Source organism: Nuphar pumila, chromosome 8 (genome assembly GCF_984573655.1).
Source record: "Nuphar pumila chromosome 8, dmNupPumi1.hap1.1, whole genome shotgun sequence".
Lineage (NCBI taxonomy): Eukaryota > Viridiplantae > Streptophyta > Magnoliopsida > Nymphaeales > Nymphaeaceae > Nuphar > Nuphar pumila.
This window is the reverse complement of record NC_143256.1, coordinates 110738765-110810853: the sequence shown is the minus strand read 5'-3', so window position 1 is coordinate 110810853 and position 72089 is coordinate 110738765. Positions and strand designations below refer to the sequence as shown.

Below are 72089 nucleotides of genomic sequence, written 5' to 3'. Positions count from 1 at the left end.
GAAAATGTTTTGAAATACTCGCCTCCGTTTTGAAAATTGCGGGAAAATCCATGGGATGGAGCTCGACCTGTCGGTACGAGGTTCGACCGTTCCTGCCGCCTTTAACAGGGGTAATCGAACCAAGGACCAAAATTGTGCTTGACTTAGTAAAATCATCGAAATGGTGTTCTATCCTAAATGCACAGAGAATTCAGGCATGTGCTATGCAATTTTGTAAAATGCAAGTTGGAAAATATGATGTATGCTTAGAAAACATTTGGAGTTGAAAAGCATTTCTCAGGAAAAAGATGGAAATCAATCTCTCAGAAAAACTCAGACGAAGAAGGTTTGAAATCTCGGGAAAGTTTATAAAGACTTAGAAAATTTTGAAGAAGTGAGAATCTTGAGAAAGTTTAAATGAGAATCTCGGGAAAATTTTGAGAAAGTTTATAAAGACTTAGAAAATTGAGAATCTCAGGAAAGTTTTAAGAAAATTTATAAAGACTTGGAAAATGAGAATCTCAGGAAAATTTTGAGAAAATTTATAAAACTTGGAAAACTATGAAGAAATGAGTATCTCAGGAAAATGGGAAGAATTCCTGAGAAAAGATGATCATTTGAAAAGGAAAGCATTTGTCGGGATAACTCGGACTTTGAGAATTTTCTCAAGGAAATGATAGAAAATTTATAGAAAATTCTTTGGAGAAAGAAATTCAAAACTTAGGAAGTTGAATTCCTGAGAATCTTGTCTTTTGAAATGTTGGAAAATCAACTTGGGTTCTTGAGAAAGATGAAAAATTCCTTTTGAAAAGAATCTTAAGAAAATAACATTTTCAAGAAAAATCATAGGAAAACTTTGATTTGGAAAATCCAACTCCGAATATCATCATAGTTTTTTGAGAAAATCGATTCCATGAAGTGAAAATCTTTTGAGAAAATCATGAGAAAAATGAATGATGCAGATGATTTGAATGAATGAATGCACTTTGAAAAACTTTCTGAAAAATTTGTTGGAAAAATGTGGATTAAGCCAAAGTAAATCCTTCATATATTCTGACTGTGGCCATGAATATATTCAGGGTTTATTTGAGTTAATTCACAATATTTTAAAAACATTGGAAATATGAGGTGCATTTTCAAGATAGCCTAAGAGTGTAGGCTCAATGTGACTGGTAGAGAGATGATGGATCTGGGTCTCGTCCATATTCCGACTAGGGCCGTAAATATGGACTCCACCGAGTTCATCAACTCTCTAAGAGTTGGTGCATGTGCCATTCGTGTTCATCCATGATGAATTTTGAAAATTTGAGATATATGCATCATAGAATCAGGATATTACTGAAATCAAACTATATGAGATGCGGCCTAATCTAAGCAGTAAAAGTAAATCTTATTCCAAAGTTTACATTGGATTGTTACATTGCATAACATAAAATAAAAGAAAATTGAAATGGAGCCAAGGAATCAACCTCTTCTAGATTTTCCTGCAAAATGAGAGTTAATACAAAATAAACAAGGAAATGGACATATATACTATATACAACAAAGATATATAGGTAAATATAGAAATACTTGAACTTATGATGAATGATATATGATAATGGAGATATATTTACAAAAGTAAGAGAAAAGGAAAATATACGTAATAACAAGTACACATGAAGGGATATATATATATGTATATAAGTATGTATACATGTATATATATATATATAGACATATATATATATACATATATACACATACGTAGAGGTAGATATACAATAGATACATATGCTTAGATATATATATACATATAATGAGAAAATATATATGTTTAATGGAAATTCCATATAATGGGTAAAACCAGAAAATACATGTATATACAGTTTCTGTAAGGGATTTTACACAGCCATATCTCCCAAATTACAAGGTAATTTTCGATAAAACTGGGTATGGAGCTTCTCTATATACCAATAACAAAGCATGCAAGAGATGGTTTATGGATCATGAATGGATATAAAAATATTCATCCATGAACATGACCAATTATCAAGACTGCACACCTGCAGAAATGTGGAATGGGTACAGCCATTGTAGGTGCTTTAACAGAGGTCGTAAACCAAGAACTAGTGCTGGTGCAATATAGCTGGCTGCCATCGATGTTCTCTTGGCATTACAGCCATATGGTACAAAATTGAATCCACCTGCACTTTGTTTTCCCTAATCTCACTTTCTAACTATTTACATGCCACAGGACCGGAAGCTGATATACAACATACAATGAATATGTAGAAGATGTAATACATATTAAAACAAGACTTAATCAATAAAACACATCTCATAGTGCTTCCAAACTTGGTTTTAAACTAATATTTCAATGTGTTCTTAGCAGAGGCTTAAAACCTGATTGGAAATTTCAAGGAATCAAATGATCTATATATCACATGGCAAGTAAAGGTGGGTATAGCAGCAAGAGGAGCTGCTGTAGAGCAAAATGTTGGAACTGAAACTGGTTGTGGCAGCTAATAGCAACAGATGATATATTTTCCATTATGGATATCAATCATGGTAAACCAAAAACAGGAAATGACCTTTTGCATAATTCATTCTAGTAAAGTGAAACCCCATATCTAACAAGATATGCATAGTGTTATATTGCTTACAGACATGGATTATTCAAGCAAATCAGGTCAGGTGCTCCTTGACCTTGCAGTAAATCAAATCTAACGCCTCACCCTTTTCACATAGACATGAGCAAACTTAAAATGCTGAGGGACTGACCCAGATAGATAAGGATGATGATGATTGGGCAACAGTAAGGTCATAAACCCATCTATTTTACCCAATGTACAGAACTACCAGAACAAATCAAATGTAGAAAAGGCTAATAAGGAGTAAAAAAAAAAATGATAAAATAGATAATGTAGCCAGCAAAAGGGCTAAAGTTCATGTTGCTTTACGTGTATCAATAATGCTACACGCATATTGATAGCACATATGCTGCGTCAATAGTAATAGGAAAGACAGGGGATGGTAGTAACACTCATAAGGAAACGATATCATCAAAAATAATCAAATATTCAGATCAATAAAGAAAGAAAACAAGGAGAGAATGGTTTTTACCTTGGGCTAGTTGGGATTGCCCAGGAGGGGAATGAAGGTTGATTTTCAGCTGCTGAACTGAAGCAAAATAGGGAGTCGGCTTGATTTTCTGCTGGTGGGCTGAAGGAAAGGAGCAGCCACGTTCTCCTGCTGCTGGGCGTTTCAAGCTGGATGTAGCTTCTGCTGGCTGGGCTGCAGGACGGTGGGCAGCTTGCTAGATTTCTTCTGCTATTAAGTTGAAAGCAGTGTGAAGGATGCAGTTGGCTGCTGAACCTCTTATTGTTGGGCTGAAGGTGAATGACAACAATCGGTTGTGCTGAAGGCCAATGAGGAGCATGTTGGCTGGGCTGAATTGATGAAAACGTGGTTCCCCTGTGGCTGGGCTGCAGGAAATGGGAAGCACGTTGGCTGAAGATGATGGGTTGAAGCTGGTGGCTTGAAGGAAATGATGGGAGATGATGGTTGCTGAGGGAAATGGGCTGTTTCCTGATGGTTGGGACTGAAGAAGATGCAAACTCCTTCCTCTTCAATGGACAAGGGCGCTCGTGGTGAAGACCGGTGGCTGCTGCCAATGAAAGGGGACTCCACGCTGAGAAGGGAAGCTCCCTCCCCTCTGCTGTTGGGCTGAATCAAAAAAAAAATGGGGAAAGCCAGCACACGTCCAGGATGAAATCCCTGCAGAAATCCCCAAAAGAAAAACCGTCAATCCCCCTCTTTTTCGTGAATCCTTTGCCCCTTTTTAAAAAGAAACTTTCCCCTCTTAAAAAAAAAACGCAGGTTTTCCTTTCCGTTACCCTTTTCTTTTCCTTTTTTTTTTTTGAAAACTTTTTGAAAGTTTTGTAACCGAATTTTTAAAACTTGCTATTTTTTTAAAAAAAAGCGCATCTTGGGTTTTTTCAAAACTTTGCTTCATTTATCTAAGTTTTAGGTAAATTTATTATATTATATTTTTTTTTTTTTGGAAGTTCGGTTGTGCCACTTTAAGGCTGCCTCTTTCTAAAAAAAAAAAAATTTATTAAAACAAATAAAATAAAAAGGAAATAAATGAGAGGCTTTTATGGAAATGCCACCTCAATTCACTTTTAAAATCCTTTTGAAAATAAAGCTTTATTTTGTTTTTGCAAATCTTTTATTTTCAAGTGGGGTGCCACATGTGTGTGGGCCCACTAACTAAAAATGAATAATATTGAGAAAAATAAAAAAAGAAAATTTGCAAATTGGTATGGATTTCGGGTGGGTCCCGCTCCATTTATTTGAAGATACGAGATAAAACCTTATTTGTTTTTTTTTTTTTTTTCAAGAATTTGGAAAAATTGGGTTTTCAGGGCAAAAATATGGATAAATGTAAAAACAAAATTTGTAAAGAGATTTAAAATCTTTTGCAAAAACAGTTTTGAGATAAAATCTTTAAAATCAATATCCAAATATCCAGATTGTTTTGTTGAGAAAATTTTTGTAATTCAAAGTCCTGGGGGTAAAATGGGAAAATTTGGTAGTTTTGAATACCCAGGGTTTTAAAAATCAATAAAAAGTTTAAACATCAAATCTGGATGGATAATTTTGCAAATCAGGAGTTCTGGATCTCAAACTGATATGCTATGTAATGAAATGATGCAAAGTGTTCATGCAATGCGATGCAAAGACATGTTTCAGTGAAATGTCACTCTGAGCTCGGACTTGAAAATTCTAACTTTTGTCCAGAAAGAGGATTTTGAAATTTTGCAATTTGAAGATGTCTCTGAACCTAAATAAAGAAATTTTGAGGCTCAAGAATGAGATTTAGGACTTTCTTCAAGGTTCAATCTTGGAAAATGACTATTTTGCCCTTCATTGCTTCTGGAGAACTGACACGTGCCGATTGAGGGCGATGTCGAGAGGGTGAGTGAAAATTTGGGGTGTTTACAGTAACCCTCGGGGGTTAAAACATTATCTACTAGACACATGTAGGATGTACCATGAACCACAAAACCTTGAGAGCAGGTATAGCTTCTCGATACCTTAGAGGCAGGTATAACTCCTTGAATACCTTAGAGACAGATATAGCCACCCAAGCTCTTTTGCTAGCTACCGATGAGCACTTTGTGGCTCCTGGCTTGCAATCTACGAGCAACTGCAGGCTTGTCTATAGAGTGGGTCGGTTTAGACTATGTTGTTGTGAGTGGTTCATTTGTCGGGCTAATGATGTAGAATCTTAGTTGTCTACATGGGTTGTTATGCTCAAGAAGGTTATTTTCGGAATAGCCGATTATAATAGAATGTAAATGTCTACTTTGAATGTAATTATATAGTAGAATATAAATGTCTACTTTGAATGTGATGATATAGAAAGCGGTAAAAGGGGGTAAAATCTATAAACATGTGTGCTTAGTTAGCAAACTAAACTAAAATTGCGAGCTTAGAGCTCATTATAGTGGTAAAGGTTGTGTCTGATTTGTAAATGAAAACTTACTGAGTTGTTGATTCGCTCCTTTTCTTGGTTACAACTGTAGATTTAGGGACTGTTATCAACAGAAGGAATTGACTGTAAACTTTTGACTCAACTACCATTAGACATCACAACATCTGAAGTATTATTTATTTTATATTTTATATTTATTTTGCTTATGTAATTATGACACTTTTATTTGGATGAAAATAGTTATTATTAATGGATGTATGAACCTTCAGTTATTATGGGAAAAAATTGTTGGCATGGTTTTGAGGTTATTTTGGTATTTTTTCTCTGGAAACTAGCATTCATGAACCCGGGCTCGAGAGGCTCAGTTTGGGTCATTACATAATGTCATCGGCCACCTACTTTCAGTACTCTCCTTCCGTAGTTCAATCATCGTCGTACAACACATTGAGGCCATCATCGGCATCGATGGAGCAAGAGGGGTGAGTTTGATCGTGGCCTCTTCTTCTCTTACCTTTTCTATTCTTTGGCAATTGTGTTTTTTGGTGTCTCTTTATCTGTGTTGTTTGATTGGTTTTTGGAGTTCTCTGATTTGGATTTGGATTTTGATGTTCGAATGACATATTTGGGTACCCATTTGGGATTTTGTTGTCAATTTCTCGTGATCTGATCCTGTGTATGTATTTTCCCCATCTTGTTTCTAACAATTTTGATTTGGTATTTGATTTACGCTTTTTTATATTAGTTGTGGTTTGCTGTTCACGATTCATGGTTTGGTTTTTTCTGTCTTTCACTTCTGGCATCTCATGTGTTGCTTATAATGCTAGCAATTTGTTGCACTACCCTTTGTAGTGATTGTGAAGCCAGTGGGTTTTTTAAATCTGATTTTCCTATTGGAAGCACTGCTAAAATAGGTGTGTCTTATTTGAATACTCTCTCTCATGCGATGCTTATAATGCTAGCAATTTGTGTATAGCTGAAACTTGAAATTTTGAGTCCTACATGCTCACTACATTCATCTTTTCTAGTTTTTTTTTTTTTTGATAAGCAAGCTGGGGTTAGACAGACCCCTACCAAAACAACAGCCGCCCCATGTGGCAGAGGGATTCGATCCTGAGCCTTCAGCTTGACACAAGATCTGCTTACCACATGGGCTTTCATCTTTGCTACTTGTTTCTTATAAATTCTTACTATGTTTGGTGTCTTTGTGCAGCTGATGCCTGTTATATACTCTTATTAACATTTTTTGCTTTGTTACCTTTCTCAAGTTGTTGGAAAAGTGCTTCCAGAGCTTAATGGGGGACTTATAGGCATGGCCTTTCGTGTTTCCACGCCCAATGTTTCTGCTATGGATCTTACTTGTCAGTTAGAGAGTCCAGCCTCGTATGAAGATGTAAAAGCAACAATAAGGTTAGAGAGACCATTAAGTATGTAGTGATTTACTTTGTTGCTTTGGTGACTCGGTTTCCTATTGAACCATTTTCTTGTGGAGTTAGCCAGTCTTAATATTTGGATTTTTTTTATGCATATTATAGTCTCCCATAATACAACGATATCTCCCAATGTAGTTTACCACCTCTCTTCTTTCTTGGTATTCTAAGTTAAGGAGTTTATATTGTTATTCTGACTTTACAAACATAGATATCACTTCTGTTGTTGCTCCCAATTTACAGGGCAGCCAAGGCAGCACTTGCTTACCAGTGGTTGGAGTGCTTTTGTGAGTGTCTATAGGCTGGTTGCTGGAGATGAATTTATTTTCATTAGGTAGCTTATCACTGTGGGTTCATGAATGCAATTAGTTTTCTCATATACATACATGTTATGCCTATGTTGTTTGATGCTTTCAAACATTTTATGTAGGTGAAGTCCTTAGGTTTCTCATATGATTGGGACTCTGAAGTACCCATGACGCATCCAGAGTATTATAAATGGACATAATGGATCTTTCTTCAATTGTTGAAAAAAGGACTTGCTTATCAGGTTAAAATATTTCCTTGTTATATTTCATTTCTCTTTACTAGCTTTTTGAAGGTTAATATTAGATGCTACTGTTTATGAGCTCTTGCCTATTTGATTTTCTCTCATCGCATAATTGATTAACAGTTGGTTGGCATATTACCATGTAATATTTAGGGACTGGGTCTATCAAAAGTTACCCAAGTTTTTTCTTTGCAAGCTAAAGGCTAAAGTTAATAGCCCTGTTCTGCATATTACTGAATGCTAATCCCCTACATCTTATGGTGTTTAATAGCCCGCTACTGATGTATTTTGCAGAGTGGATTTGGTGCTGCATTCTGAGGTTGTTGTATTTTAAACTACCCGCCAGTGAACTACTGAAAGAAATGTGAAATGGTAATCTATAGGTTGTTGTTTTTACTCTCAGTTTTTGCCTGAAAACTTAGATAAAACTTTTGTATTTCATTGGTTTTATGATGTAGAATCTGAAATTTTCAAATTACAAAGAGGCTCTCATAAATTTTACCCAGAGCTAGAATAGATAAACACAAAGCAGATTTTAAGTTGTTGATAATGTTCTGGATTTTTTATTATATGCATGTGAATGTTATACTCAACAAGAATGAGTTTAAAAAATTACCATAAGGCCCAAAGGGAAGCCCCGCCCTGCACCCCCACTCCCCCTCCTCTCTCTCTCTCTCTCTCATGCTCTTACTGTGATAAAATATTCTGATATCTTATCTAGGTTGTTCTAGCAACTATGGCCAATTTGTAAGAGGGATTTTATCATGATATATTTGTGGAATGCTCTAGCTCCTTTTGAAGTTCGAGAAAATTAAACTCAAAAGGCTATTTGTGCTAGAGGTTATCATTGTTAACTATATATCAATTGAAACCAAAGGTAGCTTATAAAATATCATTCACTTCTTTATTTTGAAGCGTCTATACACTTTGCACACCATGTTTAGCACGTCCAATAGTGTTAGATGGTTGCTGCAGAAAGGCAACAAGTAGATGAAAAAGTGAAAAAGATAATTGAGCTTAAGAATAAGGTTTGTTTTTTTGTTTTGCATTAGTGTTCACTATTTTTATCAGTTGCCAGAAGAGATTATTCAGGCTAAAACTACATTGGAGGTCTGCTCTGGAAATGATAGCAACTTTGTTGTGATCAACCAGAAGGGAATTGACCCACCTTTACTAGATCTGCTTGCAAGAGCATGGTTGAATTACAATTTTGCTTCATGTTTTTCGCTCTCCTGAATTTGCTATTACCACAATGGTAACATATATATATATATATATATATATATATATATATATATATATATATATATATATATATATATATATATATATATATGTGTGTGTGTGTGTGTGTGTGTGTGTGTGTGTAAATGAGAGAGAGCACACTTTCTCTATCATTTACTAATGATAGTTATTTTTACATTTTTGTTTCTCATGAAATATTTTGATTGTAAAAAAACAATGTTTTTATTGGCGCAAAAACTGTGCCTACAAAAATATAATTAAAAAAAAAGACTTTTGCCAATGATATTTATCGTCGGCTATTTCAAAGTCAATGGTGATGACATATATCATTGTTTTTTAATATATAATCGACAATAAATATCATTGTTGATATTAAATATCATTGATGATATTTATCATCGAATTTAATTACTATAATCGACGATATTTATCATCGACTATTTTAACATATATGATTTTTCAATACATATACGATGATAATTATCATCGACTTTAATATATAACCTATGATATTTATCATCAGCTGAAAATAATATAGGCGATGATATTTATCGTCAATTTTAACTAACTTAGCCAATGATATTTGTCGTCGGTTATTTGAAAATATATGATTTTTCAATTATAAATACGATGATAATTATCGTTGCATTTTAATATATACAACAACAACAACAACTACGCCTTCATCCCAAAACAATTGGGGTCAGCGATATGAACCAAAAAAGAAATTCATTTTGGGTCTTCCACGTGAATCCTTTTCCTCCAATCAATTCTATCCAATGCCATGTCCTCGGTGAGGTTCAAAGCATTCATATCCTTTCCTATCATCTCCATCCAAGTCTTCCTAGGCCTACCCCGACCTCTTTTAACTAATATATTTTCCCATTTCTCCAACCTTCTAAATGGAGCATCATTAGGCCTTCGCCGAATATGTCCAAACCACCGTAAACGATTCTCTCGCATCTTATTTTCAATGGGTGCAACACCTACCTTCTTACGTATCTCCTCGTTCCGAATCTTATCTTTTATTGTATTTCCACACATCCATCTAAGCATCCGCATCTCAGCTACACTCATTTTTTGAATATGATGTCTCTTGGCAGCCCAACATTCCGTACCATATAGTAAAGCGGGTCTAATAGTCGTCCTATAAAACTTTCCCTTCAACCGCAATGGCATTCTACGATCGCACAACACTCCAGTTGCACTTTTCCATTTCATCCACCCAACCTTTATCCTATGATTTACATCTCCATCAATTTCTCCATACTTTTGAATGATGGATCCCAAATATTTGAAATAATCATTCACCGGTATTTCTTGCTCACCAAGCTTCACTACACTCCCATCACTACTTCGTTGCTTACTAAACCGACATTCCATATATTCAGTCTTACTCTTACTCAACTTAAAACCTCTAGCTTCCAATGTCTGTCTCCATAATTCTAACTTAGCATTAACCCCAGCTCTAGACTCATCAATCAAAACAATATCATCAGCAAACAACATACACCACGGTACATTTTCTTGAATTGATCTCGTAAGCTCATCCATCACTATCGCAAATAGGAAAGGGCTTAAAGCAGATCCTTGATGTAACCCAACCGTTATCGGAAAATTGGTTGTCACCCCTCCACAAGTGCGGACATTGGTTACTACTCCTTCATACATATCTTTAATTATACTAATGTACTTGAGAGAAACACCTTTCTTCATCATTGTCTACCAGAGAACGTCCCTAGGTACTCTATCGTATGCCTTCTCTAAATCAATAAAAACCATATGCAAATCTTTGTTCTTCTCTCTATATCTTTCAATAAGTTGTCTAAGAAGATGTATAGCTTCCATAGTTGATCTTCCAGGCATAAAACCAAACTGATTCTCCGATATCATGACAACCTTCCTCAACCTAGACTCAATCACCCTCTCCCAAAGTTTCATAGTATGACTCATGAGTTTTATACCATGATAGTTTGTGCAATCTTGTATATCACCCTTATTCTTATATAAAGGCACCAAAGTACTCTTCCTCCACTCATTAGGCATCTTATTTGTTCGCCAAATCAAGTTAAAAAGATTTGTCAACCATTCTAAACCTTTCTCTCCCAAGCATTTCCAAGCCTCGATAGGTATACCATCTGGGCCAACTGCCCTTCTTGATTTCATTTTCTTCAAAGCCTCTGCAATTTCTTTCTTTTGAATCTTGCGCATGAAGTCACGATTTATCTCATGAAAAGGAATGGAGAAGTCTCCAAGATCTTGAGCATGACTATCATTAAATAGCTTATCAAAATAATCTTTCCATCTCTCCTTAATCTCCTCATCTTTGACTAAAACCCTTTGCGTTTCATCTTTGATACATCTAACCATACCCAAATCCTTCGATTTCCTATCTCTCATCTTTGCAAGCCTATAAATATCCTTTTCGCCTTCTTTGGTATCCAACTTGTCATAAACCTCCTTATATACCTTAGCCCTCGGGTTTCGAACAACTTTTTTAGCTTCCTTCTTTGCTATCATATACTTCTCCAAATTCTCATTATCACGACTCTTACTTAGATTTCTATAACACTCTCTTTTAACCTTAATAGCTAATTTGACATCCTCGTTCCACCATGATGTATCCATACCTAGTGGTGCACCGCCTTTAGACTCACCCAATACCTCCTTAGCTACTTTTCTCATACCACCCGCTATCTTATTCCACATTGATTCTGAATCCTCCTCGAGACACCAATCAACTTCCTTAACTACCTGCTCTACAAAAATTCCTTGTTTAGCTCCTTTCAGTGCCCACCACTTAATTCTAGGATCTATCCTATGTCTATCCCTTTTGCGGCATTGTCTAATTCTAAGATCTAAAATTAAGACTCTATGTTGTGTAGCTACACTTTCTCTTGGTATAACCTTACAATCGATGCAACAACCCCTATCTCTCTTTCTAAGTAGGAAAAATCTATTTGACTCGTATTAACCCCACTTTTAAATGTTACTAGGTGAGACTCCCTCTTCCTAAACTAAGTGTTTGCTAAGATCATATCATAGGACAAACAAAAATCTAAAATCCTTTCTCCACTTTCATTTCTTTCTCCTATACCATAGCCTCCATGGATACTCTCAAATCTATCCCTACTAATGCCTACATGTCCATTAAGGTCACCGCCGATGAAAAGCTTTTCTCCATAAGATATCCCTTGTACTACTTCATCTAAATCTTCCCAAAATTGATGCTTAATGGAATCATCTAAACCTACTTGAGGTGCATAAACACTAATAATATTAATAATATCCATACCTAATATTAATTTAATAAGTAAAATTCTATCACCCTTCCTACGGACCTCAACTACATTATCTATAAACTGACGACTCATAACAATCCCTACTCCATTCCTATTCCTATTTATTCCTGTATACCAAATCTTATATCCCCAAGGTTCTATCACTTTAGCTTTCTCACCTACCCATTTGGTCTCTTGAAGACATAAAATATCAATATTTCTCCTACACATAACATCTACTAACTCTACCAACTTACCAGTTAAAGACCCTATGTTCCAAGTGGCTAACCTAATTTTATGGTCTTGGACTAACTTCTTTACCCCACCCGTCCAACAAAGTGAGGGAACCCTTGCCTATTTGACACCACACCCGGGCGCCGGTGTGACGCGTCGCTTTTGGGCGACGACCTAGCAACCCTTGCCCATTTATCACTGCCTCCGGGCCTAGAGAGTACAGCGCGTCGCTCAGTAGGGAACGCCCCAACGAAATTCTCATATTGGTTCATTTTCATAGGATATGACAAAGTTTTTATGCTGGCTGTCACAGGCCTACCGCAACCCTCCTCTTTTATCCGGGCTTGGGACCGGCAGTGTATAACAATTATACACAGGCGGAGTTTGCATTTTAATATATAATCTACGATATTTATCATCAATTTTAACTAACTTAGCCGATGATATTTGTCATTGGTTATTTGAACATATATAAATTTTTAATATAAATACAATGATAATTATCGTTGCATTTTAATATACAATCGATGATATTTATCGTCGGCTTTAAATAATATAGGTGACAATATTTATCATCAATTTTAACTAGTATAGTCGATGATATTTGTTATCGACTTTAAATAATATAGGCAATGATATTTAACATCGATTTTAACTATTATAGTCGATAATAATTATCATCGCCTTTAATTATTATTATCGATGATATTTTAAAGCCAATTGTTTAATACCGATTATATCAAATCATCAAATTTTATTTTTATAAATGATCATAAAAAAATCAATGCTATTTACTAGAGTCGATGTTATTGGCCACCATCGATGTTATTGACCACCATAAATCATATATTGTCATCTATATTTATCCATCAATGCTTTCTAGTAGCTATACCTGTTATTATTGGTAATATTTGTGATTTTTTTTAAAAAGGTTCTACTAACATGCTGTCAATTTGGGTTATCTTTCAAAAGAAAGCCCAGCCATGCATATGGCTTGATTGCGACATAAGAGAGCCGTGCTACGGCAAACCACGTAGATGCCATGTCAAAAGAGACGGCGCCGTCAGTTATCTTACCACATTTTCACACTTTCTGTGAGAATGACCCCCAAAGAAAAAAAACCACAGTGGTTCAAAGCTCAAATCCAGAGACACGGATCGCGTCGAGTCGGTGTGGTTGGCCATCGGAGTTCGGCACATCCTCGCGAGAGAAGAGAGACAGCATGAGGTCATGAGTGAGGTGTGGAATAACAGAATGAATGTGATTTTGTATTAAAATGCCTTGTGAGGTGTGGAAGAAAAGAATGGTTTAGTTACGATGAGCAGCTGGTACAAAGCAAATGTTATCCGTATCGGTGCCTATCAGCCTGTACCGGATGCTACACATCTGGCAGAATTTTGATATCAGTTATTTTTTTAATAAAAACAACAGAAACTAATTTTTAAATATTATTTTTAATAGTTTTAACACGTGTTACGTTATGATTAACACATAATATTTTTTATTATTTTTGGGTCGATACAGAACGGCTCAGTTGAGTATCGGTATCGTCCCGATACATATGAATCGGTGGCCCAACGACTCAGGGCCGATACCGATACTGATAACATTGGTACAAAGAAAGGACGAGTAACACCCAGAGATTATGACCATCGCCGTCGTCATCTTCGCATGTCATGTCATGTCATAGTCTGGAGAAGGCAGCTTCATTCTTTTTTCAAAAAAAAAAAATATATATATATATATATATATATATATTTTTCCTTCAACTTTTGCCTGAAAATCTGTCAGGTACAACTTTTTTGAAATTTCTAACATAGACCTCACTTTTTTTTTTCACGAGAGTCCAATAAGGACAAGGTCTGACCCCAATTAACCTACATTAGATATTTTAAAATACAAAACCTACATTAGTTGTTTTAAAATACAAAACTATCTTTTCACCCTTTTTTTTTAAATTCAGTTATGAATCTAATTATAAAGGTCAGATCTGACCTTCACTGTGGGTCTATGTGGATCTATGTAGATCCATATCCTTTTTTAACTTTATGGTGCTGCGGTTAGGTTTGGACTTCAAACCATTCAGGCCTAACATCATGACTTGTACTGAAACAATGCTTTACCCTTAGATCATCCATTCAACATCAGTCAGATTGGACCTTTACTTAATTTTGCTCAATATTATTCATCCTAGTCGTGAATAGATCACCCAGATTTGTGTTTATAAGTAGTGACCATTTTTCTACCAAAACTCACTTTTGCTATGGCTTTGGTGGGTTCCCTTAACCAAGTCACTACCTATGAGTTGCCGCCACATTCTTCAAGAGTCACGTAGTTAGAGTTTAAAATATTTTTCCACTGATTGGAAGTTCACGGTTTCATGTTCTATTTCACTTTCTAATAGATCTTTTTACTTTTTTCCTTACGATACTACTGATCTTATATAATTTGTACGAGGCCAGATTACTATAACAAGTTCTTTACAGTTGAATCATATCAAAATGCATATAATACATATTTATTCATTTCGATGACAGATAATGTCTCATACACGATTCCTCTAACATTTATTTTTGTATATCCACTAAAAGTGAAATGTAAACCAAGTCAACCTAAGATTAAGAAACAGAGAATAGAACACAAGGATGTGTTGTCATACAAGTGTAGTGTATGTAGTGAAGTTAACCACAATGGGTGAAAATACTCAATAAAATATGTATGATAATGTTGAAAAATATGTAGTGAGGTTGGCCACCACGGGTGAAAGCACTTAATAAATTAGGTATGATAACATTGGAGAGTATCTGATGAGGTTAGTCACAAGACATAAACACTAATAAAAGTATGGATGAGTATTCTATACTTTGAGAATCCTTGTAATTTACATAGTGTTTTTCAGTGAACTTAAAAAATTAGTTTTTTAATCAATAATTTTTAAAAATTACAGATGTTACATCAAAAAAACCCATAGAGCCTGGAGTTCTAATCAGGTTAGGACTCTAGTGGGATGCCCCCTTATAATTTCATTAAGAGTGGGACTGTGCTTGTACCTTTTACCTTTTTGCCCTTCTAAACTTATTTTTTTAATGAATCGTATTGAGATTCTTCTCTATTCTTCATTTTGGTTTGTGTGCACTAATGGAAAGACTTAATTTGCTCTCTCACCCATCTGTCTATCACCGCTCATTGGGAACATGTTTTTCCCTTTCAACCGATGCCCTCGTCAACCGCCTTCACCATCTACTTCATTTTTCATGCCCATCATGTGAGTCGTCTATCTCTCTCCCTGTAATTTTTCCTTAGTTGTGTCCCTTGTCTTGTGACACGCCCTTGCCACATGGCCCCTTCACTTCACCTCTAGTCGTGTCCCCCGCTTGAGACACACCTCTCTCCACCTCCCCGCCTAGCCGTGTCCTCTACCCTAGGACACGTGCTCGAACTCGCGTCCACTGTTTTGTGTCCTACCTATCGGGCATGTCTTCTTATTCATGTCAGTTGTTGCTGCAACGTAACCTGCTTTTTAGGCCACGCCCAGCCCTAGCCGATCGGGTATGGTTTTTTTCTGAGCTTTGATCTGTACACTGCAACCCGAACCACAAGATTGAGTCCCGACAATAACTTTAATATGTAGTTTTTTTTATTTCTTTTTTTTCTAGTTTCATATCAATGAGATGTGGAAAGCTTTCATTTGTGGCTTCATTGAAAACCTTTATAGGGTTTGAACCAATGACTTACGCTTTACCATGGCATTACTCTACTGCTAAGTTAAAAGGGGAATTAGCCCATAAAGAGTCCACTGCATATACCTATGCAATTATATCTTGTATTAACCTAGTTTAGGATAATTGAATTAATAATGATAACTATGTGGTGAATGGTGCCAAGATGAAACCTACCCTAATTGTTTTATTGAGGGGCCTTAATCTTAATTAAATACATACATAATAGTAATAATCTATGTTTGTATATAGTTGAATGTCTTGGCTTAGCGTGAGATAGAGATACATTGTCATAACGACTTAACAATGCATGAATCAATGACTGGGTAGGAGGTGAAGGCCAGATGAGAAGACAGCACAACCCTCCCCTTTGAGAATATAAGGAAGAAGGAGAAAACAAAGGTGTTGCCATCTCAACCAGTTTATTGAGATGTTGGAAATTAAGAGAAAAAAAATGTTTCACCTCTCGTTTCTTTCTTATTGAGCTGCCTCTCTTCACCATGCCAAGTACTACCTTTGTCTTTCGTTAGAATACCATACCTAAGCGCCCTCGTATCCTTCCAATAACTAAGACAAAAGAAAAACCTTAAAGAAGGCTGATTTCAACTTTCTGTTTTTTTAATTTTACTTGGATAAACCACTCAAAGCTCAGAGATCTAGCCACGGTGGCCGTACTTACAGTCTATGTCCATGTCTGTGTAAAACTCCTAGGGATTAATTACCCCTCGACCTCAGGGAGTGGCCAAGCTTTGGATTACATAGGAGGGTGACACTCATGGGATTTGAACTTAGACTACCCATCAAACGGTCTAGGCTCCATCCCACTATGCCAAACCCCTTGGGTCTAAGGCTGACTTCATCTTTGAATTATCCTTTTGGCTTCTTTTTTGTCTCTTGCGCAGCTCAAGTGTGCATCTTCGACTCTATTTGAGGACTTTCTTCCCTTTTGCCCATTCCAATACAGTATTTTTGCAAATACATAGAGAGATAAATACTTTATTGTACAATATGACAAATTTGACGTGTTTGGTCAAAAGCCTCACAAATTTTGAAATCTGCTCGATGTCCAATTTTGCAGGTTCCTAACTTTTTTAGGATCTTTTTATCCTTAGCATTCATGGATCTCTTGATTTTTGCATGTTACGTCAAAACACTCTCTCGATCTCGCTAAATCTCACTAAAAACAAAATTTGCATGATATTTTCACAAAAATCATGAATTTTGCATAATATATGATGCAAAAATGGCTACTTTACATCCCAATATACGATGTAAATTTCGTCAAGAGTTTTGCATGCAAGATTCCCTTTTAGCATGTGAATTTACCTATATATATTGGTGATTAGAGTAAATTTCGTCAAGAGTTTCACATTGATGGTTGTGAAAGTTTGCCTTTTGATGCGAAATTCATAAAAAGTTTGCAAAATTCATGGATTTTTGCATGCTCTCAACTTTAAGTGAAGCGAGATTCTATTTTAGCGTGCGAATTTACCTGTATATATATAGGTGTTTGTGTTCATTTTTTTTTCATTTGTGTGTGCAAAGAGCAATGACCCTTTTTCCTCTACAACCCTGACCCTTTTCCTTGTACCTTTACGACAATTCTTACGACAGTTTTTTCACTCCATTTCGATGCTCATCAACTTCCCCGGTTAGGTTTTTTGCTCAATTTCAACAATTATCGTTGTTTCTAAACTTTTTTTTATAGATATTAGAAGTTAATAAATGTGGTTGGGGTTGACTGTGCACAAGCATTGAATATGGGTTACAGGAGTTATTGGTTTTATGAGTGGTTGTTGTTAATTAAATGATACGTTGTGTGGTTGGTGTAGTCAGTTATGATGACTTCTGAAAGGGTATGAGTATTTTATTATAGCATTGATCAACCTATTTGAATATCTATATTGGTCTATAAAAACAGAAGCGATAAAGAATTTGTAGCATTGATGTCTCATAAAATCGGATATGCAGAAAAGTCAATGATCCTTCGATATCAGTGTTTTCCAAAATTAGATGGCCAACATATATATAGATACATGTCTTTGATGATGATGATATAGAATCAATGATATATAAAGCTAATGTTTAGTTAGTTGCTAGTTAAGCTATAGATGCAAGTAAAGGTAATCGAGAAGCTATTGTTTGTGAAGTTAAACAAGAAGTTGTTGATTGCAAAGTTACATGAGAAATTGTTGGAAGTGATGTATAAGAAGCAATCAAAAGAGATTTTCAAGAAACAATTAATGAATGAAACAATGAGAATCTCGTGGATAATATGCATCTATCTCAAGCACATTTATGCATTAAGCTCAGTCCTTTGGAGAACATCTCATTGTCCAAAACAATTAACGATGAGAGAATCACTGCAAAGGATGTAGAATCATGTGGGCAAACTGATGTTGGTAATCTTCAACACAGTATATTGGATGACACCCAACCTTCCAATGAAAATGATAAATTTAGGTAATGGTTTTTGGACTTTATAATTTATGCTTGTGTTGGAGGTGTTATTTTTATTGTTGATCTTGAAAGTTGGACATGCAGGAATATTGCATGCATAAAAGCAAAGCAAGCGATATATATGACAAATTTTGATTTAGTTTGTGCAGATGATTAGTCTATTTAGAGTAGTAGCGATGGCGATCACAATGGAGAACCATATAATAATGATGATGATGAGTATACCATGTTGGTTGAGCAGAAATCAGAAACAATAGAAGAGGATCAAGACAATAATGATATGAGACAAATAATGACAGGTGAGAATGATATACTAATGACATTTGAAAAGTCAAGCATTTGATTCTCATTCAATGGTTTCTCATTTAATAAAGAGCAATTGAAAATCATTGAAGCGGAGGCATCAAAGTTGTATAATGAGTTGCGCAACAAAAAACTCAACAATTGTAAATAGTTCCAGTTGTAGTAGCCTAGATGTCATGTTGAATTTTGCATGAAGCACCTGATAGAGAATTTTTCTAAGAAATTTGGTTCACCACGCAATGCACTCTGATAGAGCGCAAACCAAGCGACCATGAGATAATAATGCAATTATTTTATAGAAAAAATTTGAGAGTAAGATAAAGTTGCATACATGTATGTGACTAAGAAAGTGACACAGTCACATTCTAATAAGAAGGAATGTGTGCTTAATCTCTAATATAGCAAAGAGATTCAATTCGTGGATTCTCCACGTACGTAACACGCTCGTAGTGCCTCTTATTGAGAGGTTTCATTTAATGCTGATGAAACTGAGAAAAAAAAGATTAGCAGGTGGAAAATGTCAGGCATTGTTGTGTTTGAGGTAAATGATAAAATAGATGAACTTAAGATAAAGATAACTACTACATGTGCAGGTAGTGCATTGCCTCCGACGTCAGTATGAAGCCTGTGACTGATCTCACAACTTCACTGTTGATCTTGAAAAGTAGATGTGCTCTCGTCAAGAGTGGTAGGTTGTCGAGACTGACCCTAGTCTATTGCACCTTCACAATTGTTTACCAGAATTTTTTCATACAATTCCAAGAAATGAAAATTTTCTAACTCTTATAAACATTCAAACTGGAATAGCTACTTAAATGAGACGCGCTAAACGCAGGATGCAAAATCCCAAAAAATTACCTTTTCACATGCAGTCATTCTAAAACTCAGGTTCAAACATGCATCGGGTATACTCACAGTTACAAGGTTATTCATCCTATGAGGCTAATAGCTAAACCACTAAGGATTAATTTAAAGAAGGTAATATCATAATAAACAAGATACTCACTATAGAAACTAGAGTAATGTTAAAAGAATTCTCAGGTAAAAGCCATTGTATTTGTTAAAAGAAAATTCATATTTTGAAACTTCATGATAGAACATCATATTATTGAGTGCAAACATCCAACCCTCTAGGATATATACTAAAAAGGAAATTAAAGGATTTTTACAATCACAAAAGGGCTGATCCAAATTGTTCTATACAAGGTTTAAAACTGATACATGAATGGATCAGGCCTATCCTGTGTTTAGTACCCAAGTACTCATACCCGATAATTCACCCAAGTAATGATTTGTTGTTGTTGTTTTCAAAAAACTTTTCTCGATTTTCTAGAGACCGAGCAGACTCAGACCCAATGGGGACTGGTCTGACCCATATTACCTTTAGACTTGGATCAGTACTACAGATTTGTATGGCCATGTTGTGTTTTTTTTTTTACATAATTGATGCCCATACCTGTGTCTAACCAATTAGCATCCAGCATAGCCATATATTTTTTTCTTTGAACCAGAACCGGCCCAACTCGCTTCAGGGTTGGTCTGACCTGTTCTCAATAGGGTTTCAGAACTGACCCATAGGTGGGTCAGATCCGTGAACCACTTTGCTCACATGTTCAAGAAAAAACAAACCAACTACACAAAATAATAATGTTTGTTTATTAACGATCATCATTGATTAGTCCCATCACAACCAAGGACTGATCCGAATTTGGTTTATTCCCATGTGCATGACTGATTTTGGTGCTCAATAGGTATGAACCGATATCAACCCCAGTTTAGACTAGGATCAATATACAAGCTCAAATTAATTCACTCCTGGAGTATGCTCATGCATATGAGTCTTAATCTACATGTATCGGATTAGAACCCCTACCTTGAAAGTGTTGAACAAACGGAAATCAAAATTAGACTTTGAATCGTACAAGTATATTGTTCGAACAGGCCGGCTGGATCCAACAGTTGGTCCTTCTCCGTACATCAGCACTACTAGATCAACTACACCTCTTTAGGCTCCAATGGAGCCTCCTCCCAACATGTGAGGAAGAAGAAGAGACAAAGAAGAAGAGAAAAGGAGAGAAAGAACAAGAAAAAAGAAAGAAGAAAAAGAGAGGAATAGGTGTGGGGTGGTTCTTATTTTTATAAGGGTTTTGACTTTTCAACCTTTAGCAATATAGAAACTCCCCTATGCTTTAAAATCCTTCTCTAATGAGGACTCGCCCCAAAACGTGTGTGAGGGAGGAGTTTCTAAACTTACCTCATACCTTAACAGGGTCCTTCTCTAATGTGTCTTCTTCCAGAAATGTATGGAGGATCTTATAGTCCATGTAACATGTCATATTAACTTTAAATATCCTTAATTACTTAAGGTATAAGTAATATAACATAACATGAGAGTAAAATACCTTTTTTATATTTATTTAAATAGTCTAGATTCTTATGGTTTTATTTTAGGTAAGTTTTAGATTATACAAAGCTTGCTTCTAGATAGAAGTTTCAGCCACACCAAGAGGACCCACTAGGGAGGGACGTCCCACCCTAGGGGTCCTTCTTACCTATTTTAGTTATTAAAAGTCTTTTTTGATAATTTCATGAATAGTTAAGTTAGATTTTAATTTAGGAAACTTAGGATTTTTTTTTCTTTTTTTCCAAAGTAGCTATTTTTTAATGATTTTTAAAATTTTCATAGCATAGGCATTACCAAGTAGGATGGTCTCACATAGGGGAACGTCCCATCCTCTTGGGTTCCTACTTTTTTATTAAATCCAATTTAATTCCAATTTTTCTTTCCATGTTAATTTCCTATTTAGATTTTTCCATGGATTTTTATTTTGGATTTCAAATCAAAGGGAGGGTCACACGCCCCCTCCCCTTTCCATTTAATATCTCTCTCTCTCTTAGCCTCTCTTCTTCCTCATATTTTGGAGATAAGTGCAGCAACCATTAGTACTACTACAAGGTATTATATTAGAAGACGAAGGCTTATGAACCATCAAAAACATTATTGAGGTAGGTACCTTTATCATATGAGCTTGGATTGGATTTCGGGTACGTCGAGAATGCAAAATGGAGATCTATGGTGATCCATGGGTGGATCAACCATAGAACCAGCATGACGATAGTTTTACATGGTTGGATTGGTTATACCTCATGCATAAGAGGTTCTCAAAAGGTTGTTTTATGTATAAGACTTTGATTTTAAGTTTTTTTAAAACTCAGTTTTGAAATCAAGTAGATCGGGGAAAGGACACAAATTGTTTTTTGTCGTGTGATCTATATGTATGCCATTAATTATTTTTAGTTTTAGAAACATGTTTAAATTAATGTTATTACAGCATGTTTATGTGGTTAGAAAATATGATAAAATAGTGTTTAATTGGATATTTACATGTAGAGCATGTGATCATGGATTACTACATGTAAAAGATGTGTATTAGCTATTAAAATCATGCCTAATGCTAAACTAGTTTGATTAGGGTCTTATGAAGGACCCACATGCTATGTAAATGTTTAGTTTTATGAGTATTTATGTCGGTAAATATGATTACACGGTGATTAAGGTCGATTAACATGTATGTGATAAGATGCATGCTAGTAGGTGAAATTGTCTACGTGCAGTGTAGACATGTACACGATGTCCCAGTAAATAGGTCTTAATCAGAAAGATCTTTGATTGATGATCATGACTATTGCAACAAGCATCAAGCATTCTGGCATGTGTTCAGAGTTGAATTTGATAGTTGTTTCAACAAAAAGTTCAGTAAATTGGTTTTATAGATTTTTTGGCTGGTTTTTTTATATGTGGCATTAGAAAACTTGTAAAATACACGAAAAATAATTAAAAATCAGAACTCCTTCCTATGGATATCAGAACTTCATCAAAGTTGATAAATTTTGGTTTTTGCAGAAACTCAGAACTTATGCAGTCCTTGACAGGAGCCCATTTCAAAAAATGTTAAAAAATTAAGATATGGAGTCTTGCTGCAATAATAGTTGTCTTGAAATCTAACATATAAAGTCATCTCTAAAAAATGGAAACAATTATCAACCTTTAGGAAAGTTGTTGTTTCTTTTGGAAGCAAAATTTTGCACCTATATTGGTTGACAGAAAAACCAATCTCAGCCTGAAAATTACTGTGGTAAAAATATGACAAATTTTTCATATCTATCACCTGAAGATGTTAGGAAACACATGTAGGTGTCACCTGAAATTTTTGGCAGTCCTAGTGAGCTTTGTGTGCAGTATGGCAGAGCCTGAGACAACAAGTTAAATTCTATTATATGATGTTTTTATAAATTGATTGTGAACCTATGTTATGTGATATATGTCGTGATTGCATGAAAGATATGGATGTGTAAATTCATATACAATATGAAAAGTATATGCAATTATTGTATGCTAACATGATAAATGTTTATGCATGATGATTATGGGAAATGGTATGCTTAATTGATGTGATATAACATAATGAGATAAACCATATATGACGGCAATGTGCATGAGTGATGCATTCATGATTTATGTTATGGGCATGGGCATCATGCATTATATTGAGCAGTGTATGTGTAGCATGTTGGATGAATAGTAAGTCATGAGAGACTTTACATGCAGTTGGTTCATGAGTGAGTCTGGGTTCAATGAAACCACTGTGGTGGTTGTGTGCACCGTGTTGTGAATATTGGTATTGCATGCTCAAATACACTCTAACCTCATGGGAGGTATGGCTCAAGGGTACTCTTGAGGGGAGTATGTTACTACAAGTCGAGGCTCAAGGGTATCCCAGAGTGGGAATATGTTACTGAGAGTTTGGTTTTAAATAGGTTGAAGTTTATCTTGTGTTGTTTATGAGAGCATCCTAAGGAAAGCTCAGGTTGGGGAGCCCGTAGTGTTGAGGCACTCGAGTTGACTTATGAGTCTAATTAATCAACTAATTCAAACCATTTGTCTACCTTAGAGAGGGTAGGTTGTACATGCAACCGAGAAAAAAGATAGTTATTTTAGAGAGCGAGGCATCTTCCTGGTTGTTCATCCTCGACGTAAAAAACCAGGACTACCTGATAAGGCCTAGGTATGTAGCTTCACGACTCTGCAAAGTAAGAATCAATTTCCTAGACCACTAGTGTGTGTCTCGGTTGTAGACCGACCTAGTGTGTGTATGCAGATTCTTCAAAGTCCTTGTGGATAATAAAATACATGGCATAATGAATACCTTATTTGATTGGTTGAACCAAAGTTGAAGTCCCTAGGAGTGTTCTCCTACAGGACAAGAAAAGAGAAACAATGCATTAGAGATGAGGTTCACATGTTTTATATTAAAGTGCATGAAATGAATGTATGCAAAGATGCATGATCTTAATTACTAACAAGTTTGAATACATGTACAATGTTAAAAAGTAAGTTAATATTATGTATTTATCTGTGTGCTCATTTGTATTCGAATGTAATCAGGATTTGTGATATGTACTTGTTTAATGTACCAATTACATGCTTTATGTTCTTGGAATTTCTTTCCTTGTTTATATAGTAGAGTGTTACCTACTAGGGTATAGTTTAACCCCTTACTTTTACTATTTTCCAGGAAATGAGTAAGCTGGTGATGCAGTATGCTTGGAGTGGTGTCAAGATGGTCATCATAACTCTAGTCCTGAATCTACAGCTCTTGATTTTTGGCTGTTGGGCAATTGAGACATTTTAAATATAAATATTTTGTTAAGACTCTTATTTAATTATCTATTGAATATGTTAAATTTAATGAATGATTTTGTTTAAACCTCTATTACACATATGTATGTGTGTTGTGGTTTGATTGTAACTTGCCCAAGTTTAATCGGGTTTGCGTATAGTTTGGATATCACTTATGTTGGTTTAAAAATAAAAATAAAAATTCTTGATATAAATTTGGGGCATTACACCTAGAGTGGATCCTGGAGTTGGGATGTCTCTTGCAGATTGGATCCTGACTAGGGTGGATCCATGGATAGGGTCAGATCCTCTAGGTTGGACTTAAAGTGGAAAAGGGTCTGTAATAATCCACTCCTTTAAAACACGCCATGTCTTCAAAGCGAGAACTCCTTATATTGAGCCGCTATCCGATCTTCCTCTTCTCACGTCGCTTCATCCACTTCGTTGTCAATCCACTGGACTAATATCTCTGTAACTTGGTGATTGTTCTTCCTTTGCCTTCTCTTCCTAAGGACCCTGATCGGCTAGGGTAAAGTATCACCAAGGTCGGGCAGGGTCGGACACCCTTCTAGTAGCTCTCCTTTCTATGGCTTAAGGTGTGAGATATGGAACACAGGGTGTACCTGGGCTTCTGTAGGAAGGTCCAAGCGATAAGCCATTGTCCCAACCCTCTCCAAGACAAGAAAATGCCTATAGAAGAGAGGTGTCAATTTGTGTTGTTGTACTCATCGTACTCTTCCTTGTCGGTTGTGTGACAACTTGAGGAGCACAAGGTCACCCACCTGAAACTTCCATGGTCGATGTCACTGACCATATGTCTGCTTCATCTGCTCCTATGCGGTAGCCATATTCTTACACATCAAGCGTAAGAGGTGGTCTCTAAGTAGCAAGGCTGACTCAACTGCGTCTGCTCCTACAGCTCCATCAACATAGCCGGCTATGGTCAAAGGAGGTTGTTTGTACACCCTAAAAAACAGGGTCGTCTGAATGGAGGATTGGTAAACTATGTTGTAGGACCACTCAACCCACAGAAGGAGCCTCAATCATGCCTTGAGTTTGTCACCTACAAAGGCATGGATGTAGACATCCAAGCAATGGTTTAATACCTCAGTTTGTTCATATATTTGTGGATGATAGGCGATACTCATGGCCAGCTTGGTACTTTGTAACTGAAAGAACTTCACCCAGAAGGTACTAATGAACACCAGGTATCTGTCATTGATGATAGTACAGGGCATTCTATGCAGGCGAAACACTTCTCGTACAAACAACTCTGTGATGGACATGGCAATGTACATGTGAGACACGAAGTGCTTGTACTTGGACATACGATCCACCACAACCATGATTGTGGACTTTCCTTGCATAGAGGGAAGCTCATCAATGAAGTCCATTAATATGTCCTCCCAAACATGGTCCGACATTAGAAGAGGTTGTATTATACTTGACTCTCTAACATACATCACCGCATGCTTCTGAACCTACCTTTATACCCTACCGATGGATAGCCACCTACGTTTAGCTGCTGATGAGAGAAACGACCTACCCGGTGATGGAAATGAGACTCGATCTGATCAAAGATTTGTTATGCTTGGCTTTTCTTCGAGTTGCTCACCGAGCGAATCAACCGGGCGGCTACTTGACCTCTGTCGGGCATGCCAACTAAGATTAAGGAAGGGAGGGATGGGCTAGCAGTTATTAGTTCTTCACCGGGTGGCAGGGAATGAAACCACTCCTGTGATAGCAAAGTAGAGAGATTCGTTAGAGCTAAAGGCCTAATATTCCTTATCAAAGATGCGTTAGATCTCTTCCTCGTTTGAGGTGGGAGTAGGAGTCAACATCCAGTATGAATCATTCTCCCAAGCGTGGAAGGGGATGCCAACTACTAGCTGAGCAAGGGCATCTGATCTCAATACGAGTTCATGCGGGCATGGCTGTGACTAACGCTGGGAACTTATCCCTCCTCTGTGAGGTGGGTGGGCTTCTCCGATCTGCCTGGACTTTGTGCAGTCCTCTGTGAGATGGAAGTGAATCAAGCAACTCAGAGCGGTGACGCCCCACAAACTATCGAATCTGCTTCTTCATACCTCTCCATACAAACTCACTACTCAAACACTGATTGGTCTGTTGGACCCCCTCATGACCTGTTGTAGGAGCCGAGTGATATTGGTCTATAAGAAGAGTTGTCAAATCGAACTCAAGAGGAACTACTATTTTCCCATAATGCATCACCAAATTCCCCTGAATCTCGAGACCTGAAGCCTCTCCCCTCTAAATTTGCACCCATATGGTAGAGAGGAAGTTGTGTGATGCATACTCCCACTAGAGGTCATCCAAGAAGGGGAAGGTGACGACAATCATGCTAAGACACATCAACTCATCTTCGTGTTTCCACCGCGAGATGGAATCAACTAACTGATTGTTGACCCCCTTGCGGTATTGGATCTCAAAATTGTACCCCAGGTGCTTTGTGACCCACTTCTATTGGGTAAGAGTGCTCACTTGCTGCTCAAGCATGAACTTGAGTACTATAAAGTGCCAACCAATCAGACACGGTCACCACTTGTGTATGGCTATGATGACAGCCATGAACTCCTTTTTGTACATGGACAGGCCCCACTTCCCAACTGCGATGACCTTGCTAAAATAAGTGAGGGGGTGTTCCTGGTGTATGAGAACCGCCACTATACTAAGCCTAGATGTGTCAATGTCAACCACAAAGGTTCTCGTAAAATTTGAAAGGGTCAAGACGGGTGCCCAAGTCATGGCCTCCTTCAGAGACTCGAAGGTCGCGGTAGGCTCTTAGCTCTAGTGAAAGGTGTTCTTCTTCCGAAGCGCAATCAGGGGGGCAATTTGAAAATACTCTTGAACGAACTTTCGATAGTACCTGATAAGGTCAAGAAATCCTCGCAGTCTCTTAAGCAACTGAGGTACCAGCCAACTCTGCATCGCCTTGACTTTCTTGAGGTCCACCTCTACACCCTGACCTGAGATAACATGTCCCAAGTAATGGACACGAGTCTGACCAAAGTTGCACTTGGTCCACTTAGCATATAACCAATGCTCAACGAGGGACTCCAGGGCAATTTGCAAGTGGTGCATATGGTCTTCCCAATAATGATTGTAGATCAAGATGTCATCGAAGAAGACCAGTATGAACCGTTGTAGTTAGGGCCAAAAAACATCATTCATCAGACTCTGGAAAGTAGTTGGAGCATTGGTGAGACCACAAGGCATCACCTGGAACTGTAGTGGTCATTGTTTGTCTGAAATGTTGTCTTTTGGACGTCTTCTAGGGCCATACAGATATGATGATAATCGAACTTGAGGTCTAGCTTCAAAAAATAATGTGCCTCGTGGAGTTCATCCAACGACTCATCGATTACCAGAATCGGGTTTTGTCCTTAATCATAATCTGATTAAGGGTCTGATAATCGATGTAGAACCACCAAAATTTGTCCTTCTTCACCAACAGAATCAAAGAAGAATACCGACTTTTTTTGGCGTGAATGATCTTGTCAGAGAGCATCTCCCTAACCAACCGCTCAATTTTTAGCTTCTGAGCATGCATATACCTGTAGGATCGTACATTCGCAGCTTGACCTATGGCTCAATGGGGATCGCATGGTCGTGAGATCTAGAGGGAAGTAGGCCCTTGGGCTAAAGCAAGGCCTCCATGTTAGCTAAGGTCTCTATAGGGTTGTGGTTACCCAATCTACCACCATCATCAAGAACACTTGAGAAACGCCTTCTTGAACAACCTTGGCGAGTTGTTTAGACTGGGCTAGAGAAGAAGGTGTCCTAGGAGCAGCACGGATTGAGACTTGATGGCCCTCGTACTCAAACTCCATTATCATGTCCTTAAAGTTCCAACGGACAAAACCCATGGACTGGAGCCACTACATTTCTAAAACTATATTTGTACCCTTAATCGGCAGTATGTACATATTTGTGGTCAAGATGGTTCTCTGGATCTCCAAACGGACTCTAAGGCAAAGAGCGGTGCACCTGAGCTTGCTATCATTCCTGACTACCACTTCAAAGGGGTGTTGTGGGGTAGTGGTGCACTTGGCCCATTTAGCCGTCTAAGTGAACATGAAATTGTGCATCGAACTGGTGTCTATCATCACTGAAATCATCAATTGATTGATTCTACCAAGTACCCTCATCATCTAAGGCACCTCCATATCAGCTAGCATGTAGTACGATATTTTCGAAACCTCCTCCAAAGTGTCATCACCTGTATCGGTCAACTCAAGATCACTAAGATCATCATCCTCGGCCTCACTATCAATAAGGTACAAATTCAAGACCTTACACTTGAGGTCCCGGGTCCATACCTTATCGCAATGATAACAGAGGCCCTTCTTGCGGTGCTCCTCCATATGTTCGTGAGAGAGCCGCTTTACCTGTATCTTCGGTCATGGTTTGGACACTCGACTAGGCAGCTCGCGAGAGAGTTGCTTTACCTGCATCTTTGGTCATGGATTGGACACTCAACTAGGTGGCTGGAAGCGATCGGTGGCCCGCTCGGTAAACCTAGGAGGTGCATGGCACGATCTTGCTAGAAACTGGATTCCCTTGGGACGTGTATTTCTAATTGGACATCCCCCGTGTCCGGGTCCAGCGTGAGTTCTCCCTGGATAGTTTCTCCTCAGCTACTCATGCCAATTTGAAACCTTGCATCAGTGAGATAGATCTTGTGGCCTAAACCTCAATCTGTAGGTTTAGTTTGAAGCCTGCAATAAAGGTCCCAATCATTGACTCTTGTGACTATCCAGTGACGAGGTTACTCAACCTCTGCCTGGTAGTCGATAATGTTGCCATGTTGGCAGATCTTAGACAATGAGACATGGTGATTAGCGTAGGCAAAGGGATCAAATCGTATAACTAGGGATCTTAAAAAGCCTTCCCAAGTAGGCATGCACAGTTGGGACACCAACTAGTGATACCAGCGGATGACATTTTTGTCGCGGTAGATCGAGGTGAAGGCCACCCAGTCCTCCTCAAGCATCCTGGCAATCCTGAAATATTGTTCAACCTGAAATAGCCAACTGGTAGGGTCGGCCCTTGCAAATTTAGGAAACTCCAACCGAGGTTGGCAGACCTGATAGGGTCCATTGGTGGACCCCGAGGTCTGGCTGCTAGAGTTGGATTTCCCATTATGATCATCTCGATCATTATTGTGTCCATCAATATGCACGAGAAGCTATCGGAATTGTTCATCCAGCTTTTCATTGAGTGTAACCATGTCTTTGCCTAATTGAGCGAGTTGCTCATCGACTCAAGTAGATCTCGCTTCGAACAAGGTGCAAAGTTCACCATACATCTCTTGTGCCCAAGTCATATCGCAGGTTTCTAGGGTTACAGAAACAAGAAAAGTGTAGACCCTCGTTGAATAGACTCGTGATACGAAAAAGAGTTACGGTAACAATATCGATAGCACAACGTGCATAATAGTCGAGTAGGCGTGAGGCTCTCGTACACAAGACAAATAGGTCCCAGAATAATGGTTGAGCACCTAGGTTGGTCAGTCCCTTCCAAAAAATGCATAGGTTGCACCAAAATACGTATTCAGCTCGATGCAGGCTAAAAAGAATTCAACCACACGTCTATAAAGCCATTGGGACTGTTGTCCGACTCTTTGGAGACCCGAAAAATGTCACAGGCAAGGTAAGCGAAAACAAATCCTTCAAATTTGGGTTAGATCAACGTTAAATATGATCTAACACTCCACACGATAAAATCCGATGCAATGGAATTAAAAATATAATTTAGAAATTTAACACGAGCGTTGAATTATACCTGAGCGAAAGTGGGAAGGGCATGGGCCCTTACTGCATCGGTCGGGGCGGTCTGCTGGTCGACGTAGCTCGCAAGAACGATGCTCTAATACCAATTGTCAGGACTCTATTCCCAGAAAGGTCGGTCTTGCGATTCTAGCCTTGCAAAGCACTGATCAAGGCTAAAAAAGAAACTACACTCGATTGGCTAGGTTAGGAGTGGCATAGAAAGGGTTGTGTTCATAGTGACAAGTTTTTATCGAAAATTTCTTGTTTTTCAAAATTCTCGCAAGAAATTGAAAAAATTTCATAAATCTTGCATTTTTTGGCAAAATCTCGACAATAAAAAATTAATTAAAAAATATAAAAATTATTTTTTATAAGAAATATTAATAAAAATATTTAAAAATATAAATATATGATTTTTTCTTGATAAATAGCCATTTAAAATGTAAATATCGCGTTTAAATTGCGGTATTTATGTTTTTTCATAAGTCTCATGATATTTTGAAAATCTCGCGAGAAATTGCTGTTTTAAACTTTCAGGCAATTTCTCGCGATATTTGGCACACTGGTTGCGTTGCTACAACTAGCATGAATAACAAGGCTTGTTCGATAGGTAGGACATGCAGTGGAAGCATCCATGAAGCCAAGCACATGTTCCAATGTAGAGGACAGAACTAGGCGAGGAGGTGGAGAAAGGTGTGTCCCAGGCAGGGGACATGACCAAAGGTGAAGTGAAGGGGTGTGGCAAGGGCGTGTTCTAGGGAAAGGGACACAATCAAGGAAAAAATGACAGGAAGAGCAATAAACGTCTCACCCTGACGAGCACAAAAAATGAGATGGATAGCAAAGGCAGGTGACAAAGGCATCGACTGGAAGGGAGAAACATGTTTTCGACAAGCCGGCACCGAACAAAGATGGACAGATGGGTGAAGGAGCAGTCTTTCTCTCATGGAACAATCACACAAACCAAAATAAAGAATAGAGAGGAATCTCAATATGTTTCATTAAAAAATAATTTATACACAATACATCTATATATAGAAATGCAAAAAAAATAAAAGGTAAGTAAAAACGTACTCTCACCACCCTGAATGGGATTCCAGAGGGGCGTCCCACCAAAGTCCCAACCTAAATGAAACTCCAAGCTGGGCGAGTTTTCCTGGAGTGCATCCTACAGCTGAGACGTCTCTTGTGAATCAGATCCTGATGGGTAAATCCAAGGATGGAAACGGATCCTCTGGGTCGGACATGAAGCGAGAAATAAAGAGTCCGTAACAGTTTTTTTGAAAGACAAGCTGGGGTTAGGCAAACCCCTAGCAGTTATACAACTATAACGTTGGGTTTTGAACCTGCAACATCCCATCACAAGGTGGCATGCACTAGTTGCTCCTACCAGACAACCGGAGCCCCCGTTGGTAGGGAGCTACAGCATTGAACATTTGTTCGTTATGATCATAGTATGTCCAACATTAAGTAGACTACTATGTTACTAATGGATATACTCCTTGGCTGCTACTACACCAAACCAAGAAAGTGAAGTTAAAATTTGCCAAGGGTAATAAAAATTAGACAGCTCTCAAACATACACATCAAGAGCCATGAATGAGAGCACACGCACATGTGCACAGTCGTGCATGTACGTTAGCTTAGCTTGATAAAATGATGTAAAACACCAAGTCACAAAAACCAAAGATTATAGGTAGATGATGAATATGCTATTCTTTATCAAACCCGCATGTTTTCTTTTATTTCACATGGATAGGTATTGCCCATCTATATACCCTTTAAGAATATACAAAGCGACATATTTATCTTCTCAGAACACGACATTTGAAGCAAAAATGGAGTTAGACATCGCTCAGCATGATTGCATAAAATTACAAAACTGGATCAGTTTAATAACTAAACAAAAACAAGCAAGGTACTCGAATTATTTCAAGTATATTGGCTAAGAAGGGAAAGAAGAACAATATTCTTTGGGCTACAACTCAAAATTTCCCTGCCATCAACAGAAAAGCAGTTGGGTGACAAAACCAAAGCCAGACGAATCGTTCAAATTTAACAGATTTCCTGACAGCTAATGCTATATGTAGAACATTTTCTGGTTAATTCGAATTCACATGGCCAGCTTATTACGCTCCAGACCTTTCTTCTGCTTCCTTACTTGGAGCAGCTGCTGTGACACCAACTTCAGCTGGGCGGATAATCCGGTCATACAATGTGTATCCTGACTGCAAATTGTGATCAACATATAAACACTAGCATATCCTTAAAAAATTATTGAAAAACAAGAAAACGATAAAGAAAAATAAATGAAGAAATGAGACACCCTCATAGAGGTTGATACAAATAGAAGAACCAGAAAAAAGGAAAAGATGCAAATGAGTGTGGCCTCCAGTGGCTGGGTCCATAATGTGAAACTCGGAGGTACACCCCATGCTTATGTAAGAAAATGATAACGAAATATCTATTATGAACAATTTTCTTTCATGTTTAAAAAAAAGTATCAAGTACCCATAACAATGCTTTCCGTACAGTCTATACTAAGGTAGACAAGACATTTTACTGGAAGAGAGAGGTTATTATTTTGTGATAGTGCAGACCTGTAATTCATAAATCTATAGCTGTTTTTTCCCAAGTTATTCTTGTTTATATTTCGTCTTTTACAGAAAAATACCCTTAAAGTCATTAAAGAGAGAAAATAAAAGGGGAAGATACATCACCAAGTATTCAGTTTTTAGGGCCTTTCAATCTCTCATGTCCCCTCTTCTTTCTCCCTTATTCTTCTCTATTTCTGTCTATTTCTAGCATTCACTTTGGATTTGCAGGTTTTTAAGACTAACTAGACCAAGCATCTTCCTGTCATGGTACAATGCTGGGAGATATCTAGGGCAAGGTACCTTCAAACCCCCATTGCTTCTCTCTCATAGATCTTGGTCTTCTTTCTTTCTTCCTATTTTCTTATTCTCTTCCTTTCCTCTTCTCATCTTGATCTCTTTGCTGTTTTTCCTTCCTTACTTTCTCCACCCTTTCCCCTTTTTCTTCTGTCTTTCTTTCTTTCTAATCAGATAGAGGTATTAGACCTAGTCAGAACCTATTTTCTGAAGAAAAAACAGTGTTTTGTTTTGGGCTGATGTCAGCAACTCTCTGGCATTCTGCAACACAGTTTGCAGATCTTTTTGCTGCATTTAATCCTATTTCTCAAAAGAAATGATGCCATAGTTCCTATATTCTTTCACCCTCACATTTGTTTTCTTATTCCTAAATCACTTGTGGCAACTATCACTTCATTGCCCAATTAATTCCAAAAAGATTAAACTCTCCCAACTTCTTGACTTGGAATAAACTAATTTCTCCTTTTATCTGTAGCCTGGGTCTGATGGCCAACTAGATGGTGCATTTAATCATTGTTCTACCTGAGATGTTATCTTGTGAAGAAACCAACAAGAATGGAGCTAATGTCACCATTTCATGACAGATCCAGTATACTCAGATTGGGTCAGGAATGGTCAGATTGCAGTAGCCTATGCCACCTCAACCCTTTCATCTAAAGTTTTGGTCCAAGTTCCTGATTGTTGCAGTGTGCACGAGCTATTTGTCTCCCACACAAGTGGTTTACTTAGATATCAATTCCCCAGTTCTTTCAGCTGAAAGAAAGTTTGTGAACAGAGTGTTGTTGAATATTTAAATAGATGAAATATATAACTTATCAACTTACAGCCATTAGTAATCTGGTTTTTGAACAAGACAAAGTAATTCAGACTCTAAAAGGTTTATGTTAAGTTGTGAGTGCCTAGGGTATTTTTGTCTTTCTTCTCTTGGGTGTCCCATTGGTTGGCAACATTGCATTTTGCTTATTTTATTATGTATTTTAGTCATTGCTTGGGTGGTACGCTGTTGTAAATTTTTTGTTTATTTTGTAGACCCTGAGTTGTAGTGAGCATGCCCTCTTTATTCGAGTGGAGGAGTGAGCTCTAGTTCCTTGTCAATTAGTGTTGTAAGTATCGTACGGTATTGTGTGAAACAGTACGATACGTATCATAGCCTTCAAGAATTTTGACATTATACACACTCATATCATGTGTGTGTATTATATCTGTATCAGGTGTACTGTGTACTGTACGATACACTCCCGTATCATACAATACACCATGATACATCCTCGACTCACTTAAAAAAAATACCAAAACCCTATTTTTTAGTTTGGGGTTTAAAAACCCTCCCAAAGGCCGGTGCTCTCATTTGCATAGAGGCCATTAAAAGGGAACCCACACACCCTAGGAGGCTTGAGAGCGCTTTGGGGGGCGATTCTTTTTAGGGATTTTGCGATTTTCCCGCGTAAAAGTACATTTCCACCCATTTTTGACTCGAGAAAGTGAGTTAAGGTATCAAAATCTTCATTTTTTGCTTCTTGTTGAGTTTTTTAAAGAAAGATGGTCTCAAATGACTCGGCATGGCAATGGAGCACTCAATTAATGTGGGAATCGATTGAAAAGCGAGTGCAACTATTGTTATAATACTTTTTCTGGTGGTGTGTCTTGGCTGAAGCATCATTTGTGACACATCACAATATTGTCCATGCACGTCAAGAGATTTTTCGAAAGTCATGAAATGGCAATGCCAACAGTTGCATAGCAATTTAAGAGAAAAAAACAAGAGAAGGAAATGAGTTATGCAGAAATGGAGTATGCGCAGCCATGGGAGGGTATTTAAGATGAGAATGAGCTTGTTAATATATATATATATATATATATATATATATATATATATATAATCTTGTTGTTATACTTATAAGTAATGTCCATCAAGGGCATTTTAGCTCTTTTAGTTTTTGTATATAGGTCTGTCCTATAGGGACAGTTTTGTATTTATTTATTTTTTTTTTAATTTTTTAAATTGCCTTGGTTTTGAGGGACTCTTTTAGTTAGGTTCTTTTTGGACTAGTTAATATAGAGTTGACTAGTCAATAGAGATGTTGGAACAGTCCAACAACTCTATTTCTAGCTGTTGGATTGTTCCAACGGCTCTATTGAGACTACTCTTGTGTATAAATAAGAGTAAAAAACCCCATTTGTTTCTAATGCTTTTCCTAAGCATTCTACTCAATAAAGATTATATTTTTTATATTTTGTGTTATTGTTTTGACTCTTTGAAGTCTTGTATATGCACTTTGTGCTTGTGTAGTGTCTTAGAGCTTTTGTAATGTTCTTTATTGGACTTGTAATAGTGCTTGTGCACTTTGTATTTGTTTTTTCGCATATTCCATTTCGTGGTATCAGAGCCAAGAATTTTTTTCTTGGTATTTTGCCTTTTTGGGTCTTGAGATTCTTTAGTTTGTGTTCGTGCTTTGTGAAGAAATCGTGATCGATGTATGGCTTGGATTCAAGGGAGATCATGACCCGGCATTATCTTAAATCTTTATTTTTACTTGAGTTGTTTATCTCATGCATTATGCATGAGAAAGCACTCGTTTTCTTAGCTTTGAAAAATTATTCGTAATTTTTGTTAAAACTAAATCTTTAAATGCTTTTCAAATTTATTGTTGAATTTATTTTTATTAATGTTTTATAAGGTTTATAATATTTATTTGGTTTTGTGAAATGATATTTATATACATGTATGCTTTTATGAGATATAGTTTGAATCTTAGGTTTTTAAACTTTCTTTATTTAATATATATATATATATATATATATATATATACACGTATATGATCTAGTATTCTTGAGCATGTATTTTTTGGCACTTAGATGCTTTATTCGAGCACTTCATGGTTATAAATGTCAAAACATGTTCTTATGTATGACTTCAAATTTATTGTGTTTTTTGTTGGACTTTGTTTTGTTTCTTAATATTGTTAAATATTTTAAAATGATTTGAAATATTTATTTTTAAATGGTTTTGTGTGTCGTTCACAAGTATGATTTCATGATGTTTTGCTTAACTTGTGTTTGAATTTCTTTCTTTTCTCTTTGATGTATTCTTATGTGAAACATAAAATACTTTACTTAGTATTAAAGATTATGTGGTTAGGGTACTAGTGATCATGGATATCTTGTTATTTTGAAATTTGAATAAATAATTTTTCATATTGATATATGATCCTTGTGCACTTGTGATTGTCTTACATACACATTGACGAATGAGTTTGTCTATTCGTGTATAAGGAATTGAGCATGATTTCTTCATGCAAAACTTGTTCTTTTATGAGAATTATGCGCTCATCCTTGTGCAATTTATGTTGAACTCCTCTATGAGGTTTATGAATGCTTTTTAAGTGTGCCTTTTAAAATTATTAAAAATATTTATGTTATTGTTTGTTCTCTTGCTAGCCCTTTTAGTGGCTCTTGTGATTGTGCCCAATTTGGAGGTAGTTTAATTGCACTTGAATGGTTTATGCCTTGTGATTGTGATACTTAGACTCATGGCTCTTTAAGGAACGTCATCTTACATGTTTTTTTTCATGTTACCTTATATGAGTTTTAAGTATTATGCTTCTTGCATGCTTGTGATACTCAATAAAATATTATTTTTTATCATGTAAGCCTTCTTGTGTGTACCCCTTTGTGGGTTTTTGCTAGAGTGTTCCTTAGAGAACACTTTTGTGTTTGTTCACTTGATATTAGTTGACATTTTGGTTCGTGATTGAAGGTTATTTTATTCTTTAGTTGGTATTAATAAAATTTGTGTTTTTTTAGAACCTTCCCTGTGTTTTCTCTTTGTGGGTTTTGTAAGTGTACTTTTTGTGGTTCACTTTTGTTCTTGTCCATTTTGTATCTATTGATGGACATTCATGTTAAAGACTCTCATTGGTGAACATTTTATCTTGTCATATGATTTCATTTATTGCATGTTTTTTCTAAACTTATTTGAGGGTTTTACTTAAATTGGTTATTGTTCCTTGAAATGTATTTCAAGGTTTTCCTTTTTGCCTCTTTATATGGCTTGGTCCATCACTCTTCTTTCGATACATCCATTATTATTTGTTTGGCCTTATTGAGGTGTGTTGTATGCACTTCTATGTTGTGGAGCCATAGTTGTTGAGGTGAGTTATGTGTGAACCTTTGTCTTGTCAGTATAGATTGCCAATTTTTTGGCTCTAACTGATAGTTTATTGACCTCTGGTTCTATGTTTTGTGCACCTCTGTGTTGTGGAATCAGAGTTAGTTGTTGAAGTGAGTTATGTGTGCACCTTTGTCTTCTTATCAGTATAGATTGCTAATGTTTTGGCTCTGACTGATAGTTGATGGACCTCTGGTACTATGAGTGTGTTGTATCACTCATTTGTCTTTTTGACTTTTGTTGTTTATTAGATGCTCGTATCAATTTTTTGTTAGTGATGACTCTAATGTTATTATGGATGGAGGTGAGTTTGTTAGTGATGGCTTTTGACAATTTTGGTTCTTAAGGATTAAATCTCATATTATCGCAAAAGTTATTGTTTTTATTTGAATATTTTTGTTCAAATCTTCTTGCTTAACATTAGTTTGTCTTCATTACAGTATTATTACCTTTCTAGCTTTCTCCACTCTCTTCTTATTTGAGTAATTTTTTCCTTTAGATAAAAGATTTTGTTTTATCAGTGTGGTGAGTTATATGCACCCATTGAAACTGATGTTGTTTGCAGTTTTACAATTATTTGTGAGGTGAGGAATGTGCACCTCTGGTAGTTGTAGTTGGTTTGTATTGTCAAATAGCCAGTATTGTTGGTGCATGGTTACTGGTATGGTTATTGTTGACATTTGTGTTTGATCTCTTGTCCTATGCATTGATACACTTGAATTTTGAGGATTTTGAGTTAGAGGTCAAAGAGCGGGTTGCTTGTGGTGATCAAATTGGTGTTGAAATTTGCAAATATCATTCCTTTTGTTAGGTGGGATTTTTAAAAATCTCTCCATGAACTTTCTAATTTTTTTCACTGCTTTTTCCTTGTATGAAAAAATAGTTATTCATTGAAAAATTTTCATGCATTATTACATGAATTGAATATGCTTTAATTGCATGTTGGATATATATGTTGAGAATATTGAGATTTGTTCCATGTTGGTCGTCTTGCATTTTTGTATGAATTTAATTAATTCCTCATTTATTTTAAACTTCTTTTAGTTCTTACATTTGATATACATGTATTTTGCTTAGTATAATTAATGATTGGTATCTTATTTGAAATGTTTACCCAATCCTTTGAAACATTATTGCAAAATTGTTTATATTTTATGTCTAAATATGTGTGTTTTTAAGCATTTTGTTAATGAAAACATTTTATATTTTGTGCTTGTGATTCCTAGTGAGTTGTGTATCTTCATTGTGAGGGTGTTCTTGGTCCATAAGTGACCACTTTGTTTTGTATCTCATTGTAGAAACACTCTCTTGGGTTTCTAATATGTACTTGTTTTTTTATTTTTAGTGATCAAAATTCTACTATGATCAGAATTTATGAAAATATGTTTTTTATGGTTATAATTGTCTAAACAATAAATTCTTAAAAATTGATTTTGAAGTATATTCCTTGTGTTTTCCTTAATGGCTATTGTACCTTACTTGAATTGTTACTAATGTTTTTAAAATCTTCAAATTATTGCTTAAGATACATAAATGATTCATTTTAAAAATTATTTAAGTTTTGTTGAGGAACTTAACCATCCTCACTTCATATATATGAATTAATCAGAATTATTCTTGCTCAAAATATATATATTTGTTTTGAATCTAAATACATGTATTTTATATCTATTTTTTCTAGAGTTGGGTTAAAACGGTTTTTGTATAATAACTATTTGGTAAGAATATCTTCCTTTGTGCAGTTGGAACCTTTGTTTTGTTCTCTCTACAGGTTCTTAAAGATGCTATGGGTTGAGAAAAAAATAATATCTTTGATGCATCATGAAGATGGAGATAGACGATGCAAGCATTTGAAGAAGATTATCATCGAAGACTTGGATCCATTCTTTTGTTTTCTTTTTTTACTTTCAAACTTTCAGTGTTTACACAGTAAGCAAGGTTGTATCGTTACCCGTACCGGTCGAGCCCAAAGTAACATTGTATTGTATCATATCATATCGTAAATTTTTAATAAAAAATATTAAAAAAAATCTGAAAACTAAAAAAAAATAGCAAAAATTCTAAAAAATCATCACATAAAACAATGATGAATTGCACAAAATACAATCATAAAATCACATATGAAGGCAACTACATAATTTAAATTAATAACAACCATGCAATTGATAACTGACAATGTAAATAAAAGGCAACTACATAATCTGAATTTTAAACACAATTAAAGTCTTAACTAACAATATTAAATTCACAAGTCATACTAAAATGTAATAAGTCATAACTAAATTACTAAGAGTTCATGATAACTAAAAATATTACATTTAACCAACGTCTTAGATGCCAATCTTCATCTCTAAAGTTCTAAACTATAAAGATCCTAAAACTAAACTATCTTCTAGAGCCTATTTGCCAAACATTAGGACAATATTTCATCAGTGTTGCATCCAACTGTCGTGCAATGATCTCTTTATCTTCAGCTATTTTTTTGGCAATTGGGTCATCATCATCATATTCAAAATCTGGAACAATAGTTGGAAGTCCATCTTTGCATTTTTGCAAAATTCTTCTTCTTTGAATTTCTTCTAGTTCAGCAATAACATCAGCACAAAAAGTGACAGAAATAAATGGAGAATCACATGGACGTATATTTTGATGTTGACCTGCAATATATTGCTTAAACTATGCAATCCACCTCTAATAATAGTGTCACAAATCAAACACCTCAAATTCAATGGTGACCCTAGTTGTGGTACATCATCAATGCTTCTTTAGTATTGCCATGCAGGATCATCTCTATGACATGAATGTGAAGACGACATCGAAGGATCTAAAATAAAATATAGAACCAATTAAAAGACTCAATAAGAAGCAAAAAATAAGAAGTACGAAATACACCTTTCCCCAAAAACACTAAATAAGAAGCAAAGAATAGAGATTTTGTACCTTAACCCCACTTCATTGAGTGCAAAAATTATGAAAATTCATAAAATCCCTCTCCATTGCCCACGAATTGGTCCTCAAATCGATCTCACGGAACCTAAGGTGCCTAGGTTCCCTTTTAACAGACTCTAGACATATAGAGAACTCAGCCCTCAAGAGGCCTTCTAAACCCAAAATGAAAAAAAGACAACTTTCGGCCTTTTTTAAGTGCATTGATACTGTATTGTACAAAACGGTATAGTTTGGCAAATAGGCTCTAGAAGATAGTTTGGTTTTAGGATCTTTATAGTTTAGAACTTTAAAGATGAAGATTGGCATGTAAGATGTTGGTTAAATGCAATATTTTTAGTTATCATGAACTCTTAGTAGTTTAGTTATGACTTACTACATTTTAGTATGGCTTGGATGTGAATTTAATATTGTTAGTTAAGGCTTTAACTATGTTTAAAATTTAGATTATGTAGTTGCCTTTTATTTACATTGTCAGTTATCAGTTGCATGGTTTGTTATTAATTTAAATTATGTAGTTGCCTTCATATGTTATTTTATGGTTTTAATTTGTGCAATCACTGTTTTATGTGATATGATATTTTTAATTTTTTTGCTAAATTTTTTTATTTTTTTGAAAATTTTAGAAATTTTTTATTAAAAAATTACGATACAGTTACAATATGATATTGTGTTACTTTGGGCTTGACCGATACGGGTAACGATACAATACTTACAACCTTTGTTCCAACAGCTCTATTGAGACTACCTCTAGTATATAAATAGGGGTAAAACCCCCCATTTGTTTTCAATGTTTTTTCTAAGCATTCTACTAAATAAAGATTATATTTTTTATGTTATCGTGTTATTGTTTTGACTATTTAAAGTCTTATATATGCACTTTGTGCTTGTGTAGTACCTTAGTGGTTTTGTAATGTTCTTTATTGGACTTGTAATAGTGTTTGTGCACTTTGTATTTGCTTTTTTGCATATTTCATTACAACTACCCACTTTTGATCCTAAAACCCGTAGGATAGCATTAGAAGTAGGAATCTCTACAATAAAAGGGGAAACATATGGCTAGTGCTGGCAGTAGTGGTATGAGTAGAAAGATAAGAGGAGGAGGGAGTTCTTCTAGAGGTGAAGTTGAAGGCTCCATTAGGAGTTTTTTTCCATTTAGAACTGCCCCTGGGTCGCAGCTCGACATTTGCACTGTTATGACCGCTAAACATTTAGTCAAACTTGCGATTGGGAGATGGTTTTATGATGTATGCATTTCTTTCAATGCAGCAAATTCATTTCATTTCCAGTCAATGTTAGATGCCATAACCATTATCGGGCCTACATATAAAATAGCTTCATATCATGATTTGAGAGAAAAAATTCTAGATGTAAATATTAAGGCAATGAAGGTATATTGTAATGAGATGAGATAGTCCTGCAAGGAAATTGAGTGCAACATCATGGCAAATGGGTGGACTGGTAGCAAGCCACATACCTTAATAAATTTACTTATCTATTGCCCCAAGGGAACAATGTTTTTTAAAATCAATTGATCTGTCTAATATGCCCAAGACAGAAAATATAATGTTTAAGGCGTTTGATGAGGTTGTGGATGAGGTTGAGCCTAAAAATATAATCCATTTTATCATGGATAATGCAACAAATTACAGTGCAACAAGTAAACAATTGGCAAAAAATTATGGGACATTCTTTTGGACCCCATGTGTTGCCCACTGTATAGACATCATGCTTGAAGAAGTTGGAAGCATGGATGAGATAACAAACAGTTGAATCTTGCCAAAAAATTACAAAATTTATTTATATTCGTTCATGAATTTTGAGCTTAATGAGAAAGTATATCAACGGTGTTGAGTTGATTCATAGTACAATTATTAGATTTGCTACAAACTTTTTTACAATGCAAAGTCTAGTAAAGAATAGAGCTGCACTCAAAAAAATGTTTTCATCAGATGAGTAAAATGCATATCCCAATGTATACAAAAATAAAGCCAAAATTTTTTGTAGATATTGTATTTAGAAGTAAATTCTGAGACTCCTACGTGAGGTTGTTAAGAATAATCATACCTTTGGTGAAAGTGCTTAGATTGGTAGATAGTGAAAAGAGACCAACTATGCATTATTTTTTTGAGACTATGGCTAAAGCAAAAGAGGTCATTAGAGATAACTTGAATGGGAAGAAAAAACTCTAGAAGCATATTTAGCACATCATTGATCATAGGTGGCCTGAACAATTTCATCAACCTCTTCATGCTACAACATACTATTCGAAACTTGCATTTAGATACTCGCCTACGTTTAAAATGGACAAGGAAGTGAACAAAAGAATTTTGAATTGCATCGAGAAGATCCATAATCATCGTGTAATGAAGTAAGCGGAATTACAAGAACAAAGTGCAAAGACACTACAAGTCCAAGAGTTGACAATGCAAAGGCACAACACAAACACAAGAGTGCAAAAGCACAAGTCCACTAAGGGACAATATAATGTGCCAACTAAGGGCAGCACAAACAAATAAAAGAACAAGAGATTTATTGATAATATGCTTGAAAAAGCATTGAGAGAATAAGAGGGAGAGAACCCCTATTTATACACAAAAGGAGAGAGAGTGACCATGGGGAGCTCCCAACAACTCTATGGTCTAAAAGACCATAGAGGCCCTCAAGGAACTCCCTAATTACAAAAAAAGGGAAAAGTAAAAAGAAAATAATAAAAGAAGAAAAATATTGTTTTTAATAAACAGTATTTATTACATGTGAAAAGACAAAAATACCCCTATAAGGCATTTAACTATTACAATACCAAAATATATGTGTGTGTGTGTGCATAAGTATATATAGACATATACACATATTTTAGCACCCCCTCAAACTTACGGCAAAGTAACTGAAAGTTTGTTAAGAAGAAAAATAAACCGAGGAGCAGGAAGAGCCTTGATGAAAAAGTCAGCTAGTTGGTACTCTGATGTAACATACGACAACTCAATGGTACCGCTCAGATATTCATCACGAACATAATGACAATCCATCTAAATGTTTTTGATTCGCTCATGGAAGGTGTAGTTACTTGTAATATAAATTGCACTCTTATTATCAAATGCACTTCTTCGAAGGTTTCGAGATTATTATCCCCATGTCTCTAAAAAGGCTTCTTAGCCTTAGAAGCTCCATAGTTGTCGTAGCCATCACGTGATATTCAGCTTCTGTTGAAGATAGGGATACTTTTTTATGCTTCTTGCATCTCCACGAAATCAAAGAGTCATCTAAAAATACACAAAAACCCGCAATTGAGACTAGGAGTGGCAAAATCTGACACGACCCGCCAACCCGCTTCTTAGGCGGGTTCGGGTTTGGCTTAAACGGGTTTGTGTCGTAAACGGGTCGACCCGTCTAACCCGTTTATTAAACGGGTCGGGTTCGTGTTAGGGGTATGCCAACCTGCCAACCTGGCTGACCCGTTTAATAAATGGGTTAGGCGGGCGGGTCAACCCTTTTACCCGAACCCGACCCGCCAACCTGTTTACCGACCCTGACCCGCCCGCTAACACGAACTCGACCCGCTAACCTGCCAACCCGTTTACTCGACCCAACCCGTTTATTAAACGGGTTAACTGTGTCGTGTCAGGTTACCCGTTTAATAAATGGGTCGGGTTCGTGTTCGCCACAGCCGACCCGTTTAATAAACGGGTCGGGTTCATGTTGAGGTATGCTGACCCGCCGACACGACCCGCCAACCCGACCCGATTGCCACCCCTAATTGAGACTATATCATTGAGATTTCCTCCCAGTATAAGCATGTAAATCTAATGAAGATTTAAGAAAACTCCCTTTGTTATAGTACTCTTGATATATCTAACAATTCTTAATACAACACTCATGTGCACAGTGGTCGGAGTATGTTGAAACTGGCTGACAGAGTGAATTGCAGGAGTTATATCTGGGTGAGTGATAGACAAGAGAGAGACCCAACAAGTTGGCGGTAAGGTGTAGGATCTTCGTGCAGAGTCCCATCTTTCAGCCTTAATTTATCATTAATCACTTCAGGGATTTTTATCTTCTTGTCGTTTGAAATATCAGACTTAGTACAAATATCAGCAACAAGTTTTATTTAAGAAAGAATATACCCTCAAGGAGAGCACACAACTTCAATGCCTAAGAAATATCTTAAAAAGCCTAAGTCAAACATCAAAATTTTCTTTTAAAATATTTTTAATATCATTGACTTCCTACTTGATCTATATAAAGTAGAAGAATAACTTTAGAACCTGTACTTTTGACAAAAAGAGCAGTGTCAGTGTAAGAAAAATGAAAACCCAGATGATTCATTATATTACTAAATTTATCATGCTAAGCTTTAGGAGCTTGATCAAGACCATAAGTTTAAAGATTTTTCCTTTTTCAATACAAAACCGCGACGAAAAATCTATGTAAACTTCCTCATTTAATTCACTGTTTAGAAAAACATTTTTAACATTTAGTTGGTATATGGGTCATTTTTGGATAGATGCAATGGCTACGAGTGTTCTAACACTAGTCATTTTAGCTACTGAGACAGAGGTTTATTCATAGTCAATTTCATATTTTTTAGAGTACCCTTTGGCCACTAACTTAGCTTTATATATTTCTAAAGTCTCATCACTCTTGGTTTTAACCTTAAAAACTCATCTACATCCTATAGATTTCTTCCCTATGAGTAATGAAGTTATTTATCATGTTTTAGCCTTTTCAAGGGCTTTAAATTCTATATTTATTACTTAACCCATTGTGAAAGATTTTTTGCTTCATTATATTATGATGGTTCATGAAAGAAATATAAAGCTATTAAACATGTTCTATAATTTGGTGGGTTTGAGGCACGATTGGATCTTCTAAGAGAGGTTTCTTCTAAAGATGAGTTTTGTGAATATTTTTCTAAAGCATTTAAAGGATTCATTTGCTCATGTCGGGTATATATTTATATGGGTTTATCAACAATATCATTATTTCTTATAGATGATCTACATTCTCATTATTTGAATGCATATTATCATCACCATTTTCATTATCATTCAAGGTATTATCATCGTTATCATTCAAAGAATCATCACAAGAAGTCAACTCTTCCTGTGGCAAGAAGTCAAATAGAAAAGTGTAATCTGCTACATTATTTTTTTTGGTTCTCTCAAAACAGTTTTTATTTTTCAAAACGGTTACAACTTTAGAAACATATAGTTTGTTACTCTTAGAGTCAAAACATCTATATCCTTTTTTGTTTTCTCAATAACCCATGAACACACATTCAATGGCTTTAGGAAACAATTTATTTCTTTTATGTAAGAGTACAAAACACTTACAACCAATTTATCTCTTTTATGGTGGAACTAGACTTAGACTAGATTTTTGGGTATGGTATCTGGTCCAGACCCGGATCTAATCGGGTCTACTATAAGAGAAACCATACCCAGAGCCAATAAGAACTACATGAACCAGACCTGGACCATACCTAGTAAAATAATATTTTTTTATCATATTTATATCGAAAAATTGTGGGTCTTAATTGAAACTCGGGTCGGACCCGAGTCTAGTATAAAATTTCACAAACTACACCCAAGTCCATGTATTAATCGGCCCTTCAAGTCCGGACCCAGGTCTTAATCGAGTCTTCTTATTTGTCACCATACCTGGACTCTAAACCCGGCCCGTTGACACCCCTACCCATATCGGTCGGGCCCAAAATAAGATGTGTATAGTATTATATTATATCGTAAAAAATCATAATTTTTAATACAAATACAAAAAAATCATGAAAAATAAAAGAAAACTAGCAAAAAATCTAAAAAAAAATCATAACACATGAAACAATGATGAATTGCACAAAATACAACCATAAAATCACATACGAAGCATTGATGTCTCTATGAGCCACATAGACATCATCAAACATCCACTATCTCACAAGAACAATGCAAAAGATTAAATATCTTGCAATTAAGAACATGCCACAAGACTTATACTTTCATATTAAATAAGCAAAAATAATATGGCAATAGTTGCATTCGATTTTCACTCATTACTTGAGTGCCTCATTGCCATGAGAGATCATCTAATGTCATCTTTGTTGGAGGAGTGTGGAGCCTTATTTCTACCTTGATATAAATCATCATTTTTTTGAGGGTAGCATTGTAATTTTACTCATAATAAAAAAAGTTACTTTAACCCACTTTCTTGAGTAGAAAAATGGTGAAAATGTATTTTTACTATAGCAAACTGCAAAAGCCCTCTCCCTTGCACACGAATCGGCCCTCAAATCGCTATCACGAGTCCTAAGGTGGATACCTCTCTAATGGCTTCTACACAAATGATGGAGTCGACTTTCAAGAGGTCTTTAAAACAAAAAACTGAAAAATTATGATTCAACCCCTTCTTAAGTGTGTTGACCATGTATCGTATGATACACCCCATATTTTACGGTATGATATTGGCTTATATCATACAATACATACGGTACAAATACACACTCATATTGTGTATCGCTATTCCTCATAGTAACGATATGTATCGTACGATATGTACAACATTGGAACTTAGTTGTCAAAGGCACTAGGCGGAGCCTAGGCGATGAGCCCCTAAAAAGACTAGGCGAAGCCTAGGCGGATTAGGCAATACCCCAAATAAAAAAAATAATTAACTAAATATAAAATATGTAAACAAACTACTAAAATTAATAACATGTATACAACATAAAATCAATCAACAATAAACAATAGACAAATAATATGTTGTTGAACACTGTAAAGCAAGTATATTATATAAAAACAATCAAATAGATAACTCATACGCTTATAGATTATATATGAATTAAGTACACAGATATGTATATATATAATTAAAAAATAAAATACTGTAAATTTATAATATATGTTTATGATATTTAATATATATAATTATATACATTTACACAAAAAACATATATGTGTATGCAACTGTGCATAAGACCGAGAGACTACCTCCGCTAGGCTGCCTAGGCTCCGCCTTTGACAACTAAGCGAAGGGGTGAAAGGAGGAGGAAGAAAAAAAATACGGTAAAAAAGAAAAACAATTGAAGCAAATGAGAATAAAAAAAAGTTTTTGAGGAGGGAGGAAGAAGAAAAAGAAAAAAAAACATGACAGCTATGTCCCTGCGGCTTAGGGATAGATAGCCTAAGGACTACCTAGGCAGCCTAGGTAAAAAAAGAGAGCCCTACCACCTAGAACCATAAGCCTAGGTGATGGCCCTATGCCTAGCTAGCCAAGGGCAGCCTAGGCGGAGCCTAGGCACAACTTTTGACAACTAAGCATTGGAAGATACTACAAATAATGCAGGATCATGAAAGCTTTGCTTGAACCCTAATCCCATAAATGCAGTACTGCCTCTTGATTCCTTTTCTAGAAGGTTCTCTCACTTGGACCTATTTTAAGTGCTCCAAGTCCAAGTGGGTCCAAAATGAGATACAACTCCAATGGATCCAAACCCACATGGGTCCAACAAATTCCAATTTGGGCAAATTTTAAACCTTATTTAAATTATATAAATTGCTAATTAATTTTTAATTATATTTAAATTACTATCTTAATTAATTGCATAATTAAAGATGCTTAACAATATAGTTAGCATTAAATGTCAATTAAATCAAATGAACAATTAAATGCCTAATTAAATATAATTAATAATTATGAATTAATTAAAATTAGCAATTATATGCCAGTTAACTCATAAATGTCAATTAAACCATAATTAGCAAGAAATGGTAAATTAAAAATATAATCTATACTTAATGCTAATTAAGTATAATAATGGCCACATTATTCCTGATTCACTTTTCATTTATTTAAACACATGAGTTGTCATATGACATGATGCTCTTCAGTCTATCAACCACCTAAGTGAACCGTCACAGATGTCTGCAAAGGCTAGAAGAAGTAGGGACAGAAGAGGAAGGAACAATGGCAAAGTGAGCCAAAAGCTGCAATTGGTGGATCTTTTGTTGTATTTGCTCTAGGATCTTAAGTTGGTCACCATCCACATGCCCAAAAGAGCTCACTATAGGGAAAGTAGTCTGCGCATCACTACCACTGATATCAGGACACAAGGTCAAGTTGCAGATATGCTTACTAAGGTCATCAACAAAGTTAGACATATGGAACTTATAAGCAAGTTGTGGATGATAGATGTCTTCACCCCAAGTCTACAATGGTTGGCCGCCCCTTGCTCATTTGACTTTCTTTATAAATGTACTTTATGGAACTTGTAAGGGAAATGCAGTCTTTTGCCTCTTCAATGAGCCATAATAAGCTATGAGGGGGTCAATAGAATGAGGATACCCTGTTTGCCTCTCTAACCTCTGCTCTTTCTCCTTCTTCTATTCCTTCACTCTTCTTCTTCTTCTTTTTCCCAGCATTCTCTGCTCATTGCAGGTACCAGAACCATTCACAGGATGACAACAGCAACATAAGATATACAATCCAAAGGGACCCTTTTTTCTTTTGAGAAAACGAAAAGACAAGAATAGAAGGTCAAGAATTTGGAAGTTAGAAGAATTTCAAGAAGGGACAGAAGGGTTTGGATATAAGATTAGACATTTTCAGATTTTCTTGTGAAAAATCCAATGGCCTTCAATATGTCATTTGCACACACTACGAAAAGTTTTTGGGTCTTTTTCTACTCTTTGTAAAAACTATCAAAATGCACATGAAGGTCATCCAAGTCTGAAAAAAACTGTCTGGCAAGAGGACTTATCATAGGACACACAATACATCTATATTTTCTTCCCTTGCAATTACCCAAGGTTTATCCATATAAGAAAATGCCTGTCGTGTATGGAGAGATCCTGGGTACGTTCAGATATTAAAAAAGTAACCATTATTTTTTAGTAGAAAATTTAAGTAGTCGATCATGTGTGCAATTGATTTTCAGAACTGCAACTTGTGACTGTCTAGGGTGAATTGCTTTTTAAGATAATTTTCACGTCCAATTTAACACAATATTGAAGTGGGTAAACTTTATTTTCTTTACAAGATTTCAAAAATAACATGAAAAATATGTCTTGATTATTTTTTTCAAAAACCTTATCCCAAGAATAGAAAAAACATTCAATCGGAAACTTACCACCTTATTTAGTTTTTACCCTCCACTAGAAAAGGGCAGTTGGCTACTAGCGATGAAATATTTTATATGAGAAACATAATGCTGATGAAAATTTACCTCAGCACAATGGGACTACATAAGAGTATATGCATGAACCCCTCCCATAGGCAAAAGAAAAGAGCCAAGTGTAATATGTGCATCCATGAACCGCACTTAATTTGAAGAGATTCATACACACCTTCAAGATAACAGCAACAGTACCAGGTGGCTTTGAAGCATCGGATACTTGAAAAACAGCATTATGTCTATGTGGATCAAAATGCTCATCTATAGGTTCAAACTTCTCTATTCCAAACTTCCTCAAAACCTGTAGGGAAAGGATACAGCAACAGATTAACTCACCACAACCAAAAAGAAAGTAAACCATATGCCAGAAAAGGAGGAAAAAAATTATATAGAATTTGTCATCAATATTGATTCTTATGATCCATATTGCTTTACACCTCGAAAAATGAGAGCAGATGTAAGACTTCTACATGAGCTAGAAAGACAAAAGTTAGGAAGGAAACAAACAAAAAGTCAAAAACACATCATGATTATTAGAAAAGTATATCCTGAGCTGGATGTGCATGAATTACAGATGGTTAAATATTTGATCAAGATATTCATGGGAACTGATCAGCAAGAACCATAAAACTGTTCAGTAAATAAATATAAACATATGTTATCATAAGCAACATTTTTTTCAGATATCATTCCAAGCAAGCATGTACAATTTTATTATAATCACAAACATATTTGAGAAGGTTGACATGTTCTTCAAAGTGTGCATGGGAAAACACGTTTAACTGATTCTATCTTGAAACATGAACAACAGTTTCTATACCATTATGAGAATAAGAGATTAGAAAATATGATTGATCCATTCATAATGATGGAGCAATTTTTTATTGCAGATCTGCAGATCATTCAGTCTGACTACTGACCAGTAGGTCTAATGTCAGATAAATGTCACAAAGTTCTCCAATGATATGAAATGTAATTTACACATGTAAACAGCCATCTCTCAGTTAATCTGTTTAGAACTTGTAAAAGAAGAAAGTGGCAAACTGAGTGAAAGATGGATCAGACAATGGTGAAAGAAAATGTCTGAAAATTTCTCAAAATATTATAGGTCAATATCCAGTTCTCTTGCTTTATCAAGATTTACCAGTTCAAGATCATGTCTATCTGTCTAAAGTCTCCGAATACAAATCCCTTAAAAATTTCCTACGATCATATGTTCATTCACTTCTTGTTTCACTCAAGTCCTGAAGAAAACGGTGAAATCGCCCTAACATAAAATGGATGTATATCATAGCACCAACAAACAAATGGATGTATCATCATTCAACAATAGGACTGATAGTTACCGGAAGCTTCTTGCTACATGGGTAAGCTCGTTTTCTCGAAAGCTTGTTTCGGAAGAGGGAAACTCCTCACTTACTCAAAAGGTGGGGAAGCTTTGGGAAACCCGCTTCCCAAATATGGGAAACTTGATTCCCTTTAGGAGGAAGCCTGTTTTGTCCTTGTTTCCCAAATCGATTCTCTTTCGCTTCCTTGATGGTTCTCTCTTGCTTCTTGTAACTTCCCACTCACTTTCCACTGACTCAATTTTTTTATATTAAAATATAATACTTTTTTTATAGCAAGCTTACATGTTGGTTTTATACTTGTGTTTATTTCTTATTTGCTTCTGCCCATGCTTCATAATGTTTTCTCTATGTTTCCTTTTCATTTTTTATGCACTTGCATAATTGCTTCACAACCTTATTTGCTTCCTGTTTCATGCTACTTTTTTAACACTCGCTTCCCTGCTTCTGCTTCACGCATCGCTTCTGATATCCATTTTGTTGCCTGGTAACTATGGACTGGATACATACTCACAACCACTTGTAGCCTCCATAATTCAAAACCGTTCCCTAGCAATCTGTTAAAAATTTACTTCTAGATCATTAAAGTTTGCATTTCAAATAAAATGAGCATGCCTTGAACGTCTCTATCCTAAATTACCATGAAGTATGTGGAAGTGGTATTGCCTTAAACTTGTATTTGGTGAAAAATAGGGAATAGATGTCCTTATTTTCTCTTTTTTTTGCTATATTATTAGATATAGGGACAGCTAACATATTTTATGTGTGCAGTTTCAAGATATTTGATATATTCATGATTCATAATTTTATTGCTGTCTCCTCGCAAATCCTATTGCATTCATTGTTTGAGCATCATTTCCATCATTCGATACATTTAGGATTTTAGAAAATAGGAACAAGCTATCAGGTTTCCCTGGCATAATTTCTAGACTTTATCAAGTTCTGAAATTTGGAATTGTTCCTCATTTTTTCACTTTTAGCATGATTCAAACATTAAATGTGCGCAAGATTACTGTTTTTGCATGGGTTTTTGGTGAAGGAAGGTTTTTCCTTAGACCTTTGATTCTTATTGTTAGAGTTAGAACTTGTTTGAATCATGTATTATGAGGGGTATTTCAGTCCATTGAGTTATGTTGTCTTATGTTATCGTTTGTAAGGGCATTTATGTAAATCACCACACACACACACACACACATATATATATATACACACACAAAGGAATGTCCCAAGGAGGTCACGATCCTCACTTTTCTCGTATCTTTTCTCTCTTTCTTCCTCTATTTTTCTTTGTGTTGCAGGGCATGACTTACAAGGGAATCTTCACATGGCATCAGAGCAGGTCGCAGGTGACTCCTTGTTAAAACTTATTCTTTTATTCCCTCCCTTTTCTTCTCTATCTCTTTTTATTTCATCCTTTGTTGACTTCTTTCCTTCCTCCTTTGCCTTTTCCCTTTCTTGATCATTGATATCGAGCCCTAAGAGTCTTTTATTCAGATTTGATTTCTTTCGTGCCCTAAGTATTTATTCAGATCTGAGTTCAAATTCAGATCGGATTTCTCCTGAGCCCTATAAAAAATCTTCTTTTCAGATTTGCTTTTGCATATTTAGATCTAAGTTCCAGTCCCAAAAAAAGAGACATGTAAAAATCAACATTGGATTTTCATTAGATTTACAAGTTCATGCTACTGCACTTGATGGCATTATATCGATGCAATGAATGAAGAGTTTGCTGCCCTGCATGAATGTGACACTTAGGGAATTGTTCCAAGTCCAGTGGATAAAAATGTGGTAGGTTGTTGTTGGGTGTACAAGATTGATCTAATAGAAGTATTGAGCGGTTCAAGGCGAGGATAGTGGCTAAAGGCTACCCACAACAACATGGATTGGATTTTGATGAAACATTCATTCCAGTGGTTCAAATGGGAACCATCATAGTTGTATTATCACTTGCGGTTTTACATGGATGGGATTTGTTTCAGCTTGATGTGAAGATTTTTTTTTTACAAGGATTTATTTAAAGAAGTATATATGGAACACCCACTTGGATACCTTGAGGGAGATCTCTGGACAACTGCTCTTAAATTGAAAAAAGCTATATATGGGTTGAAACAGACATCAAGGACATGGTTTGATACCTTTAGCACTGTTGTCCGAAATCTTGGTTTTCAAAGTCGTCACTGTGATTATTCTCTTTTTATTCATCATAATAATATTAATATTACCATCGTAAGGAGCAGCCATCTTAAGATTCAAGAGCTTAAGTTGATTCTTAACAAGTTGTTCCATATGAAAGACTTGGGGACCTCTTCAGTTTTTCCTTGGTGTGCAAGTAGACCAACAACCCAAGTGTTTGATTCTTTCTCAATAGAAGTATGCATTGGACACACTAAAAAGGAGTGGTATGTTGCATTGCAAGCCCTCTGGCATTGAATTCTCAGTTAGGAGATACTCAAGTTGATGATGTTGATCTAAAATGAGCCAGAGAAATATAAAAGCATCATGAGAGCACTACAATATCTCACCTTTACTTGACTTGATGTGGTATACTGTGTAAATCTGGTATCTCAATTCATGCACAAGCGTCAGGTTAGACGCATGGAAGTTGTCAAGAGGGTCTTGCATTACATTAAAGGAAATGTGTTAGATGGGTTGATTTATGTTAGACCAGCACACGTCACTTCAGACCTCATTGTCTGAGTTATTGCTTATTTAGATGCAGATTGGCGGGTTGATCTTGTTTCTAGAAGATCAGTTATGGGTTATGATGTTTATTTGGATCAGCACTTAGTCTCTTGGTCTAGTAAAAAGCAGAGAACAATGGCGCATTCTACTACCGAGACAGAATAGTGTGTCATGGCAGTGGTTGCGGCAAGTTTCATGGATTCGTCACTTGTTGACAAGCCTACATCAAAGGATATCAAAATCACTATTGTAGGAGTGTTATGGCCATCTACACTAATCTGATTCAACATGGAAAGATGAAGCATGTAGAGATAAACCAATATTTTTGAGAAAAAGTGGAAGACAAAGAGATTCAGCCATTATTCATTTGAGGAGACGATCAAGTGCAGATCTTTTCATAAAGGCTCTAACTACAAATCAGCATTGACTTTTAAAGTTCAAACTGGACATGGTTTTAACCCATGCATAGTTTGAGGGGGCATATTAGAAATAAGTATTCAGTAATAGATCCAGACTTATATCACATAGGTGCAGGTGCGGTGATGTGGAACTTTAAAAAAGCTTGAGTGCGGGGGTGCGGAAGGGTATATATATTTTAATATATATATATATATATATATATATATATATATATATATATATATATATATATATATATAACTTGGGTGCGGAAGGCTCAAGGTACCCTTGGGGGGGCTTCAGAAAATCCTTATTTTTTTAATAGGGGGGGGGGGGGGGGCTCGAGGGCTCGAGGTACTCTCGAGCCCCCCCCCCCCCCGGCCCATTTTTTAATGGACTCGGTCAAAGTTGATCAAATCCATTTTAGACAAAATTAACCTTGTGTGCGGGTTGACCGCACCCAAGGTCACATTGACCCACCGGGTGCCACACCTGCACCCGGCGGCCTCTATGCTGAATCCCTGTGACATAGATCCGGACCCAATCCAATGTATGCTATGTTTTAAGTTGTGTAAAGAAATTGTTGTAAAATATCATATGAGATTCATATATAGGATTAGATGCCAGCACTAGATGCTATAGCTGGACATCTTTGCCTCCAAGTCTCCTTGCTTTCATTATCTCTAACCCTTCCTCCTACATATCTGAGTTTGTTCCTGCAAGGCACATTTTCCAAGGCAAAAAATCACACAGTTTGTTGCCCTTGGTGGGTAAGTTCCTGATTTTTCAAGAATCATCCTGATCCTTTTGTCCCTCATAGTAATAGCCAACCTTTGTCCTCAATGGTTTCATGCTTCTCCTAAGTAAAAGAAATTGAGGATAGAAAGAAACCTTAATCCTAAATTTCACTAGCAGATCTATACGGATACTTTTGAAAAATACATAAATATACAGTAATGTTAGCCCTCATTAATTCAAATAGTTTACCAACACGGAGGACAAATTCAAGAAGAAATTGAAGTTTAAGGCCCATTTCTCTCTAAGGAAACAGCATGGGGCCTGTGGAGATTCTCCTTGCTCCACACCTTCACCTCTCAAAAACTTGTTTAAATCCCCCAACAGCCTCAAGTTAGTTTTTGGCTCTCCCATGGCCAGTGTATATGCTATAAACCCTATTCCTCGCTCCTATGATGGCTCGCCATCTTCCATTTTGACGATCAACCTTTTTGAAGAAATAAGGAACCAGTCATCAACTCAATTATGGTGCTATCACCTATTTTGGCTTGATACCTGCTTTTTTCGAATTTGTAGTATGGATCCATGATAAAGTTCGAAGGTCTTCTGAAATGGCATGAACTTTATTGGTTTGTATCTTAGTTAGGGTCCATTATCAGGGATCCTAAGCACCAAGATAGAGTCTCTTCAGGGCATTAGGTTACAAACTCAGGTTAATGATTAGATCGCTTGGAGGAGTCATACATCAGCCTTTTCTACTATATAAAAATATTATGCATTACTGGAACTTCAGATTGCACGTCTTCCAACAAAATCTATACATAATTTGAGTCTAAGCCCAAAAGAGTAAGCCTTACCTTCTGTTTTCTATTACAGCATCTCTTCGTGTGAGTAATTTGTAGGAAATATTCCAAGACTTTCGAGTCTTTCATCGTATTCAGGTATTTTCTTCTAATACTTTTTCTAGTATGCATCAGAATTAAGAATCCAAGCCATCAAAATGGCTTCCCCATCTTTGATACTAGATGCCCCTATCCTGGGTTAAGTTGTTTTGCACAAAAGTTCATGATGAAAAATAGTCTCCATATATCTTAATATCTAGGATTTGTGTCCAGCAATAAGGGCCAACATTGGTTGCACATAAACATAACTACATAATAGTCAATGCTATAGACTACTATTAGCTAACACAGATTCAAACAAAACAAATCGGTGCTAAAGCATGAAAATAAATGTCTTTCCTCAGTAAGTTGCTTATCAGTCATCTCAACACCCTCTAGAAGTGTTTTAAGAAGCGAAACTGCCCCGGTAGAATCCTTTGTAGGGTCTATCTTCACAAAGCTGTCTTTGACAACAGACGAAGCCCGCGCTAGGTTATCTGCAACATCTAACAAGCTCTTGGCAAAACTCTGCAACACAAATATATAATACTAAGAACGATCCCAAATAAGTGAAAGAAGGAAAATATCAAAAAAAGTAGCTGCACAAAAGGGATCACTAAAACAACCAAGCAGCTATTTAAATCAATGATATTCTAGAAAGTAAACCTGTACTGCAAATTTTTTTGATATTTCTGCTTCACGCTTTGTTCTATCAATGACATTCTCCATTTCCGCATAGCTGCGAAGAACTTTATCATGTAACTTTTGAATCTCCTTGTGTTTAGACTTCAGCATTTCTTCCTTCTCTGCTACTAATTTCACAAGGTCATCAATGGAAAGATCACTCTCAGCATCTGAATCAGAAAATGCAATTCGTTTAGTACTTCTCCTTTTCCTCTTCACAGAGTTGGAAGCATTAGTTTCCAATCCTAAACCTGTCTTGTCTGTACTCTCCATAACGTCAACCTTCCCACCTTCTGCATTAGCATCTAGCGTGCTGGTTTGAGAGGTCACATCATGGTTTTTGTCAGAATTTTGATCAACTTCAAAATGATTGTTTTCCTTCTCCATAGTTTGAGGTGATACAGAAGATGAAATTCCAAATCTATGAAGCATGTTGCCAAGAACTGAATGATGCATAACTGGTGTTGTTTGCAAGGGTAAACACTGACATTGTGAACATGTAGTTAATTAGTATAAATAAAAAACTCAATGGCAAGACAACCATCTATGTCTAAAATAATGACAAAGCAGGTAATCTTTTCATCTAACAGAGAAGTAAATAATAATAGGGAAGTTCTGCAACTAGTTCACTCAGTCTTCTGCCAAGGATTCTAGAAGGTCAATACCGATGTACATGTCAAATTTGATGTCACAATAGTAAAAAACTTATACCAAACTTTAAAAAGTGTCACAAAAAATTATATATCATCCCTATATAAGAGAATGTTACCATACCCACCTAGCCAAGTTCATGGATTGATTTTTGGGTCTTGTTTTGGGCTATGATGCAATAAGGGTCTATGACACACTTGGGCCCAGAGTTACCGGAAGCGCCTAGGTAAAAGGAGAAGCGTGCTTCGGAAGCGCGAAACATCGCGCTTCCGAAGCATGAGGGGAAGTGTTCCCCCACGCTTCCCCTACGCTTTCCCCACGTTTCCCCCACGCTTCCCCATTTTTTCATTTTTTTCGCTTCCCCCTCACTTCCGGTTCGCTTCCGAGACGGTTCAGAATTTTCTTTTAAGTGGTCCCACGCTTCCCCGCTTCCTAAATTTTTTAAAGTGCCTCGCTTCCCGCTCCCGCTCCCTCGACTGGTAATTTTGCTTGGGCCTTGTAATGGAAATTTTGGGCACAATGTAAGGGCAGTATAGTCTTTGTGCTTTTGTATTGGGAGGAAACTATAAATAGGTTCCAAGATGTATTATCATCAGCTTAATGGGAATTACTTCCTTTGGTCTCTCTAGTTTTAGAGTGGATTTGGCTCTAGTAAATTGCTGGAGATTTGGCTCAATTGTTTGCAATTGAGAGTTTCCTCCATTAATCTCCCTGATCCCCTCATTCCTAACTATCTCCTCTCATTTCCAAGCTAGCCAATCCCCAATAGCCTTCTCCTACCTTCATCTTTTCCTCATTTTTGTTAAAAATGTATATATACATAGTGTAAATACATGTGTATATATAGTATGTACATATATGCAAATGTATACATAAATACATATTTATATGTATATATATATAACTAGGTTAGGTTAGTTAGTTTATTTTTAACTTTCAACACTTGTTGATTAGTCAACAAAAAGAGTCGTTGGGAGAGGTCTAGGGCCGTTGGACCTCTCCAAAGACTCTTTGGAGCTCCTTGTGTTTGTGTATATGTAGGAGTGAAACCCCTCCCATTTGTTATGCTTTTTGCATGGATTGACATCAATAAAATATTAGTTTTTATCATCTTGTGTTTGCCCCTTTAGTGGGTTTTGTGAGTGAGCCTATTTGTGGCTCTTTATTGTTCACTTTGGTATTTTTGTGGACCTTGTTGTAGCTCTTTTGTGTGTCCAGTTTGGTGATTTGGTGAACATCGTTGGAAGCTCTCATTTCCTTACATGGTATCAGAGATTGGTGATTAAGCTGAAATTTTTTTCGGTGCATTGGGAAACTTGAAAGTGTTAAAGCTTTTTTGCAATTCCTATTCAAGTGCTTGTGAGATCGTGATTGTAATTCAAGTGATAGATTGGTGGTGCTTACTTGGTGGTGGAGTGCTCGTAATCTTCATCTTGCTTCCTCTTTTTCTTCTTTATTCTTTTTCTCTTGTACTATCTTCTTTAACCCTTGTAAAAAATGAATGACAATGAAAATGTCACTGTAAAACTCATCAAACTCAATGATTCAAATTATGTAACATGGGCTTCAATTATAAAGCACCTCATATGGAAAAAGGGTTGTGGAGACTAGTGGAGAGGACTGGTCCAGAACCCAAGTTAATCCTTACCAAAGTAGAAGGTAAAAAAGAAGTACCTCTTACGGCCACCTATGAGAAGAAATTGAAGAAATGAAAAATGAGGCAGGTCAAGATTATGTCTTAGCTTATTAGTAGTATTGATATTAGAAAGTGTTATAGTCTTGCTAAATTCGAGCATGCAAATAAGGCATGGGATTTTCTCAAGAGAATGTATTCTCTTAAAGATATTACACATGTATGCAATTTGCAAGACAAAATCCAAAATATGACTCAAGGGGACAAGAGTATTAGAGAATACTATAATGAATTGCTCGAGCTTTGGAAAGAGTTGGCTCTTCTTGAACCAAAATGATAATGTCCCGAAGATATAGAATTCTGCCAAAATCAAATACATGTGGAGCATTTTTACCAATTCATTAACAGATTAAGGTCGGAATTTGAATCCATTAAATTTGTTCTCCTTCATTGAGAGAAAGTTCTCTCAGTTGAAGACACTATAAAAGAATTAAGTATAGAGGAAAATAGTCTTAAAAAGAGGATTTCTAAGAGTGATGATAACTCAGTTTTAATCATATCTAGACCAAGAAACTATCTTCGTACCTACAAACCACCACACTATGGAAGTACAAACAATGAGCATTATAGAAAATAAGGCAATGAATATGAGAAGAAAAAATTTATTTGTTATTATTGTCATGAACCGGAATACATCAAAACCTATCATCCTAAGTTGAAAAGGCCTTACGAGAAAAAGGTTGTCGTGGTTGGATTGCCATAATAGTCAAGTGATGTTAAAACCACACAAGATTCATCTATTGGGAACATGCCCTTGACACAACTAGTGGAAGATCTTAACCTCTAATTAAAAGAGCATCCCAGTAAATCTTTTTGGCTTTTTTACTCATGTGTCTCTTTTCATATGACACCAAATGGTGATATTTTATCCAATTGTCGTAACTCAAGCAGGTCAAATGTATTTATTGTCGATGGGACATCTCTTGAGATAAAAGAAATAGAAAATTTTGAAAATATTTTTCAAAGTTCAAAAAGATTTTTTATTCCAAAAATTAAATATATTCTTAAATTAAATTTAAATATTTTGTAACTTTCTCAATTATCTGACCATGGGTGTAACGTTTTCTTCTCCTCTCGTGGTTGTCAGGTGCAAGGTCGCCAGTCTGGGAAACTGATTGGAGAAGGCCATAGAGAAGAAGGCTGATACTACATGAATTTTTTTAAAATACCCAAGAATATTTTTTTGTAATGTTCAGAAATTAGATTTGTATTTATGACATAAAAGGCTTGGTCATCGTAATGTATCCAAAATTCAGTACTTTTCAAAGATAGAAAACTTTTGTAATTCTGAAAACTTTACATGTGAATATTGTATTATTGGCAAAATGAAGAGATTACCATTTCAAAAAAGAACCTTTGTTTTGTCTCGACCGCTAGAGTTAATACATTCGGATGTCTGGGCCCAACGCTTGTTATATCTAAGGGTGGATTTGCGTATTATATAATTTTTGTTGATGATTTCTCTAGACATATTTGAATTTATTTTCTTAAACACAAATATGAAGTTTTCTTACATTTTCAAATATTTCACAACTTGGTCAAAAATAAATTCAAAGATGATTATTTTATCTTTCGCATTGATTCAAGGGGAAATTTTTATCAAAAGAATTTAAAGATTACCTTGATTTAAATTATCATACATCAAAAGTCTTATCCTTACACTCCACAATAGAATGATTTAGCTGAAAGAAAACATAGGCATATTATAGAAACAATAAGAACCTTTCTTATTACAAACTAAGTACCTAAAGAATTTTGAGATGGAGCCACATTGACTGTAGTTTATCTCATTAACATAATATCATCTTCTTTGAAAAATGTGTCACCAATTGAAAAACTTTTCAAACTAATTCCTGATTATTCTAGATTCAGAGTTTTTGAGTGCAAATGTTTTATTTTTTACTAATAAGAATAATAAACTTTCTCCCCGTGTTATTCCTTATGTCTTTTATGGATATGCAAATAACCAAAAAGGTTATAGATGCTTTGATTTTAGAAATAAAAAACTATATGTTTCAAGGAATGTGTCTTTCTTAGAAAAAAATGTTTTTTGAAATAGAAAAATCTAAGAAAATAATTAAGTGTTCTTTTTTGTTGGATCTAATCCCAAAGTATGACGAATGTAATGTTGATCTTGATAAAGATCAAGAACTTAGAGATGATATAGTGAGTGATAATGAGATTAGAGAAGAGCAACCTTATAAGGATCAAAGTTGCATACAATATTCCAGGTGTAGTGATCCTAAACCTCCATGTGTACTAGAAAGATATATTGATGATGAAAACTAGATGAAAACACAAACTAGAAGGTCATCTAGAGTCTCAAAATCTCTTGAAAAATGTGTCTTATGACTTGTTTTCACCTAAGTACCAAGCCTATATTTCATTAATACATTCGTACGTAGAACCCTTGACCTATGCTCAAGCAAAAGAACACTTTGAATGGGTAGAAGCCATGAGGGTAGAGCCAGATGCCTTAGAATGAGCAAGTACTTGACTATTTAAGACATTCCCCTAACAAAGAAACCTATAAGTTGTACATGGGTGTATAAAGTAAAAACCAAGAGTGATGGCACTCTTGAAATATACAAAGCTAGATTAGTTGCCAAGGGATATTCCTAAGAGTATGAAATAGATTATGAAAAAACATTTGCCCCAGTTGCTAGGATGACCACAATTAGAATCTTAGCGGCCCTAGTGTAACGCTCCAAAATTTCAAACTTGCGAACCTTTCAGAAAACAGGCAAGAGACTAGAAGAAAATCTCTTTCCTTTCAGAGTTTGTTTATGTAATCAGCGGAAGATAATTCTTTTATTGAATTAAGAAAGGCAAGTTGACAACTTTGGGCACGTTAGCTAAAAGAACCAAAACTCACTACACATGATACTTGCAAAACACTTGGAAAAACCACTTTCATTTAAAGAAATTCTCAAATAGTACAAAATTCGGATATCCAAAGAAAAAGAAATCATGAAGCCATCTTGCCCTCGCGTCATCGCCCGTGGTGTACCTAATCATCACCTATACCCATAGAATGGGTTAGTTTTGCGAAAAACTAGAAGGTGCACAAGAGAGACTACAGGAAACTGAATTAAGAGCATTTAATTCAGCATGCTAAGCAGATCAGCAGTTAAACAGGTAAGCAGTTCAAAGCAAGTAAGCAATTCAAAGCAGGTAAGCAGTTCAAAACTCGATTGAACAAAACGTATGTGTGATTAAACTTTTGTCTTCGTAAGAGTTTATACAGAGCCATAAAAAGGGTTTAGCAGGAGACTATAAGAATGTTATTTTCTACTTGATTCCACATGAATGAAGAGACACAATGAAACATTGCTCTAGCCTGTTTTCGTTCCTTAAATGGGGTCTCTGTATTTAATCATTATCAGGTCATCGTTTGTCGCTCTCACTACTTCTAACAAACTCTTTGTCCCGAACCTTAATTTATTCCCATCTCTCAAGGCCTTACGCGGCCAACTGTCACCTGTTATGACTCGCTTAAGGCGTCATACTTTCTCAGAAAAACCCACCCTTCCATAGAAGGTCCAAAACATGATCTAAAATCAATAAAGATCTGATTCTCACATTTGGGTTCAGCATATAATCATCCTAAAACAAAAAGGCAAATTTATAGATTCATAACTGGCTATTTTAATCAATCTCAAAAGATCATCAGAGCTCACCATAATTTTTTATGGCAATCAAAATTCACAAGTTCCACATCAGATCGCCTAGTCTGAGAAATGTACGACCTCACAAGAAATTACTGCCCTAGATGGTATACCTAGTCTTGGACAATACACTTTCTCACAGAATTTCACCGTCTTTGCGACTACCCGCTCTAGGACAGTGTACTTCCTCACAGAGATTCTATCACTCTAGCCGATTATCAGATCTTGATCATACATACTCTCACAGAGAATCCTTTGGGAACCTGGTCCGTAACAAATGCTATATTCAATAAAAATTATTGTGATACACGCATCAACACAAATGACCGCTCTCAGGGTCGATAGCCACTATTATAATTAATAAGATCAACGTTGGATCACCTGGTCTGGGAAATGTACAACTTCACAAAGAATTACCGCCCTATATGGTATACCTGGTCTTGGACCATACACTTCCTCACAGGAGTTTGCCATCTTTGCGACTACCCGCTCTTGAACAATGTACATCCTCACAGAGATCTACGACTCTAGCCGGGTCACCTGATCTTGATCATACACACCCTCGCAGATAATCCTTTGGAGATCAGGTCTTCAACAGATACCATACTCAGTGATACATGCATCAATACAATCGACTGCTCCGAACAATTGACCGCTCTTGGGGTCAGTAGCCACCAATATGGACACAAGCATGTATACCAGCAATATGCATCGTATCACTTTACATGGTAAATCAAAATATAAGATCACACATTCCTCCAATAAGGTTCCATGAACCATGAACATTTATCGCATGCTTTCAACATTTCTTATCACGTGGCATTTCCATCACATCATACAGAAGCATATTACACAATGCGCATCATTGCCACAAGGAACATTGCATTCCTCAAATAGGACCTTAAAGCATGCGAAATCAAAGCATGAGTTTTATACATATAACACGCACATAATATATTATGAATCAACTAAACTTCAACATACATAACTCCTACATAGTTCAATAAATTCACATAGGATTCAAGTTATATGTGCAAATATTCAAATCATTGCATCATCATATGCATTCACAATTCTTATCTCAAAGTATATCACATTCGACCTTTCTAGCATGTAACTCACGCACATATCTTCAAGACATTTTAATCAAATATTCATGATACTTATCAATCATGTTATACAGGTATGATATATTCACACAAACAATCATAATGCAATCTTCTGCAATACAACTATGTAGGCATGACGTGTCATTTACCTGCATAAGCATCATAATCATAAGAATCTCGGAGACACCAAAGTCATACATAATTTCATCGATAAGCTTTTACTTGACAAAAAATATGTACCCAAAACACACGAAAGTCTTATGACTCATCAACCAGTGTGAACAGACTTATGTTTCGATATTACTGGTCTGCGGGTATGCGCAGACAAATCGTAGAAACAACTGAGACTAGTTCGGGCGTCTGTTATTCTATGTATCTTCAATAACCCGAATAGTTAGTTGAGTCCGCTCCTAAGGGGACAACTTTTAGCAGATAGAGGATTCCCCAAAGGCAGTTACTTGGCAACGGATGCATCCAACTTCTGCAGAAGTCCATGGGATCTACCACCTAGGATAATGTCTGGTAGTCCCTTCTCCTAACTCCAATGACTGGGGAGGCTAGATCTTTGCCCGTGGGGTGGTTGTTAACAACCTGTCCATTGGAGTTTTTATACTGATTCATCTTCTCCCTTGACAGAAACCAAAGGGCGAATGGGTATGTTAGACGTTGCTTAACTAACAACCCATTCTACATGTTGTGGTCTTTCAACCACTCAAGCATCTTGCCTGTGAAGGCGGTCCCATTTTTATGTGTTTACAGCATTGTGCATTTAGCACTGTTGAGGTCGCACGACTGTCTCATCCGATCATCGCAGTACTAGCGTGCAGTGAACGACTACAAGTACTTTAGGATGAAAGGGATATAGCTCCTAAGGGGACAACTTTTAGCAGATAGAGGATTCCCCAAAGGCAGTTACTTGGCAACGGATGCATCAAACTTCTGCAAAAGTCCATGGGATCTACCACCTAGGATAATGTCTGGTAGTCCATTCTCCTAACTTCAATGACTGAAGAGGCTAGATCTTTGCCCGTGGGGTGGTTGTTAACAACCTGTCCATTGGAGTTTTTATATTGATTCATCTTCTCCCTTGACAGAAACCAAAGGGTGAATGGGTATGTTAGGCGTTGCTTAACTAACAACCCATTCTACATGTTGTGGTCTTTCAACCACTCGAGCATCTTGCCTGTGAAGGCGGTCCCATTTTTATGTGTTTACAGCATTGTGCATTTAGCACTGTTGAGGTCGCACGACTGTCTCATCCGATCATCGCAGTACTAGCGTGCAGTGAACGACTACAAGTACTTTAGGATGAAAAGGATATAGCTCCTAAGGGGACAACTTTTAGCAGATAGAGGATTCCCCAAAGGCAGTTACTTGGCAACGGATGCATCCAACTTCTGCAGAAGTCCATGGGATCTACCACCTAGGATAATGTCTGGTAGTCCCTTCTCCTAACTCCAATGACTAGGGAGGCTAGATCTTTGCCAGTGGAGTGGTTGTTAACAACCTGTCCATTGGAGTTTTTGTACTGATTCATCTTCTCCCTTGACAAAAACCAAAAGGTGAATGGGTATGTTAGGCGTTGCTTAACTAACAACCCATTCTACATGTTGTGGTCTTTCAACCACTCGAGCATCTTGCCTGTGAAGGCGGTCCCATTTTTATGTGTTTACAGCATTGTGCATTTAGCACTGTTGAGGTCGCACAACCGTCTCATCCGATCATCGCAGTACTAGCGTGCAGTGAACGACTACAAGTACTCTAGGATGAAAGGGATATAGCTCCTCAATAGGAGCCTCAACAGAAGTGTTTCACAAAGATGTAATGTTTCTCAAACTTTACTTTTGACATTCTTTAACTTTTGAAACAGCAAACAGCTTGGGCCAACATTTGGCATTGAAATGGACTATCACTACGTCAGAGAGGAATATCTAAATGGAACTATTGATTTGTCATATGTTACATCAGAATACCAATTAGCAGATTTCTTTACCAAGCCTCTCGTTGCTCCTAGATTTCACTTTCTCTTAGACAAACTTTCGCTCATTATACTGTAAGTTTGAGGGGAGTGTTAAAATGTAACATATAAATATATAAAATATATTTATTATTATATTTATTTATTTTATTATTTTTTACTTTTTCTTTTATTTATATTTTTTGTATCCAGTTCAATAAGAACTAGATACCCTTTTTCAGTCAAGTTCCAGTTGGAACTTGATTGAGATATAGTTGTTGGACTCTAGTCCAACAGCTATAATAAGAGTCGTTGGACTAGAGTCCAACGTCTCTTTCTTGGGAGAGCTCCCCACTTGTTCTTCTGTGTATAAATAGGGGTGAACCCCTTCCTAATCACCCAAAATGCTTCTTAAGCATTCTTGTTATTAATAAATATATTTTTATTTCATTGTTGTGTTTTCCTTTTATACCCTTTTATGGGTTTTACTTGAAGTGTCTTTTTAGACATTCTTGTGGTGGATTCAAGTGCTTGTGTGGAAGGCCATCATTTCATTACAGAGGGGATAAACAAGGAATTGAACACATTAAAAAACTTTTCAAAAAACATTTTGAAATGATTGATTTGGGTTTTTTAAAATATTTTCTTGAAATTGAAGTAGCATATTCTTCTAGAGGTTATATATTAACTCAATCTAAATTTTCTTTAGATATTATTGTTAGGCCAGGATTCTCAGATGATAAGAAGGTTGACGCTCCTAAAGTTGTCAATACTAATATGAGAATTGATAATGGAGAACCACTGGAAAATTTGATGTCGTACAAACATCTTATTGGTGCACTTTCTTATCTTTCAATTATGCAACCTAATATAGCACATGTTCACACAGCAAACCAGTTTCAACATGCTCCCATTTCTGTTCATATGGGAGCAATTTTATGTATTATTAGATATATTAAAACTTCCATTTTCTAAGGACTTTTCTTGTTTGCTTACTCGTGTTTAGATTTAACTACTCATATTGATGTTGACTAGAGAGGTGATCCCAATAACCGATACTCAAGTACAAGTTTTTATGTGTTTTTAGGTGAATTATTGATTTTGTGGCAGTGTAACAAGCAGCAAAAGGTTTTTCTCTCTTCGACTGAAGCAGAATACCGAGTTATGGCTACAACCACTATGAAAGTGGTCTGGCTAAGAAGATTTTTTGCTGATATGGGCGTCCAGATTAAAAGAGCATCACGGATTTGTTATAACAACAAAAGTTTCATCTACATTGCCAGCAACCGAACCTTTCATGAACATACTAAGCATATTGAGATGGACTGTCACTATGTACAAGAGGAGTATCTGTATTGCACTATCAATTTTTCCTATGTTATCTCAGAATATCAATTGATGGATTTCTTCACAAACCTCTTGTTGCTCCTAGATTTTACTTTCTCTTAGGCAAACTTTCAGTTATCCAACTGTAAGTTTGAGGGGGGGTGTAAAAAAATTTATATATATATAGTATAAATACATATGTATATGTATTATGTACATATATACATATGTATACATATATATATATATATAACTAGGTTAGGATATTTATTTTTAACTTTTTTGTTCAGTGAACTAGTCAACACTTGTTGACTGTCAACAAAAAGAGCCGTTGGGACTTATCCAACGACTCTTTAGAGCTCCCCATGTTTGTGTATACATAGGGGTGAAACCCTTCTCATTTGTTATGTTTCTTTCATGGATTGACATCAATAAAATATTATTTTTTATCCTCTTATGTTTGCCCCTTTAGTGGGTTTTGTGAGTGTGTCTATTTGTGGCTCTTTGTGTGTTCACTTCAGTATTTTGGTGGACATTGTTGTGACTCTTTTGTGTGTCCACTTTGGTGATTTGGTGAACATCGTTGGAGGCTCTCATTAACTTACAATTTTTCCTAATTCTCATCATTTAAACCTCATCCCAATCCCACATTGTTTCAGAGAAGCATGCCATTTGGGTAGAATTATAGGACAAAATAACAAGATCAAACACAACAAGCACACAATGTACGTCACTATTTGTGGTGGATATGGACAATTTCTCATATCCCAATACTTTTTTTTCACCAAAATAGCATGTATCCGAATAAAGAGAGTGTGTGTTGGAAATAGATTTAAAAATCAACAATAGTAAAAATATCAGTCTGATTTCTTTTCAACATTTATCACTTACCAGCTGCCTTGAAAGCCACATATGACTATCCCAATTACAAAAAACAACCCAGAGGTGCAAATCCTATTGAAATAACAACTCATAATCAAAATGTTTATGAGGGTAAATCTGTAATTAACAGTAAGTATTTATTAGTGATAGATATGACAGATTTGAATCATTGTCACTTCATTATTAAACTTACCAAAATATATTACAAAATTTCCACCTTATTCAAATTTTTCTTTTTATCTTCTAAAATTAAGAAATATTGTGCAAATGCCATATATATATATATATATATATATATATATATATATATATATATATATATATATATATACACCATATCTTACTCTTTACATTTTTCATGAATTCATGTCCCATTTGCAAATCACGTACATGCACCATACATCTTTGGGACATATTCTTTGATCTATTTGCATCACTAACTACTACTTATTAAGAATGGAAGAAATACTCATAAAATGACTTATCAGACCCTATGCATGTCACAAATACAAAAAGGAATTTTTGCAAACAATCTACAAAATTGCCATCGTTGTGACTTTAAAGGCATTTATAACCATGTGTATCACTTCTTATCAGCTTCCCTCAAGCTGCACATAATTTCCTATGATGGACAATTAACAAAATTGAAACATTGGTATGTGATATGTGAGTTAAGACACAAACTAAAACCCAAAACGAACATCTTAAATCCATGTAGGCAAGTAATCACTCACTCAAGTAACAGATTAATGTAGCATAAAAATGTTTGCCTGATATGCATGTGAACCCGCAACCACAATAATTTCAGCCACTTCTGTTTGAAGTTAATCTTCACATGGATACTGTAAGAGCCAAATTTCGGTATATATTTTTGTTACAAAGTAGTGCAAATTCCTTCACATCAAAAAACACAATATCTCAATTTTGGAATTGCTTTTTAGTGTAAATGCAATTCCCCATGTTTGCAAGCATTGAATCCTATGTCCTTGGCGGTGTACTTCCCATGGCTCCCACATAGGATACTCCCCTATGTACTATTTCAAATGGAAAAGAAGGAAGCCGCAGGAAAGCCAGTTTTTAATCAAGAGGTGAGGCACGAACACGTCTATGCAAATGATTTACAAGTGGACATTTATGCTTAAACACTTGCACAGCTCCATTCATTGTTTGTGTCTCATAACACATTCATTCAGCAAAAAACATACAACATGCTTTGTGCTTCTCAACTCTACGGCTGGATTTTTTGGATCCTACAAACAAAAATTTTAGTAACGAAAGGAAGCAGACATTGCATCATAAATCTGTTGAGTGTTTCCAACAATAAAATATGTAGGTTGCACAGTAATGGTGCTCAAATGCAGGAATCCATGACTTGGCCATCAATATTTCACTGATGGACAAGAGACAGCTCCCCACAAACATAAATGTCATAATAACGTGCCACACCAAGATTTGTTTTGTATTCTGATTCCCTTTGAATTACAAATTTACAAGAAGAAATGGAGATATAAATATTCAATTTTCGCATCCCATGTACTGGCCAGGGGAGGGTAGCGTTGTACCAATCATCCACAAGAGGCATATAGGTTCCTTCTAAGCAACTAATCATATTCTCAAACTAATATTCATCAGTTCAATGAATTCGTATTGGTCTCTAGAAGACTAACTAGGCCCTCCATCAAATTTTGACAAATTTTGAATGTGCAGCTCGAAAAAAATCAGTGAATAGCCAGCCAACAATGTTTTTAAGCCAAAGAGAAACATATATATATATATAGAGAGAGAGAGAGGGGGGGGGGGGAGTAGATGGGAACGCCAATTTTAAACATTTTTTTTTTGTTTTTTAAATTCCGACCATACAGATGTTTTCTATAGTCATAGCGACCAGCATTTGGATTGTCCAAAACATATGAGAAAGAGACAGAGAGAGAGAGAGAGGCTTTAGCCCTGAACCCTAAACCCTAGGGCTCACTGAACAAGTAAAACAACAAAGCAAAAGAACAAAATGAGTAAGAAAAAGAGTTTAAAGAGACGAAGAGGTCGCTTACTCGTTGCAGTTGGGTCGCCGCTGAAGCCGAACAACCGAGGTGATGTTGCAGGCCGGAGGAAGGAGAGGCAGCCCACCACCGACCCAACCCGTTTCTGAAAGCCATACGCAACGTCACGTTCACCATCGTCGAGCCGCCTGGGAGAGGGATCGATGACCGCCTGGGAGAGGGATCGATAAAAGGGTTACACGATCGACCAGCTGAACTGGAGTCCTTTGTAGGGTAACGCTTTTGGGGGAATTGGACTCTTTGCCTTTCCTTCCTGTCCTTCTATTCATAAAAGAGCCTCTTGAGGTGTCTCGGATCCGGACGTCGCAGCTGGACCTTCCCGGTCCAGGTGACTAAATATTTTAAGCCAATACCTCGTTAGAAATTCAAAGCGTATAACAATACTTTTTTTTCTTATGAGGAAGTTCACTGCCAAAACAGGTAATCTCCAGGTGGGGTCATCGACACCCAAGCCCACCAATGAAAGACACCTGCACACCCTGTGAGAGTCGAACCTGGGACGAAGGGGTTAGTAAGGGCGTAGCTAGGGGGGGGGGTCCTGCCTCCCGAAACAGTTAATTTTTTTTTTTTTAAAAGCCCAGTCTTAGCCCAGCCCTGATTCCATATGAAATAGATTTTTAGCCATTTTTGTAGCCCAGTCCAGTCCTAGCCCAGCCTTGACTGCAGCAAATAGTTTGATTTGTCCATATGAAATAGATTTTTATTAATAATTGTAGCCATTTTTTATTTTATCTAAAAAAAAAAAAATTGGGGGAGCTGCCCCCGAACCCCCGCACAAATAAAAAAAATTTTGCTACACCCCTGTTTGCCCCCTCCCCCCTCACATGAATCCTAGCTACGCCCTAGCACCTTCTCTCCAAGCCCACTACCACTCGGGCAACCCAGGCGGGTGTATAACAATACTACCCAGGGTGCTTAACAAAAACTTTCACAGCAAAATCTAACAATACTTGTAAGGGTCAAGGGGTTTAAGGTGGAAGGTGATATGTGTTGTGGTTCTTTTTTGACATATAGTGATGTATGTATGTTTGATGAAATGTGTGGATGATGATGTGTCCATGAGTGTTTATCATACCAAAATGATGAAAGGGGCAACATGAAAGGGTGTTATGATGGTATATCATGTGTCTGAAATGTATGGATGTGGGATGCATTGATGATGATGAGAAATCACAAGCCAAGCATAAAACATGGTATCACAGTAACATTTGTTATGACTGCAACTACAAACCAAACGCTACATAACCCTAATAACATTGTCACCCTAATAATGGTGTAGTCACGTGTTACCACCTCAACCACAAACCCAGCACCGAGTAATTGCAACTATAAACCAACCAAGCATGAGTATAATAACACCCTCGACACCACATGTTATAACGCCAGCCACACACACACTAGTTGCCACCAAATATGAAACTCAATGCAAAATGATCACTTGCAGGGTAGACACGGCATAAATATAGACCCGACTTCAAAAAAGCAAATGCTCCCTGAAACTGTATGTGCCCACATGTTGTAGAGTATATAAAAGAGTATAGACGAGAGATAGAGAGAGAGAGAGAGGAGCTTTGATGTTGTGTGTGGTCTGCGTATACAAAGCTTACGAAAAAGAATAGAAGAGGAGGAAAACATGAATTTTGAAAATTAAAGGAGAAACCTAGGAAAGTCGTGCAATTTCAATATTTCTTTCATTTCAAATTATTGTATGCTTTGTTGTTTGTGGATCTGTTTGCAGTGTTGATCATATTGAATGTTTTGTTTTGTTTTTTTTTTTAAATTTAGTTATAGTTTTTTGTATATTAATTATCTGTGTGAATATGTTTTCTATTTGTTCACTACTTAACTGAATCTTTTATTTATGAAGTTTTATGAGATCTTAGTAAAAGTGGGTTTTGTGGTTAGGTGTTTTATGTGTGGTTTTCTTGGGCAACATTTTATTTCACTATGGATGGTATTGACTCTTTTTGGGAATTTAGTTATAGTTAAGTCTTTTATTTGTTCATTACTTAACTAAATGTAGGTTTTAGTATGGTGGGTTATATGGTTGGGTGTTTTATGTGTGGTTTTCTTGGACAACAGTTTTCTTGGACTATGAATACTGTTGATAAGAGGAAGATAAACCTGAAAGATGTTCCTAATGCATAATCCTTTGGATATTGGTTATGCAGTGTGGTATGAGAGTATCTCTCCAATGAGTTTGAGCAGCGACGTAGGTTTCCTAGTTTTTGGAAGATAGATAGAGGATTATTGTTTTATTATGGTAAGATTACTCTCTACGCTACAAGAAAAACTCTAATTAGAGACAGAAATTTACGACAATTTTTTTCCGTCGTCAATTGGCAATGGATTAACTAGAGAAAACTATCTGTCGCTAACATTTAAATTATTTACGGGCTTAATGACAAAAAAAAATCTATCAAAAATCTGTCGTGAATTAGCGATGGCAAAATTCTGTCTCACATTCTGTCGTAACTTCATGACGGTTCAGCATCAAAAAAAATTTGTCGCTACTCTGTCACACATTTACGATGATGTTTGGATGAAATATTTTCGTCGCTAAATTTCCTGTAAATCCCTAATGTGAGCCTCTTTTTTCTTTCTGTTTTGTCAATCATCTGCCCACCGCCCGTCTGCCTCCCGCCTTTCATCGTCCTGTCGTCGCCCGCCCGCCGCCAGGCGGCCTCCCATCG

General features: G+C 36.3%; 1 protein-coding gene across 2 annotated transcripts; it reads right to left on the bottom strand.

Annotated features, from left to right (window-relative positions):
* Nucleotides 1–31978: 31978 nt before the first annotated feature.
* On the bottom strand, nt 31979–69629 carry LOC149830212 (grpE protein homolog 2, mitochondrial-like). Of its 2 annotated transcripts, XM_090015744.1 has the most exons (6): nt 69388–69629; nt 56305–56536; nt 56036–56223; nt 55732–55897; nt 49499–49629; nt 31979–32380 (listed from the first exon to the last, which is right to left on the bottom strand). In XM_090015744.1, exons 1-6 carry the CDS (start codon nt 69511–69513, stop codon nt 32282–32284), a joined length of 942 nt encoding a protein of 313 aa, XP_089871870.1. In that variant the 5' UTR covers nt 69514–69629; the 3' UTR covers nt 31979–32281. The 2 variants fall into 2 exon arrangements, with proteins under 2 accessions (XP_089871870.1, XP_089871869.1); XM_090015743.1 differs by having other exon boundaries at nt 56036–56536.
* Between the last annotated feature and the right edge of the window lie 2460 nt (nt 69630–72089).

What these genes read in the sequence shown, in the direction of transcription:
- LOC149830212 (XM_090015743.1), bottom strand. Translation starts at nt 69,513, where the DNA reads ATGGTGAACGTGACGTTGCGTATGGCTTTCAGAAACGGGTTGGGTCGG. An exon ending in CGGCGACCCAACTGCAACGA is followed by an intron (nt 56,537 to 69,387) that starts GTAAGCGACCTC and finishes TCACAATGTCAG; the next exon opens with TGTTTACCCTTGCAAACAAC. An exon ending in GACTGATAAGCAACTTACTG is followed by an intron (nt 49,630 to 55,731) that starts AGGAAAGACATT and finishes TCCTTTCCCTAC; the next exon opens with AGGTTTTGAGGAAGTTTGGA.